Source organism: Solanum stenotomum, chromosome 7 (genome assembly GCF_019186545.1).
Source record: "Solanum stenotomum isolate F172 chromosome 7, ASM1918654v1, whole genome shotgun sequence".
Taxonomy (NCBI): Eukaryota; Viridiplantae; Streptophyta; class Magnoliopsida; order Solanales; family Solanaceae; genus Solanum; species Solanum stenotomum.
The window spans coordinates 8,064,622-8,126,657 of NC_064288.1; the positions used below are offsets into that span (position 1 = coordinate 8,064,622).

At 34.6% G+C, this 62,036-nt stretch overlaps 4 protein-coding genes and 1 pseudogene across 4 annotated transcripts in view; 2 read left to right on the forward strand and 3 right to left on the reverse strand.

Moving 5' to 3' along the window:
- LOC125871742 (CSC1-like protein At4g02900) overlaps positions 1–8,467 on the forward strand; it is an 8,919-nt gene extending 452 nt beyond the window's left edge. Inside the window, exons 2-13 of the mRNA XM_049552401.1 lie at positions 354–505; positions 794–1,133; positions 1,309–1,458; positions 1,905–2,040; positions 2,116–2,217; positions 2,517–2,636; positions 2,765–2,845; positions 3,956–4,296; positions 4,761–5,006; positions 5,860–6,184; positions 7,555–7,788; positions 8,031–8,467. Coding sequence (XP_049408358.1) covers positions 820–1,133; positions 1,309–1,458; positions 1,905–2,040; positions 2,116–2,217; positions 2,517–2,636; positions 2,765–2,845; positions 3,956–4,296; positions 4,761–5,006; positions 5,860–6,184; positions 7,555–7,788; positions 8,031–8,237 — 2,256 coding nt within the window. The 5' untranslated portion in view covers positions 354–505; positions 794–819 and the 3' untranslated portion in view covers positions 8,238–8,467. The remainder of the gene's footprint in view (positions 1–353; positions 506–793; positions 1,134–1,308; positions 1,459–1,904; positions 2,041–2,115; positions 2,218–2,516; positions 2,637–2,764; positions 2,846–3,955; positions 4,297–4,760; positions 5,007–5,859; positions 6,185–7,554; positions 7,789–8,030) is intronic.
- A 1,723-nt stretch (positions 8,468–10,190) lies between these two features.
- LOC125870504 (isoamylase 2, chloroplastic) lies at positions 10,191–14,011 on the forward strand. The gene is made up of 2 exons (XM_049550950.1): positions 10,191–10,293; positions 11,189–14,011. The coding sequence occupies exon 2, from the start codon at positions 11,257–11,259 to the stop codon at positions 13,891–13,893; it is 2,637 nt and encodes an 878-aa protein (XP_049406907.1). The 5' UTR covers positions 10,191–10,293; positions 11,189–11,256; the 3' UTR covers positions 13,894–14,011.
- A 905-nt stretch (positions 14,012–14,916) lies between these two features.
- LOC125871312 (protein PALE CRESS, chloroplastic) lies at positions 14,917–20,468 on the reverse strand. The gene is made up of 7 exons (XM_049551902.1): positions 20,299–20,468; positions 20,141–20,205; positions 19,360–19,554; positions 18,216–18,302; positions 17,503–17,553; positions 15,788–15,970; positions 14,917–15,580 (listed from the first exon to the last, which is right to left on the reverse strand). Exons 1-7 carry the CDS (start codon positions 20,417–20,419, stop codon positions 15,347–15,349), a joined length of 936 nt encoding a protein of 311 aa, XP_049407859.1. The 5' UTR covers positions 20,420–20,468; the 3' UTR covers positions 14,917–15,346.
- Positions 20,469–28,792: 8,324 nt separating this feature from the next.
- On the reverse strand, positions 28,793–40,415 carry LOC125870613 (mediator of RNA polymerase II transcription subunit 33A-like). The gene is made up of 12 exons (XM_049551080.1): positions 40,008–40,415; positions 39,016–39,126; positions 37,858–38,205; positions 37,358–37,677; positions 37,186–37,277; positions 36,216–36,552; positions 35,622–35,832; positions 34,235–34,349; positions 32,860–33,021; positions 31,662–32,319; positions 31,137–31,343; positions 28,793–30,048 (listed from the first exon to the last, which is right to left on the reverse strand). Exons 1-12 carry the CDS (start codon positions 40,286–40,288, stop codon positions 28,925–28,927), a joined length of 3,966 nt encoding a protein of 1,321 aa, XP_049407037.1. The 5' UTR covers positions 40,289–40,415; the 3' UTR covers positions 28,793–28,924.
- Positions 40,416–43,157: 2,742 nt separating this feature from the next.
- Positions 43,158–50,948, reverse strand: LOC125869613 (RNA exonuclease 4-like; annotated as a pseudogene).
- Positions 50,949–62,036: the final 11,088 nt, after the last annotated feature.

Genomic DNA, 62,036 nt, shown 5'->3' on the forward strand with positions numbered 1-62,036 from the left:
GCTGTTTCATGTTCTCATTGTTTTATTCTTTGTAACTCTGGGCTTAAACAGAGTAATTTCTTTTTGATGACCCTGGTGTCGAATCAGCTTGCACATAACTCGACTAATTCCAGAGGGTATCTGACTTGTACAGGGGAAGAAATTACCTCAAGAAGTTTATTTTATGATTCTCTTCTTTTTGTTATGAGGGGTTTTACGAAAAACAGGGAAATGTCTATCTGCATGTCTCTGGCATCATAGCATACTGTTTCTGGATAAGTTTTGTTGTAACCTTGATGTTTCTTCAATTACTTTGTGGTGAGTATATATATATTTTTCTACTTATTTTGTAGATATTGTCATTGAATTTGTAGGTTAACACAAAAGTACAGGCTGGTAGAGTGAAAGTGCACCATCATTGTGGCTGGCAAAAGGTGCCTTGATAATAAAGTGAAAGGTGCTGACTGCCAGAGGAGAACCAGAATTTGGATTTTCAGGTTCAACCTTTAAGTTCTTACTCTTGAAAGTGAGTTCAAACTTTTATAGTATTTCCTGTAATTGTACTGATTTTTCACATATATTTATGCTGTGTATTGAAATTACTGGTTCAGTCTGGGAACAAGGCTGCATCCCCTTCTGCTGACTGCTGATTGCCCTGATGACATATTGTTAAACTAAGTTATGAGTAGTTTTGTCTTATTATGAGAAATACCATAATAGGAGAAGTTGTCACTCTTATACTTAAAACCTATCATCCCTGGTCAATATCATCATACATGTTCTCACGACGTATCTATTCTTGCCGAAAGATCAGGTTACAAGTAACATTTGGAGGGAAACATGGCTAGCAGTGAAGATATTGTTCTGTCAGCTGTGCTCAATCTTCTATCTGCATTTGCATTTCTTGTGGCCTTTGCTATTCTACGACTCCAACCAATCAACGACAGAGTGTACTTTTCAAAATGGTATCTGAAGGGTATACGAGCAAGTCCGAGAAGTTCTGGAACATTTGTGAAAAAATTTGTCAACTTGGACTGCAGAACATACATAAGGTTCTTGAATTGGATGCCTGCAGCTCTAAGAATGCCAGAACCAGAGCTTATCGATCATGCTGGTCTTGATTCTGCTGTGTATATACGGATATACCTTCTTGGGTAAGTTCACAACATTTACATATTCCTTGTCCATTTCACTTAAATAGTTTTTACTGATAACGAAATGCTTTCGGTTGTCACTAGGAACTTTTAAGGGATAAGTGGGCAGAAATGTTGATTTACGTTATTGTTGCCTTTTTATGCATCAGCGCTAATTCCAGTATTATCAATGCAGCTTGAAAATCTTCGTTCCTCTCGCACTACTTTCTTTTGTGGTTTTAGTGCCCGTCAATTGGTCTGGGAAATCATTAGAGCAAACTGAGGGTCTAACATTCAGCACTATTGATAAACTTTCGATATCCAATGTGCCGGATGCATCAAAGAAGTGAGGATTGACTTTTTCCCTTTCTGTATTGGTTTCTCGTGTTGACATTGTTGTGAAAAAGCTACTTGCTTCTATTCAACCATTTTATAAATTGAGTTTCTTGTGTAAAATGTTCATCATAAATATTAATTTGGTAAAGAAACTGCACGTCACAAACCATAATTTTATCTTAAATAAAATTCTATTATCAAGGTTTCAAAAAGATATTCACACATATCTGTATGTTTTGCGAAAAATGTTTATGGAACATATATTCATCTCAGGTTTTATGGCACCACATTGATGAGTTTTCTTGTTTCTTCACTTTTGTTGCATAGTGAAATAGTAATATATAAAATAGCACCTCGTTTGGTACTCTTGTCAGGCTTAGCTGCTGCAGTTTCCTTTGTTTAGTGGTTTATAAAAGGATGACACTTACTAACTAAAGTTTTCTAAAAAAATTTCAGGTTTTGGGCACACCTGGTAATGGCTTACGTAGTTACATTTTGGACCTGCTATATACTTTACAAAGAATATCATATAATAACAACCATGAGGCTTCAGTTTCTGGCCTCTGAAAATCGTCGGCCTGATCAGTTCACTGTAGGTGCATGACATAATTCTTTGAGTGTACGGTGTAAACTGTTTGGTTAGTTTACCAGTGCTGTTCTCTTATAGGTCCTTGTGAGAAATGTCCCTCCAGATCCAGATGAATCAGTGAGCGAGCATGTCGAACATTTCTTTTGCGTGAATCATCCAGATCATTATCTAACACACCAGGTCTCTGTCCATTTGAATATCAAGAATGATGTATTTCAGAATTCAGACAATGACAGGGAAATATACAGATACTGTTTATTATCATGTCTCTTCCCTTCATAGATGACATAGTTATGTTATGTCCTATCTAGCCTAGTTATGCTGAGATGTGTAGGGATTTATCCATTTCTCATTCTTACTTGTCCTGGCAGTTTTCGGTCACTGCAATTGATCAACCTTATACTTATTCAACTTGTAGGTTGTTTACAATGCAAATAATTTACTGCAATTGATCAACCTTATACTTATTCAACTTGTAGGTTGTTTACAATGCAAATAATTTAGCTAAATTGGTGGAAAAGAAGAAGAGCTACAGAAATTGGCTCACATACTACCAAACTAAGTATGAGAGGAACCCTAAGATTAAGCCAAAAACAAAGGTACTCTTTTTTTTCTTGACCTTGTTACCTTTCTAAACACCAAAGCATTGTTTATTTTCATTTCCTGTTTGTTTTTTTGTTAAGTGAGTCAATCATACATAACGAATCTCATGTTCAGTCATGTATAGACAGGGGTTTGGGGCCTTTGGGGAAAAACTGTGGATGCCATCGACTATTATACCACAGAAATTGAGAAGTTGAGTAAAGAAGTAAGTGTCTCTGACTGTTGTATCTTATTTCTCTTTGTTCTTTATGAATTCATCTGAATAAGTACTTTTTTTTCTTGAAGTATTTCTGTTCTTCCATCTACATGCACCACTGTTTTAAAGTTTTTCATGGATTGGGTTATACTTCCCAATCGATTCATTCTGTGTTGCTGCCGTAACTAATTCATATTTACAAATCACACTTCTTTCTTTCCCATCAAATGAGCTACATGTTGCCCAAATTGATTTTGAACACGGGAAGTTTGTTAAGAAATAAGCAATAAGCAATAAGCATTGTAGTTAATAGTTATGGCATACATGATCAAATCTGGAAAGATAAATGAGTCATTGAGGACTATTTAACAGGTACATACAAACCTTCAGCAGGGCCAAAGATTTAATTGGAGTACATGCTCATACATAAAAATGTGACCTTTCAGATTTTTCCACAATTTAATCACCATCTTGAAAAAAACACGTGTTTCACCTAGCTCTTTTGAACTTGGAGCAAAGAAGATGCATGTATATGGGCAATGCGTAGTTATATTGATGTAGTACTTCGGGGAATTTAATCTACATTCAGGGAATCCAAAATAAATCGAGAGATTTCTCCTGACAGACCTTGCATGAATTGGGCCAAATGTTTATTCTCTCTAATATTTGTTGTTAGCTAGCATGCGAGAAAATATTTTCAGCTTCTTTTGATGTCTCTTGTAAATATGATGATTCTTGAATTTAAAGTTGAGAAAAAATCACATAACCTGTGGTAGTATTGATAATTTTATTTGATGCGTCTAATTTTGTATGTTAGCTTGTATGCGGTGATTGTAGACCAATTTACGTTGAAATAAGACATAGGTTCCCGTCTTTACTTTACCAGTAGGTAAACTTTCTCTAAAAACTTGCTAAGCTTGTCAAAGACTGGTTTTAATTTAATATACATTATATCATGAATGTCTCTGCAAAATAAGATGATTTGCCAATATCAAGAGATTATGGGCAACCAATTAGCAACACTAGGTCATTTTGCTAATGGAAAAGGCTTGAAGTTTTTAGCAATTAATATTTGGATTTCCTGTTGCATTATGGTAATCGACTTACCCTTTGATGTAGGAAACTATAGAAAGAGAAAAGGTAATGAGTGATCCCAAAGCAATAGTTCCTGCGGCATTCGTTTCATTCAAATCTCGTTGGGGAGCAGCTGTCTGTGCTCAAACACAACAATCAAGTAACCCAACCATTTGGTTGACACAATGGGCTCCTGAACCACGCGACGTCTATTGGAATAATCTTTCAATACCATTTGTTGAACTCAATGTCCGCAAACTGCTAATGACTGTTGCTTTCTTCTTTCTTACATTCTTTTTTATGATCCCTATTGCATTTGTTCAATCTTTGGCAAGCATTGATGGTATAGAGAATAAACTTCCCGTCTTAAGGCCATTGATACAAATGTAAGTGCTTGTCTTACTTAATGATTTTTCACTTACAAAAAAAAAAAGTGATCTTATGCTGTTAAGTTAGTAAAATGTGTGCTAGTGTTTATACATAAAAGAAAAAAAATGAAACAAAACAATTTCTGAAATGCTGTTGTATTGATGAATGATTATACCATAAGAATATTTCTACCCATTCCATATAAGCGTTCAGGTTACCAAATGCACTGAACTAGAGGTCCATGTATATACTTTTATACTCTTTTCAGTAGTCTTCCATTCTCTCTTTTGCACTTTCAAAATCTTTTCCTGGGGAAGGTAAGCAGTTTAGTGACTTATCTAGAAAGACAAAGACACCCACGAAATTAGCATCAAACTTCTATATTTGCACTTGAGGACGTCTTTAGATATATTACTTGAGGATATTATGTATTTAAGAAATCAATAATTGAGGTTCTTACTTCTGGACATTTCTGTTACAGGGAAGTTGTCAAATCCTTTATCCAAGGTGTTCTTCCTGGGATTATATTGAAGATCTTTCTGGTTCTTCTTCCTATGATTCTAATGACCATGTCAAAAATAGAAGGCTATACATCACTTTCATCTTTGGACAGAAGATCAGCAACTAAATATCATTTTTTTATCCTTGTCAACGTGTTCTTGGGAAGTATCATCACTGGAGCAGCCTTTGAGCAGCTTCAGAGATTCGTGGATGAGCCTCCATCGGAGTGAGTTCCTACTGCTCATCTAAATGGAAGCCATGAAATGTTGACGGATCTTACCATTGGACTGCTAGAAAGAAACCAAAAAATTATATGAAGTGGGGATATCAGGAATAGTAGGATATAATAGGAGCTTGCCCAATGCAGTGAGGGAGCCCGGATCTAGTCTTTATGATTCAACCAAAGGGTGTATAATTTATCAACTCCACAACAAAGATTTGAAGGAATAGGTTTTCAACTTCACCATTCCTAAAAAATAAAACAAGAAAAGAGGAAAGAAGATTATATTCGCATTATCCAGTGATAAACATGTCACCTCCTATGATTATTTATTTCTTGGTTCAGAGATGGAGCTATCTGAAAAATTAACCTCTTTGCATTAGGATCTCACTGTTATCTAGAATTGCTTCTGTCGAATGTTCCATATTGACATATACTACATTAATTTGATTGCTGATCCCTGCTTGTGACCGATCTATTATAGGGGGGATTAAAACATAGATGGGGATATTTTGATTCTTTAGTTGTACTTTTTTAATAATATTTCCCCTCAAAGTGTAGTTTTCATTATACGATGTTCAGTGAACACTGCAACTGCAGATGCATTACATTGACCGATCTATTATAGGGCTACATTATGTGAGTTGAAGTATATGAGGCATCAAGAGTTTGGATTATTTAAGTGACTTTAGATTATTGAAAGGAGTCTGAACTTGTTTATAGGAAATTCCTTATTAAATACTTCTCTGTGTTTGATATGAAAGGATTTCTTTGTTTAAAGGTTATATATTCTATAAGCATTTCTTCTTCTGTCTTGATCATATGCACCAATTTGTTTAACCTTTTCCTTTATGTTCAGAATTCCAAAAACAGTTGGTGTAGCTATGCCATTGAAGGCTACTTTCTTCATTACCTACATAATGGTTGATGGTTGGGCTGGAATTGCTGCAGAGATTCTTAGATTGGTTCCTTTCGTTATGTTTCATCTTAAGAATACTTTTCTGGTAAAGACAGATCAGGATAGAGAGCAGGCTACAGATCCCGGTTCGTTAAATTTCTCTGTATCAGAACCTCGCATACAGCTGTACTTCCTACTAGGCCTTGTGTACTCAGTGGTCACACCTATACTCCTGCCTTTCATCATTGTCTTCTTCGCGTTCTCTTATATGGTTTTTCGCCATCAGGTATGTTCACTATTCCTTTTGTAACAGATATTAGATATTTTGTCGAGAAGGTACCTACGAGATGTGTGATAAATGCGTAATAGCAATGAACCTAAAAAAATCTAGTGTACTCCAAAAATTGCATTTCGGTATGTGGCTCGCCAATGAAGCAAATATAGAATGTGTAGTTTGTATTTTCAGTGTGCAACAAGCCAACAACATTCTTTCTGAACAATTGAACCTTCTCTTGAACTTTTTTTTTTTTTTATACACTTTATTCTTGCTTCATATTTGTGGAAAAACACTTTCTTCAGTTAAAGAGATGACATCCCTTTACTTATCCATGTCTAATAACACATTATTTGATTAAACAAACCCAGTTAACTACTGCTGGAACTATTTTACTGAAATTAGCAGATTTATTTCAAAAAAACTGAACAAATAGCAGATGTAAGAAGTGTGAAGAATCCAACTTCTCATCCCACCGGATTGGGACTCAACACCTTGCATCATGACCAAGGCTGAACACTTGGAGCGTGGACAATTTAAAATGGGGCCCAACATCAGTAAATAATAAATCGTGATGGACATGACTTTGATATCATGTCAAAGAATCCAAACTCTCCTCATCCACACAATTCAATAATATTTATCTCCTATTTTCTCACATGGACCTTGGGCCTACTTCAGCCCAAAAACTAGTACATGAAGGGAGGATTGACCAAAGACCATATAAGGAGATCAAGGACCTCTAATCCCACCGATGCGTAACTTTAACGCCCCCGCACGCCCAAGACTGGACATTTGGAGCATGGACAATATAAGATAGGAGGCTAACATCATAAACAATGAATTGGGATGAGCTTGACTAGAAATGGATCTTGGGCCTAACTCAACCCCAAAAGCTAACTCATGAGGAGGGGAGGTTTGCCTAAGACCATATAAGTAGACCAAAGATCTCTAATCCCACTGATGTGGGACTTTAACAAGTACCTACTAAAAGAATAGCAGATCTACAGAGAGAGAAATGAAAGGATTACTATAACGCAAAAAAGAAGAAGAAAAAACCAACTACTATTATACATTTAGGCACAAAAATAAGCAGTACTTCATCACCATATACAAATATATGGTACTTCGATTGCTACTCAGCTCTGCAAGTCACCCGTTAGAAGTTACATGATGTTTTTCCGCGCTTATCTTGTGCTACTTTGCCTTGCTTTCCCTTCTGGACAGCTTGAAATTATCAGCTCTTAATTTCATGCAACTTGAACTATTTTAGATGGTGCAATTTAGTAGGGGTCTTGAACTTCAACATTTAATATTTGCTGTTTCTGCTCCCTAGATATCCATCAAATGGTCAGATACTGAAAATTTGCTCTTTCCTCTAGATCATTAATGTGTACGATCAGAAGTATGAGAGTGGCGCATCATTTTGGCCAGATGTGCATCGTCGTATACTTACAGGTTTGGTGATATCGCAGCTTCTATTGCTCGGTCTGTTGAGCACCAAAAATATTGCCAAATCAACACCTGTAATGATTGCACTTCCAGTTCTGACAATCTGGTTCCATATATTTTGCAAGGGCCGATATGAGTCGGCATTTATAAAATTCCCCTTGCAGGTTAGTGTTTCATTACCTACTGCAACACGTTGTAAGCCAGGACTACAAGTTAGTAATAAGAAGAATGAAAAATTCATATATTCTAGAAAATTTGTTCGTTTATTATACTGCCACCGTGCTGGTTCAAGTGCTAATAGGAAGGAATTCAATCTTTACACATACTTTTTACATCTTCCTCTATCTAGAAATGCTATTGACCATGTTTGTCAACTTAAGCTAAGATTGTTAAGTGTATGGTGCAGGATGCAATGGTGAAGGATACACTAGAACGGGCGACAGAACCAACACTTAATCTTAAAGCATATCTCAAGGATGCTTATGTCCACCCAGTTTTTAAAGGTGTGGAGTTGGACAGACCGTCAGCAGTTGACGATGAGGAGAATAATCCACTTGTTCCTACGAAGAGATCACGTAGGAGTAGTAAGTCTCATTCTGAAGAAGGCGTTTGAGACACGGGCTGTAGAGTCAGTTTTGTCACCCAAAGGCAGATAGAACTTCAAAGGAAGTGGTTACTATTCTTTATTCTGTTCTCCCCACTATAGCTTGTGCTGGGATTTCTGCAGTAGAGCATAAAACAATCAGAATGTAGTGAATGCAGAACTCAAACGCGCGATGATGATGATATCTCAGCTTCAGGCGCCTGTAAATGCTGGCGATATATAGGAGAAAGAAAGATTTTCTATAACTTGTTCATACTGTCCTGATGTTTATGTGCAGAATCCAAAGGCTAAAATGAAAGTGTGAAACTATAATGGTACTTCAATATCTAAGCAATCAAAGTACAAAGTGACCAAAAGAAAGGTCCCTATAATAAGTTCCATAAACATATTAAATTGTGAAAGCAAGGTTTGTGCAATATCAAACTACATTGGGTATGTTGTTGTAAACATATTAACTTTATGTCTTGCGAATTTTAATGCACAAATTTTTTTCTTCTTCTCAACAATGGTGATTTTGAAGATATATCAACACATAAATTGAGTGACTTTATTGTTGTAAAAACAAAGTAAAATAACAACATTCTATAAAATTTCTTAATTTTTTTACAAAAACTTTATTTCATATTTTTTAAATGTGAGTAACCAATTTACTCAAATAGTGCGCCTACCATTTGGGTCATTGGGTGTGCTGAATGGCCAAGATCCAAAAATATAGTAGAAGGATGTTACACTTTTATTTATTTACCCTTGTTTTGATATTCTAAGTAATGTATCTACCTCAAAGAGGTTTTTGAGTGATTCGAATGGGTTTTACGATTCAATTATTTGATGTGAGATATTCGAATTGTTTTGATCAAGCAGAGAATTTAAGAAATAATGAAAGATTTGTAATATTTGTTAAAATATCTTATTCAAGTCATGCTAATACTTATTTTTAATTAAATTTTTTTACAATAAAATATTAATTAGGATTCGATAAAAATAAAATGAGGATGATGCTATCAAATAAATGACATTTTTTCTGTGATGGATCAAACAAGAAATGGCCTTATAAATTGACAATAATGAAATGCTTTTTTTAAAATTGAAATTCATAATGTTATTTGATAATTTTTTTTATAAATATATTGTGAGATATTTCACGGATCAAGAAGCAATTGGGCCCATTTGCCCAAAAACCCACGTTCAACGGAAGAAATAATAATTAATTGTACGATTTTTCGTGATTTTTTTTTATCCTTTAAATAATTTAATTTTTATTTTTGTCCTTAACTGAAACTTATGTATAGTATAAATAAAATATAGGGAAAAAAGATAAATATACTCCCGAACTATCGTAAATGGTATGCAGATACCCTCTGTTATACTTTTGGGACATTGGTGCCCCTGCCGTCCAATAACTAGAACATATATACCCTTTATACTAACGGATATATACGTGTCATAATCTTATCCATCGACCAACATTTATTAAATATTGGATTGATCGATAAGATTGCGCCACGTGTGCCTGTTTAGTCTTTCGTTAGAGTGAAGGACATATATGCTCTAGTTTTTGAACGACAGGGGCACCAATGTCCCAAAAATATGACAGAGGGTATTTGCATACCATTTACGATAGTTCGGAGGTATATTTGTCCTTTTCCCCTAAAATATAATACATACAAAGCTTTTTAATGAGATACTAATACATAAACATTCATTTTAAATCGATTCTAATTTATATATGCTCTTCAACTGTGAATGTGAAATTGTGAATAGATAGATAAACACTTTATTTTTGTATAAAATTGAACAAATATATAACTGCATTCTAATGAATAATTTGTGTCCTACATATTTAAAATCAAATTAAAGGACATATTTTTGTAAATTACGAGTATAATTTGAGAGATATTACGATATAAAAATATAAAATTTATATCTTGCAAAAATAAAAATAATTTGTCTAAAATCATGAGGAAAAAGGGATATGGAAATAACAGAAAAAGAACAAATAAATGGACCCAGATTGGTACTGCTCTCAAATTCCTCACATTCTGTTTCTCTGACTGAATCCTTATGGGTATGTCTCCTCTTTCTCTCTCTACATTTTTTCATTTCTTCTTACTTTAATTTCTGCTTCAGACTAGATTTGGACTGATTTTTCATGGTAAACTACAATTTTTTTTTAGAGTAAATTAGTAGATGTTAGTGTTTTGTTCACTCACATTTCTTAATAAAATCCTCAACTGGACTGTTATTGTGTAAATTCTTCTTTGCTTCCAATTTGATAATAGCTTCAAGTTGTGATAGACTGATACTATATGCTGTAACAATCAATTTTGATAATATTTGCTTAAAATTTTGGTTGACAAAATAAAAAGTATTTCATCTGGTGCAGAACCAAAACCAATTCATCAATATTAGTAATGACCTTTTTGATGTTATGAATTTTGACCCGATTTATAGGTGGTACTCACTCTATTTCAATTTATTTGTCTGGTTTTGAATTGACTCGGAGTTAAAGAAAATAAAGAAAGACATTTGAATCTTGTGGTTTTAAAGTACTAAAGATATGCAGAATGTATCAATAATCTTGTGATCTTAAATATGTCATGTGGAAATTTAGAATTAAGGAGTTGTCGAAAAAGAAGTAAAAACATTCTTTTTGAAATGGACTAAAAAGGAATTTAAGACGAACAAATTGAAACATGGGGGAGAGTATAAGTTGTTTACTTCAAGTATATTTGCCCTCCGTTAATAGTTTGAGTCTACTGTTTTTGAAGGTAGTGGGTGGACTTCTAACATGGATCTGCCTATGATTCTTGCAATTTATTTCCACGTTCAATTCATTCATCTGTTGCTTCCATTATGGTGTTTTACTCTAGTTGTTCTGCCTGTTGAAGAATTCTCGCCAAGGCAACTACCTCTTCCAACTCCTTTTGAGATATGTAGTGTTTGTTTTTGTATTTTTGCAGGACTTGACTAAGAATATGTGATCCACCAAGTTCTATATCTGACGCTGTCGTAACATTGCGTGCTGCTAATGGCAACTTCACCAATACAGTTGGTTGTGCATTCACGTTTGTTGAGCTATGGCAGTACTGAGTCAACCAAGTTGGTTCCTGCATCATCAGGTAACCGTGGTAAAATAGTATGCAGTCTAAGGAAGCTGGAATTGGAAGACATGAATTTCTCTGGCATAGGTCGAAATAATGACCAACAAGCTCCTAGGAGAGCTCATCGACGAAAAGCACTATCAGCATCGAGAATTTCGCTTGTTCCATCTGCAAAAAGGGTTCCCACTTACCTTTTCAGGACAGATATTGGTGGTCAAGTGAAAGTCTTGGTGGAAAAGACAAATGGAAAGTACAAAGTGCTTGTAGAAGTCTTGCCATTGGAGCTCTCAGATGCACATTCTGAGCTAGTTATGGTTTGGGGTCTTTTTAGATCTGAGGCTTCATGCTTTATGCCTCTGGATCTAAACAGACGTGGAGCAGATGGAAAAAGTAGTACTGTTGAAACACCATTTGTGCAAGGACCTTCAGGCAAGGTCACCGTTGAGCTGGATTTTGAAGAAAGTTTAGCCCCCTTCTATATCTCCTTCTATATGAAGTCACAACTAGTAACTGACATGAAAAACTCAGAAATCAGAAGCCACAGGAACACAAATTTTGTTGTACCAGTTGGTCTCAGTTCAGGGCATCCTGCTCCATTGGGTATTTCCTTTCAGCCAGATGGATCCGTGAATTTCGCTCTCTTCTCACGCAGTGCAAAAGGTGTAGTTTTGTGCTTGTATGATGACATATCAGTTGAAAAACCTTCTTTAGAGATTGATCTAGATCCTTATATTAATCGATCAGGCAATATTTGGCATGCTGCTTTAGATTGTTCTTTGCCATTTAAGACTTATGGTTATAGATGTAAGGCAGCTACTTCTGGGAAGGGAGAGCTGGTTCTTTTGGACCCATATGCTAAGGTGATAAGGCGTGTTATTCCTCGTCAGGGTGGGTCTGAGATACGTCCAAAATATCTTGGAGAACTATGCCTGGAACCTGGCTATGATTGGAGCGGTGATGTCCCTCCTAGCTTACCTATGGAGAAACTAATAATTTACCGCTTAAATGTGACTCAATTTACAAAGGACAAGTCCAGTAAGCTACCTGATGACCTTGCTGGAACTTTCTCTGGCATTAGCAAAAAATGGCACCATTTTAAAAATCTTGGTGTGAATGCAATGTTACTGGAGCCAATTTTCCCTTTTGATGAGCAGAAAGGACCCTATTTTCCGTGGCATTTCTTTTCCCCTGGAAATATGTATGGACCTTCTGGTGACCCTCTTTCTGTCATTAAATCTATGAAGGATATGGTTAAGAAATTACATGCTAACGGGATAGAGGTTTTTCTTGAAGTTGTTTTCACTCACACTGCAGAGGATGCACCTTTGATGAATGTTGATAACTTTTCATATTGCATAAAAGGTGGTCAGGATCTGAATATTCAAAATGCATTGAATTGCAATTACCCCATAGTCCAACAAATGATTTTGGACTGTCTCCGCCACTGGGTAATTGAGTTTCATATTGATGGTTTTGTTTTTGTTAACTCTTCTTCCTTGTTGAGAGGGTTCAATGGAGAGATTCTATCTCGTCCTCCATTAGTTGAAGCTATTGCCTTTGATCCTATCCTTTCAAAGGTCAAGATGATTGCAGATAATTGGAATCCATTAACCAATGATTCGAGGGAAAATTTATTCCCTCACTGGAGGAGATGGGCAGAGATAAATATGAGATTTTGTGATGACATTCGAGACTTCTTGAGAGGCGAGGGTCTTCTAAGCAATCTAGCAACACGACTTTGTGGAAGTGGGGATATCTTCGCAGGTGGACGAGGTCCTGCATTCTCTTTTAATTATATTGCCAGAAATTCTGGACTCACACTTGTTGACCTAGTTAGCTTCAGTAGTAATGAAGTGGCTTCAGAGCTAAGTTGGAACTGTGGACAAGAAGGCGCTACGACCAATAACATTGTCCTAGAGAGACGACTTAAACAAGTTCGTAATTTTCTGTTCATATTGTTCATTTCTCTAGGTGTACCAGTACTTAACATGGGAGACGAGTGTGGTCAGTCTTCAGGAGGTTCCCCTGCATATGATGCTCGAAAATCTTTGCGTTGGAATACTTTAAAAACTGGTTTTGGGACTCAGATTGCCCAGTTTATTTCATTCTTGAGTAATTTAAGAATGAGAAGAAGTGATCTTCTTCAAAAGAGAACCTTCTTGAAGGAAGAAAACATCCAGTGGCATGGGAGTGACCAATCTCCTCCGAAATGGGATGGCCCGTCTAGCAAATTCTTGGCTATGACTTTGAAGGCCGATGCTGAAGTCAGCCAGACATTAGTCTCTGATATCGTAGGTGACCTGTTTGTTGCTTTCAATGGTGCTGGTGATTCAGAGATTGTTATCCTTCCACCACCTCCAACAGATATGGTATGGCATCGTCTCGTTGACACAGCCCTCCCTTTCCCGGGGTTTTTCGATGAGAAGGGAACTCCAGTTGAAGATGAATTAGTTGCATATGAGATGAAGTCTCACAGCTGTTTGCTGTTTGAAGCTCAGAGACTAGCTGAAATAGATTCTAGCAAGAGAAAGAAACAGATTAGACTTTCTTCTAAGAGGCAATAGTTTGTAAAGCCCCTAAGTATATATATATGTTTAAATAAGAGGCTTTTTTTTCTGAATAAATAAGAAGACTTTACTGAGAATACTTGTATCTAAACATTTTCTTTTGCAGTTTCAAATATCTTAAGAGTTCTTATGTAAAAGATGTAAAGATTAGTGCCATTGTAGCTTTGTCAGCTGCAAGTTTTGTTGACATGATTGTATCCTCTACTGCTGAATAGAGCACCCACTCTGCATAGATTAGGCAGACATGCATTCCAGCCCGGCCCGTTTTAGTGGAGGGGCGTGCTATTTGTTTACATCCATTAGTTTATAAGGGATTTAATGCCGATTGTGATGGAGATCAAATGATTGTTCATCTACCATTATCCTTGGAGGGAGGCTCAAGTAGAAAACCAAGGCCGCTTAAATTTGAAATGCCTCAATAAGTGTTAGCTAGAGCAAGATTTCCTGGTACATACTCTCTCTGTCCCTAATTACTTGTCCACTTTTGAATTGACACACCTATTAAGAAAACAATGATTGACATAGTGAGTTTACCATTTTACCCCTATTAATTATGAAGTGGATGAATTAAAAACTTGAGATTTTCAAGAAGTTTTACATTTTTCAAAGTAATTAATTGAGGGTATAATAGGTAATTTTTTTTTAATCCTTTCTTGATTTGTCAAAATGGACAAGTAATCAGGGAAAGAGGGAGTAACAATTATATGTTCATCCACTGACTGTTACAGGACAATTTGCTACACCATTAAGAAGTCGTTTAGCTGAGTGTATAAGAATAATATTGAATAGGACATATTAGTAATGCTAACATTAGTTAAACTGAAGTCATTTCTTATGCACGATTTAATTTGATTTATTAAAAATAACACACATTTGCTTGAGTTCTGAAAAAGAAAAGTTGTTTACTAAAATACCTCCACAAATACAGTGAATAGGATGTTGAAAAGATTTTGCCAGGCAATCATGTCTTTTAACCATGCAACAAAAATCCTTACATTGCTAAAACCATGATTTGTCACCTACTAAACATACATAACATAACACCAAATAGTGTATACATAGATTGAAAAATGTACCAAACAAGGTATTAGTAAGACACGAAACTACTACATACATTATTATTCTTAATGTATCCTACCAAACAACCCCTAAATGTACACTTGGTAAAGCTTCAAATGCTATTCTTCCAGCTAATACATAGACACTCTTCTCGGCTGGGAAGGAGCAGAAGCACACAGTTTTTTTCCATGGGGAGGGGAAGGAAGGAGAAATGACAAAATTATCTTACATAAGATGTTATAACTTGGTGGCATGGAGTCGTCGTAACTATAATGGTAGTAGGAACCTCATGAACGGGACATATTATCGATGAACCTTCTGTGAACTTTTCTTCTCTAATGAGATTTCTATTCTGCCTATATTTCTAAATTGGGAAGAGGCAGCAACTTGACTACCACACCAAGTTGATGGCCAGATCCAAAAGACTTTCAACTTGATGTATTGCGCGTTGCTTCTCCTGTTGTTTCAATCTACTCGCGACTGATTCTGGATCAAGTCGTTGTGCTTCTAATGATTCTGTATATTCAGATCGCACCTCCTTTAACAGTTTGTCCACCTCTCTGACAAAATCTATCCTCAAAAGCATATCGTCAGCTTCCAAACTTGGTCTTAGGGGACCTTGATGCTAACAAGAAATGCAAAGAAAGTGAGAAAAGCAACTTTAGATGTCTTGACGTAACGAATTAATGCGCACATACCACATAGAGAGAAGTGAATGTAAATATCAGTTATCACACAAGTACAATCAGGTTTTGGATCTCATAGATTGATAGTACGAAGATGAACAGTTTATATCAAATCAGAAAAGCAATATGAACGAGTAAAAATGTACCGTGTCAATGTCGAAACCTGCAGGTACAAGAATGCTAAATGGGTCCTCTCGAGGAAATGTATCAACCATACGTTTTTTACATGCCTTGAGCCATCCTTCATTGTCTAGTCCACCATCATGCATATTCAGAAGATCATTCAGTAGTCTCATGGCAGGAGTTGCTTCCCGCTTCAAAATCTCTGTCTAAATGCAAGGCTAAAGGTGTTAGACAAGAAAAAACAATAAAGACAGAGAGAAAGCTGGGTATTTTTCCTGCATGATGAAAGATAAAACACGATTGTGTGACAGAGTCAGGAAAAGACATGAGTAAAAGCCTGAAATGTAAAGACAAACTAAAAAAGGAAGGACACGAGTGAGAGATAAAAATAAAGAGCAACTTTCACATATAGTAAGCATAAAAATCATATTTGTATGTTATAACTATAGTTTGCATAATTGCGCTCCATAGCAAATTTTATGTTTGCTATGGAGCTTTTGATTTGTATAATTCGCTACAAACATCCAATTTTATACGAATTGTTCAGTTTTGTATAAATTTATTTATACATTGTAATTTGTATAATAAGATCTGTATTTGTATAATTAGAAGTGTATAGGACGAAAATATATGTATTTGTATATACACTTTTCTCTCGCTTTATACAAACACAAACGCATTTTATACATTTTATACCGAAATGTATAAAATGGCCAATTGTATACCGAATCAGATGACAAAAGATAGGGGACGTTTGCTACGAATTACAATTAAAATAAACTATGACTATAACATTTAATTTGAATTAATAGTTTGCTATTTCATACAATTTTCCCAAAAATAATTAGTAAATCACATCTACTTGTCAATTCGTCAAAGATCAACAAATGGGTAAGATACTTATCAAAGCTGGATACTTGAGATGATGAGCATTTCCTTAAAATGACAGTTAACCACACAAAAGTTACTTTTGGCAGGCAGAGGGATACAACACATACGAAAAGAAAGGAAATTCAGTGGAACACTATCAAGGTTAAAATTACCAAGTATAATTGAGTTAAATGAAAATACAGGTGAGTTTTGGTCTAAAATCATCCCTCAAGTATAACCCAAACTTAGAGTACATTTTTATGATATAATCCCCAAATTTTGCAATAAACAACCTTATGTTAACTTATGTTAAAAAACTAACAGCTGAAATAAATACATACATGTGCCAAGCACATGACTTCCTCCCAAATCTCCATATACTGTACGGATTTCTTCATCTTCATAAACAATAGCCACAAAATGTTGGGACTCTTCTTTTATGTTTTTGTGCAGAAAAATAATCTGCTCCAATGGGTACAGCTATGAACTTTATACAATTTATCATACTATAGTACAGATGAGCCTTAGAGAACTAGGTAGAAGTCTACATAAGGATCAGGGGCACGATTTGGGAGGAAATCAATCGTACAATATATGGGGATTTGGGAGGAAGTCATGTGCTTGGCACATGTATTTATTTTAGCTGTTAGTTTTTTAACATAAGGATGTTTATTGCAAAGTTTGGGATAGTTAAAGGATGTTTTTGTTCATAATTATACCATAAGGATGTACCCCAGGTTTGAGTTATACTTGAGGGATGATTTTAGCCCAAACCCCTAAAAGAGTCGATGTTTTAAATAATTGATATCAAAGAAATACGAGTTTTTTGGCCAGGAGCGCGCTTCTACAGAAGACTGTTTTCACATACCTCAACTCGCCTGTACAAGAGATCAAGACTTCGAACTGCATCCTTCTCATCCTGGAATGCACAAAAAAGATATCTTACATGCATTAGATTTTTCTTTTGTTCCTTTTACTAAAGAGTTAGTGGTGAGGGCTCACTAAGCTACCACACATGGACTTCTAGAGGATATTCTATACAAGCACATAATTAGGAGGCTGCATAGTCTTCTATTACACCAAAGTATGAAAAAGACTTATTCCCATTTCCACACTGCCTATGCAACAGTACCATACTAATCAAACATTGACAGTGCATATGAAGGACTTAAAATACAAGAAGATGGAATCTAAAGGAATTGACAGAATCACAGAATTGTCAATGAGTGATGAAAAATACCTAATATTTTAATAATGCATGAAATATCATCCATGGTGCATTTCATCATCTAATTGTCACAGTAAGTCCTGTAAATTTTCTCATTTAAACTAGGCCATTTTATTTGGGGAAAACCTTGTGGAGATTCTGTTCCAAATTTGCTACTCTGTAGGAATGACAAATTTTGCAGCAGCCACCGCTTTCCATCTGAGCTCATGAACTAAAGAACATGCTAAAATGAATGTGACACTAATACTGATGACCAAAGGAGAATCCATTGCACAAACAAGCAAAAGCAAAGGAAATAGAACAGGGTAGCTGAGCTAGTCATAGAAAGGTAAGATAAGCCATAAAATGCTTACATCACGCCGAGCAAGATCAAGCCGATTCCATATGATCAATAGAACAAGTTCATCGAGTTCACCTTTTTCTGCAGCTTCCTCAATTTTCTGCACATAAACATCAAAACAAGATCCATACAAGAAACAATGTCCAATAAGAAAACTATCACAAAATTGGACTTTTGAAGAAAAAATCCCTAGGGCTTTGGTCTAGTTGTAAGAGAGAAACATGTGATGTGTGGTTTAGGCATATGTCACAGGTTCAAACCCTGTTATAAACAAAAGCTTGGTATTTAGGTGGAGAAAGGTAGAGTGGCGGGCCCATTATCCACCATGGCACCATCCAAACCTTGGTATTTCTCAGTCATCAAAAAAGAAAAATTGGAATAGACAGATAGATGTCATAAGAAAAGGATTTAATAAGAAGATGTTTATGTATTCTGTCACATCCAAGTAGCTAAAGTTCGTGTATAATGGATAGATAGATTTCACAAGCAAGAAGAGATCTAAAGGCTAAATTAACAACACGATAGATAACCATAACTCAGGAAAGATGTCCCTCAAGAGAAAGAAGGGTTGTTGGGGATCAATTCTGTAACCTACAGAAGGGAAAAGAAAGAAATCTATAGCTCCAAAACTGAACTCTTTTACTAATTTTCTCAAGGCCACATAAATCAACAGGATCAATAAATTAATTGTACAACTCTTAATTAGCAATTGACGAAAAAAAACTATATCCTTGAGAAATGAGGATTTTTGCTTCTAACTCTCTTGAAGGGGATACAAGGTAACAAGGGGTAGGTAAAGCTAAAAGATAACCCCCTTGCTACCAGTTTGCTTACTAAGACATCAGTATGGCCAAAGAGAATAATTTCTTCTTTTCGAAAAAAGGAGAAAGAAAAAGACAAAGCAATTAGTGATTTTCTTGTTTGTATTAACACCAGCTCCGCAACAACTTTGACATTGTTCAGATTCTCCTAGACTGGGTATTTAAGCCAAATACTTAACAAGGTACAATGTTAATGTTCTCATAAAGGCTAAAATCCAACTATTCTAGAAAACAAATACAGTTGCATCACAGGGAAAGCCTCATACACCTTGTGTATATTGTCTATATCCAACCAGAAATAAATAAGAATACACATTAACAATAAAAGTTGTTCACCTCTTCCACTTCTTCAGCTGATCTAATGAAGCTGGCAACCAATTTCTTGGCCTTTACAAGATCTTCTTCTGGATAATCTTTCAATCGCAATCCAATTTCACGATATTCATCTATCTTTTCCTCCTCTTCCTCTTCCTCCTGTTGACGTCGTCTATGCAATTCCTTAGTCTTTTCCCTTTGTTTAGCTTGCCATTCCTATAAGAGAAAGCTTAGCACCAACTTCCAGAGCATGCTAACAGTATTAACCTTCCTTTTTGATTATACATTGCTCCCTCTACAATAATTTATACTCCATTACAGTATTACTCCCTCCGTCTCAATTTATGTGAAGGTATTTGACTAGGCACGATGTTAAACTTGTGGTCTTAAACTAAAAATAGGTAGAATGTACCACAATGCTCTTTAATCTTGTGGTGTGCCGGAAGTTAGAATTAAAGAGTTGTCAAAAAAACGTACAAGTTCTTTTTAAAACGGATTAAAAGGAAAGTAAGACAGACAAATTGAAACGAAGGGTTACTTCAAAAGACTTGAGAGCACTAAAATTAGAATCTTTTGACCCTCGTAACCTTATCTTCTACCCTTTTGCAAGAATCAAACTAGAAACCAGTAATCCAAACAAAATTATTACGGGGAATGTTAGAAGCTCAGTTGGTAGGGGTTTGATTCCCTGGCTTCCCTACCCTAATTTTGGATAATTTACTGGTGACAGATGGGAAAAATATGCTCAAACATCAAAAATGAAACAGACCCAGAAACAATAAGAGGCAAAAAAAGAACATACATCATCATAAAATTCCTTTGGAAGTCCATAAAGGTCCTTCTCTTCAATCCCCTTGCTTCGCAATGCTAAAAATTGAAACTTTTCAGATTTTATCAATCATTTAACCTCAAAATTGAAAAAAAAAAAACTAGGAAAAGATTAAAGTGGAGCTGACTGACCTGTGGTGGATGGATATTTGATTGAATTAAAAGTTGAAGTTGCTGAGAGAGAAGAAGTTGAAGGAAAAGAATGAGGGAAAACAGTGGCAGTGCATGTTAATCCTAGAGCTATTGACTCCATTTTCTTGCTGCCTAAAATGGGTGTTCCCTAAAACCCCAGATAAATCCTCTCCATTTTTATGTATTTATATATTCTTTTAATATTTTTTATGTATATTTAATTACAAAATTAGTAACTAAGAAGAAATAACAAGTTTATGTTAATTTTTACTTGTCCAATATTCCCCGTTTCTAATTACTTGTCCACTTTTTCTTTTTTAGTTGTCTCTAATTACTTATCTATTTTGACAAATTAAGAAAAAATAACTTTTTTTTACCTATTATACCCCAAATTAATTATTTTGCAAAAGGTAAAACTTCTTGAAAATCTTAAGTTTTTTTAATTCATCTACTTAATAATTAATAGGGATAAAATAATAAACGTAATATCTCAATCATTAGTTTTTTAATAGGTGTGTCAATTCAAAATTGAACAAGTAATTAGAGACAAAAGAAATATTTAACGTGACATACTTATTAAGTAATACTCTCTTTTTCTCTTTTACTTGTGTAATATTTTAAAAATATTTTTTTCGATTGTTTGTCACTTTTAACCTATCAAAAAAAGAAAGATAAATGCCTACTTATGCACACCCAAAATTGAAGAACATAAATGACAATGAACGCCAAATTAAAAAACACATTTAAATATTATGCCTAAATTTTATACTTAGGGCCTGTTTGGTCATGCGATATGGTATCATGATATGGAATCATGAGATGAAATTGAAGTTTTGTTTGTACATGCGATATGAAATTTTTGTGTTGTATATTTTCTCATAAACATAAAAATCCCATAAGTCGTAAAACTATTAAAATAACCCCAATTGTTTATTCAATCTTATCAAATAAACAAGAAATTATAAAATCGCATAATAAATTATTGCAAAGCTATTCGTTCTCCACTTAAGTAATTGTTTTATCTAACTTTAATTTAATAAAAAAAATTGAACATAAATTATAGTGTAATAGTCTTTAATATAATTCTCCCACATAGTACGGACAATTTCCTCACGCTGAACTTGCATTTCTTGATCATGTGACCGAGAAGACGAACATTGTTACTTTGATCCATTTGTTGGTCAATATCATCCGCAACTATATTTTCATGCTCATAGACCATAAATATTTCATCACTTTAACAATCGGTTGGTGTGAGTTAAAGTGACTATATGTTGGTGAGAATAGTAAATTTTATGTCGGTGAGAATAATAAATTTTTAAAAGTAATGATGTGATTATAAATTTTATTTACATATGAAATAAATGATTAATTAGTAGATATAAATATGAGGTTGTTTTAACAAAATATAAACTTGTAGATCAATTTTTGTATTAAAATATCTCAAATCATGATATGAAATTACCATATCATGATTTTTTGAGAATATGGAATCACATCTCATGATATGGAATCATGAGATGGAATCAGCATAAAATTGCATGTCCAAATGCTGATTCCATATCGCATGGCCAAACGCCTACTTAATTTACCAAATTAAACAAGTAAAATCACGAATTTTTGGAATAGGAGACCAAGGAAGTAATATATTTATTTTTGATCTATCTCATTATACTTTGGCTTTGACCCAATTCTAAGTCCTTTTTTTTTTGGGTTTTGCATGATAGGGTTTTTGTTTTTGATCATCACCAGGCAATTATCATAAGTATTAAAATCAGTATCAAAGATTATGTGATAACTTTCCCAAAATTGCTTGGCTATAAGACAATGGATGAGAATATGGCTGAGGGATTCGGGATTAATGTTGCAAATAGGACAAATGTTATCATTGCTAATGTTGAGGGTTTGAAGATACAATTTTGAGGGATTTCTATTATGGGAGCATTGCCACATGAAGTACTTGATTTTATTGAGTGTCTATAGATCTTAAATCCATTGGAAGGTGTAATTGTTGGGATCTGTAGGTTGCAGCATTTTTCGGAGGGAGGTTGTGGTAAGGAGACCGTTAGAGTTTAGGGTCCAGATGGGAAAATCTGATCCTGAATGAGTATCAAGAGGAATTTGGTAGATGCGATCTGTCACGTTCGTCGGGATAGGAAAGGAACAGTTGTCGAGATTCCAACTACCATTGATAATGAGATTAACCACTTTCATATCAGTTTCATTCTTATTGATGGGGCCTTCGATGAGGGACCTAAGATTGTTGTTTGGAGGGATCCAATTATGATGCCAGATGTTAACTCTATTTCCATCAGTGAGCACCCACCTAATACCTTTATTACAAGTCTTCCACCATTTAAGAATGTTTTTCCAAATAAAGGAACCTCCTTTGGTAGGTTTATTTCTTTTGTAGTATTTAGTGAGCATATAGTTTGCCCAGACACCGAGCCTAGGACGAGCCTCCAAGCTAAGCTACCTAACATGGCGTTATTCTTATGCTCCGCTTTAATAAGGTGCAGACCTCCTTCTTCTTTGGGTTTGGTTATTTGGGACCAACTAAGGTAGTGCATTTTTCTCTTAACGGCAGTACTACCCCAAATGAAATCTCACTGAACTTTGTCGATTCTCTTAAGGGTGAAGCTAGGCAATTTAAAGTAAGGCATATGGTATGTAGGAATGACATTGAGAGTACTCTTTGCCAAGGTAATTCGTCCAGCTAAGGTGAGAAAATGCACTTTCCAGCCCGCCAATCGACTGGTCATATTATCTAGGATGCAATTAAAGTCTATATAGGTGGGATTTCGATTAAAAATGGGATATCCAAGATACTCTCCAAACTCCGTAGAGGTCTCTATACCAAATAAGTCTCTAACAAGTTTGGGGAATATGGGAGGGCAATTCTTGGAAAAAATAGCTTTAGACTTCTTTTGGTTAATAGTTTCCCCAGAAAGCGTACAAAATAGATTTAGGCATTGGTGCATGTTGGAGATAGTTTTTTGGAAAGCTGTAGCCATAAGGGTAAGGTCGTCTGCATAGAACAAGTGAGAGATAAGAGGTCCTCTAGGATTAAGGGTGATAGGGATCCAGTTAAGAATATCTACTTGGTAGCTAATATAATTTGAGAGAAGCTCCATGCACAAAATAAATATATAAGGAAACATAGGGACCCTTTTCCTAATCCCCCTCGTAGGCTGAATTTTTTTTGTTTTTGAACCATTAACCAGAATATAGATGGAGCTGGTAGTGATACAGTTGAGGATAATGTAAGTGATTTTCGGGGGAAATTTAAAGTAGAGTAAAGCCCGATGAATGAAGGACTATTCTAACTTGTCAAAAGCTTTTTCTAGGTCTAATTTAAGCATAAAACAACCTTTGGAGCTTCGAGTAGTTTGGATTTTTTTTATGATTTCCTGAATAAGAATCGGATTGTCTGAAGGCCTTATTCCTTTAATAAAACTGGCTTGGAAGGGGCTAATAAGGATGGGGAGAAAAGGTTTTATTCGGTTAACAATGATTTTTGTAACCATCTTGTAAATGGTATTGCAAAGACCTATGGGTCGGAAGTTTTTCAGGTTATTTACATTCTTAACCTTGGGAATGAGGCATAGATAAGTCTCATTTGTTTCCGGAGGAAGGAAACCGTTAGCAAGAACTTGATGACAAAAGCGTCTAACAGAATCTCCCACTATGTTGCTAAAATTTTGGTAGAAAAAAGGGTGGAGCCCATCAGGGCCAGGGGACTTGAAAGGTTGTAAAGAATTGATCGCGTTATGAATTTCAAGGTCTTCGAGGGGCTATGTTGCTAAAATTTTGGTAGAAAAAAGGGTGGAGCCCATCGGGGCCAGGGGACTTGAAGGGTTGTAAAGAATTGATCGCGTTATGAATTTCAAGGTCTTCGAGGGGTCTGTCTAGACAGAATAGGTCTAACTTATGGAAGGAAGTTTGAAAAGTAGGGTAAACCCTTTTAGAATTAGTATGACTGGTAGTGTAGATTTGTCGAAAGTAACTCAAGTGTGAGACAAGATCTTTTTATGATCCGTAATAGTAACGCCATTATTGTCCACAAAACTAACAACTTTATTTTTCCTTCGTCTGTTAATGACGGACATATGGAAGAATCTAGTATTGGCATCACCCTCATTAATCCAGTTTATTCTAGCTCTCATTTTCCAGTAATCGTCCTCAATTTTAAGAATACTATTGTACTTTTGCATAAGCTTTTGTTCTAGATTTATGAGAAAGGAGCTGGTAGGAAAAAGGGGGGAGTTTTGAAGTCCCCAAAAGTGATCTTACTCCACTCAATGATCTCCTCAGTAAATTGGTGATTATTTGCTACGAGATCCTCATTACTATAACATCTAGCGACTATGTTCCTAAAGTCTTGATGTGAAGTCCAAAATTGCTCAAGTCTGAATAGTTTAGGGGTTGCACTATTCCTATTATTATCAAGATTGAGCAGGAGCAAGTTGTGATCGAAGAAAGTCCTAGGGAGGTGGGTAATAGTCACGTTAGGGTATAGCGAGATCCAAGACCTGTTTGCTAACCCCCGATCTAGTCTTTCTAGAATAAGGCCATCTTTCTTACGATGATTCGACCATGTATACTTGGAACCTTTAAAACCCAAGTCTATAAGGTCACAGTAGTTCATGCAGGTCGAAAATCTGTTAGCTCTGGTATAGTTTATAGGTCGACCTCCCATTTTTCGTTCTGACTCATTACTTGATTAAAATCCCCACATATTAACTAGGGGCCTAAATAATGACTTTTGAGAGTACAAAGATTATCCCAAAGAAGAGACATGTGGGTCGAGTTAGTACTTGCGTAAATGATATTGAAATTCAAGGGGTGTTAGTAGTGGTTACCTTGACCATAACATGCATTTCCTGGTTTGATTGTCTGTAGCTAGTGACTGCTACTACATTCTCGTGCCAAAGAAGCACAATTCCTTCCGACCTTTCTATTGCAGGTTGTTCAAGTATGCCATCAAACATAAGTGTGTCCTTGACCCTGGCGTGATCTTTTCTATATATTAGTAATAAAATACGACCTTAAGAGAAGGGAATAGGCCTATGTATTTGCATGACCCCTGCAGATTTCACCCTATCTATACCCGAAGCCACTCCCCTAGCAGTCTTGCCACCACGCCGCAGAACGGGAGTTCGTGTGGAACCTTTTATTCTGGGGGACGGCCCAACCCAGGCAACAACATCACCGGCTCTACGATGTCAAAATCGAATCTTTCTGTTGGCTTTCCCAATTCATTCGTGAATAATAATTCAAGGGCGTGAAGCGAATACTTCTGGCTGCTTCGCCTGCTTCTTATTATGGCGGCTATGTTTTCGTGGTGAAAATGAACGAAAAACGAGAGTCCGGAGTCAAAAGGACAGCAAAATTTTTCAAAAATTTCAAAAAGGCAACAAAATTATTTGTCCAACCAAAAGAGCAAAAAATTTAAACACCGTCTAAATCAGGGTTTCTGCCGCAAGGCGTGAATACCCATGAGACCTATAAGGCGCAGACAACTTTTAGCCTTGTAAGGCTCAGCCGCCATGAGCCTTACAAGGCGCAAGGAATCTGCGCTTTACTGCTTTTTCTAAAAAAAAAATTGTGCTTTGCTGCTTTTTCTAAAAAAAAATAATTTTGCTTTAATAAAAATTTTTGCTGCTTTGCTGTAAAAAATATTCATCTAAAATAAAAATAAATCAACGGTTACACCAAAATCTTCTTTGATATCATTTTTACTTTAAGTTTACTCTGTATGTTTGGGGCGAAACTAGTAGTAAAAAATTATTAGATAAAGTGAATAAAATTAATTAAAAAAATACTATACTAAAATTACAAACAAATAAAATTTTAAAAAATAATAATTAAAACTATATATATATATATATATAAACCAAAAACTAAAAAAATTGAAAATAAAAATAAAAATAAAAAATAAAAAAGGTGACAAGTCTACTGGCCCTTGCACCTTGTAACTTGTTACTCATTTAACTTTCACGTGAACTTTCAGTGTTGAATCAAATCAACACTGTAGTTTCACATGATGTATTTTTATAGTGTTGAATTAAATCAACACTATAAAAGTTTCAACGAAAATAAAAAATAAAATTCTTCAATTAGTAGTAAAAAATTATAGATAAAGTAAATAAAAAAAATTAAAAAAAATACTCTATTAAAATTACCAACAAATAATTTAATAATTAAAAACTATATATATATATATATATATAAACCAAAAACTAAAAAAATTGAAAAAAAGATTAAAAAAATAATAAAAAAGGTGCCAAGCCTACTGGCCATTTGTAGTAATATAAATAACTAGTAAATAGGTCCGCGCTTCGCGCAGTTAGATTATTTATCTTTAAAATTTATTAGAATAGAACTTTTCTTGTATTTTGATGTTATAACATTTTTATATAAATCTATTTTCAAGAGTATAGAGGTAATTCAATTGTAGTTTACTATTTGTTTTATTAAAAGAAAAGGCAAAATTACAAATTATACCACTATTTTCTCCTAGTTTACATAATTTGATTTTACAGATTCATTAATTTGCTTTTGAAATTCTACAATGGTTAGTTTAGTTTTATCATTTATATGCATGGTTACATAAGTGTCTTTAATTAGAGAGTCACATAAATATTTTTCTCAATTTTCTTCTTTGCAAATTTCGTTAGTGTATATATATATATATATATATATATATAACTAATGTGTTTATCAAGAGCAAAAGTTCCATTATCATATGATATACCAATAAGTAATATGTAGTCATTATGTGCTTTAAAATTAAAATGCAATCTTCCAAAATTCAAATTCCATATGTAATATAGTTATGATGGTGTTTGGGAATTGAATTTGTTCACGAACAAAACATTAAGGATCCTTGAAAAGGGTGAAAGAGAAGTAAGAGATAATGGGAAAAAAGTTCAAAAGAGTATTTTGGTGCAAGAGAATAGTCATTATTGTGTATCATACAATTGTAATTAATTGTTAGTTTTAGTTCTATCATTTGACTTTCTATTTTTTTTTTACTCCTGTTAATATTAACATTATTATGACATCAACAAAAAATCATATAAATTCCTGGGCTTGATCTCTTGGAGAAGAAAAGATTTCTTTGGAGAATATTGTAAAGAAATGTATGTACTCAAAAACAACAATTAATAGCATAAACATAAATTAATGACTGTAAAATAAACATATCAGGATCTGTAACAATAGAATGAAACATAAAGGAAAAATCGAGCTCATTAAATGCACAATGTTCCCTTATGGAAATCATTCCCCTCTAATACCTGAGGTTTAAAGAAATAGATCCTCTTAGGATGAAACGATTTTATTCACCAGTGTAATGATACAAAAACAATAGTGTCAGTGAGCCACTCAACATGAGCAAATTACACAAATATTTAATTGTGCAAAAGAAGAAGTTCAAAATCAAATATTTAATTGTGCAGAAGAAGAAGAAGTTCAGAATTTTCGTTGTTTTAAAATGAAAGGGAACCCCTCTATTTATAGACAACAAATGGTAGTGTGAACAAATGCTTATTGTGTCTTACCGGAAAGGTCACAACTCTTTGGTGAAGTCACAACTTTTCATAAAAGTTGCAACTCTTCATAAATGTCACAACTTTTCATAAAAGACACAACTTCTAATAATAGTCACAACTCATCATAAAAGTCACAACTTTTAATAAAAGTCAATCTTTCATAAAAGTTGCAACTCTTCATAAAAGTCACAACTCTTAATAACAGTCACAATTTTTCATGAAAGGGCAGGCTAATTTTAAAAATAAATAAATAAATTAAAAAGGAATCCTTGTTTGTGATGGCACCACATAGGCGGGCCTAGGATTCTCTTATATATATATATATATGATTCCTTTTCACTATAAACATACAAAGATAAAACACGAGTAAACTTAAAGCAAAAATGATATCAAAGCAGATTTTGGTGTAATAGTTGATTTATTTTTATTTTAAACGAATATTTTTTTACAGCAAAGCAGCAAAATTTTTATTAAAGCAAATTTTTTTTTTTTTAGAAAGAAGCAGCAATTTTTTTTTAGAAAAAGCAACAAAGCGCAGATTCCCTGCACCTTGTAATGCTCATGGCGGTTGAACCTTACAAGGCTAAAAACTGCTTGCGCCTTACAAGTCACATGGGTATCCGCACCTTGCGACGAAAACCCTGATTTAGACGGTGTTTAAATTTGTTGCTCTTTTGGTTTGATAAATAATTTTATTGCCCTTTTGGAATTTTTGAAAAATTTTGTTGCCCTTTTGACTCCGAACTCCCTTCTACATCCTTTTGGTAAAACATCTTTTCAAATCCATAATGTTGTATTAGTATTAATACTTTGTAATTTCCTAATCCTTAACTTAAAATAGCACAAAAATAAAAGTTTAAAGAAAGCTGTTCAGAAGAAACATATTGCCAATTAATACCAGCACATGTCTGTCGTACAAGAGAAATAGCAGAGTTCAATTGGTTTTCAATATTTTGGTTTCTATGCTCAGCTTACATGATATATATGTACAAAACCAAAACTTGTACAAAGCTAAAGCTCTTTTGATGAATCTAGGAGGCTACTGTAGAAAGAAAATAACTGCAATCAACTCATCTAACAAAGTTCATACCACCTTCTATAATCATTTCAGCAGTGACGCCCATTGTGCCAATACCACTGCTATTCAAAAGAGCCAACGCCAACTCTTCCTCGTCCCACTGTTTCAAACCCGTACTAAGACTCTTCAAAACCTCTACATCCACCTCTAGCAACCAGTTTGGTGTGCATCCAACTATCAAGCTGATGAGCCCTGAAACATAAGATTTCCAGGTGGCTTTGTTGCAACCGAGGGATATTTTCCCATGTAGAGCACCTGCAACGAACTCCAAGTGTGCCTCAAGAATACTTGACCGACGCTTGGCTGCAGGTGATGATGAATCAACCCCCCATGCAAATGCTCCAGATATCACTGCAAAGCAAGCAAGGGCTTTACCCCCTAGGGTTGAAACTAGCCCTTCTGACATCCCACCACTGGGATCCGTGCCATGCGATGATATGAACCAAGATGGCAAAGTTTCTTTAATCAACGATTGGACCAAAACTACACCACCTGTGATCCAAACTAATGAAGCACCTAGTGTTGCTACAAGCTTTACACGAGTCAGTGCTCCAGCAAGAGAAACCTGACCATACTTCCTAACATATTTACTTTTCTTTAGTTTCTCAGAAGGTACTAGACTACTTGCAATATCTCTAACAGAATGCATCAAAAGGGAAACAACTTCTTCTGTCATAAACATGACATTTGGGACAGCTCTATGGACACGCAAGTAGAGTAAACCAGGGGCAACAGGAGAGATGCCACCAGAAAAATGAGAGCCATAACCATGACCAAGAAGTGCACCTACACCACCATTGCTTGCAATAGAAGATGTAGTTTGACCTAGTGTAGCTGCAAAGCACATTCTAAGCAGTTGAACCACAGCATCCCGATTGTGGTGGAACACAGTCCGTGATGCAGAGAAGACAAGAAAGTCACTCCAGCGCTTCACCTTTTGGGCCCATAGAGCAACCATGACAGGCATGCAGGGCCAAGGACAACCCGTAGCCAAATTACTCAAGGCTGGGCCCATTAAGTTCAGAAAGCGGTCAGTTGATCTATCAAGTTTGTATGTAATGGTGAGGCTCACAAGGGCTGCCAGGGGCAATGGAAGGGTAGCTGGAGAATTACCACCTACAAACAAAAAAAGCATAAGCTAGACATGCAGAAAAAGATGAATGAACAATTTAAAACCTTGAATCACATGTACAGAATGTGTGAATGTCCAGGTCAGTAAGCACAGCTTTTGAATGCATCAATAGTTGGAGACAGGTTATACATGTATGGGAGGTCAAGCTTAGCACCAGCAAGTTTGTTTAGCTGGGCATAACTTAGTCCTTTGAAAAGTGTGATATCAGAATTCTACTATATCCAACTCGTACATATGACAGCGAGCGACTGTATAAGAGAGAGATTATGACTCACTCGGGGGGAATTCTTGGTCCATGGAAACAAATATGGAAGGGCAACACCCCAACCAAGGTGAAATGCTTCACCTGGTTGGTCACCAGAAGAGCATGTCTCACTCAGGAAAAACTCAAGAAAAGAGGCTTCCAGATTGTCTCCAGATGTTTTTTTGTCATGAGAAGGAAGAAACTAACAGTCACTTATCACTTATTCCTACACTGTAGGGTCACTGTCCAGGTGTAGCACATGGTTTTCAGCATTTCTCAAGAGCCCTGGGTGATGCCAGAACATACTGCTGATCTTTTGAGCTGCTGGATGAGGGGGGGGAGAGCAAGACCCAAAAAAGATGGTGGTCTATAGTACCTACTTGTGTCTGGTGGGCCATTTGGAGAGAAAGAAACCATAGGTGTCATGAGAATATTACTAACACTATTCAGAAAGTTAAAGAAAATTGCATTAACATGTTTTTTTGGTGTAAAGAAGATGGTATAGAAGAAGTAGAACACTTGGTAGATTTCCTAGGATCTATGTAATTATGGATTTAGCTTGTAGCTTTTTGGAGGTAAGCCAGCAAACCCTTAATGCTGAAGAATACAACTTTAACCTTATCAAAAAACATATGACAGCGAGCGAGAGTAGACATATTCACCCTCCCATTGAGAAATTATCACAAGAGATAACTGGTACACAGTTGGTGCCAAACCATTATGTTTGAGAAAAGAATGTGCTAAACAGAGAAGCAGGAAATAGGTTTCTTGTGCCACAATTCCACTGGTCTTAAAAAAGCAATCACTTCAACTTAGATGAGTGCTTACCTACAGTAAGACTTGGAACATTCACACCAGTTGCAGCTAAAATTTTCTTAATCTGTTGCTCCACTGCTGCTAAATTTGCAGCTGGGCTTGGCCAATCAGTTCCATTCATAGAAGCTAGCATCCAGATACCCCGTGTCACTTCAGCTGAAAAGTAGCTTACGATTGTTGCCAAAGAAGCTGGGAGAAAATCGGCCAGATCCTTGAGACCTGTGAATGGAAAATGCATCTGTCAAAATACTAACACATGCAATTCATTGACTTAAACAATGAACTAGAGAAATCACAAGTTAAGAAATACTGAAAGTGGAGGTTCTGGCTATCCATTTGTATTTGATGTAGCATTGAACAATAAGTCTCTTACATCTGATAATTGGTCTTAAAAGCTACATCTCTCTCTCTCTCTCTCTTTAAACTATCTACTTCATGCATGCTCGGCTGTCCAGCACACTTAACACTTGCCCTAGAAGGCTAGGCACTAAGTCAATCGCAATTGCAGTTTATATAATCTAGACCAGATTCTCTAACCTGTAGCTAGTTCACGTGGTGACAATCTACCATGAGCACAGCCAGTGAGAGCAGCGTCAAGCACAAAAGGAACAGCTTCCAGAATATCCCATGCAGGCAGCTTAAGGTGGAGAGATACATCTTCATTTCCAGGCCCAGATGAGCTACTGCTTCCAGAAATAGCTGGTGTCAGGGACTGACCTGTTCTATTTATTTTTCTGAACATGAAGTTCAACAGTGCTTCAACAATCTGATGAACAGGAGTTCCAGGGACAAGTCCTGAGAGAGGTGACGCAATGCATGCTTGATGTTGCCTGTACCAAAGTGTTAATTTTGGAAAAGAATCAAGAAATATGGGTTCTCCAGATAATGGACTTGAAAGTCTAGTCAGCCGCTTGATTTTGCTTTGATCTTTCTGCAGATCATCAGAGGATGTCAACTGGGAATTACGCACCAGCAAAAGGTATTCAGGAGTTGGATGGGCTCCCACTGGAACAGCATCCATACGATGCTCAAGAGGTGGCTGATCAAACCTCCACAACTTCAGCAAAAGAGTAAATGCATTTGAGAAGACGGCATGTGAAGAAATTTCTTCAGACATTACAATCCATTTCACATTGGGTGCACATGAACCAAAGGCTTCACAAATTGGCATCAATGCACCAGCAAGTTGTGGAACCTGGAAAATGTAATGCATAAACATTAAACAAAACTAACAATCTGGTTTTCTCTATCCTAATCTTATGACAGCTGCTGTTATAGGTACTTTCTTCAAACCTATTTCACACAGTTCTGTATATTAGTTTACAGATAAGCAATGCCAGCATAACCATTTAGATGTCCATCGAAAAAGTACATTAAAGATAGACTTACGATTTAAAGAAAAAACATTTCTCCAAAATTCAACAACCATTTCAGGCTTAGAATCAAGGCACTCATAGGTACACAAAAGACTACTTTATTTCAGGCTTCCTTAGGCCCCTGAGTGCATATGGATATCTTTTCAAAATTTATTTGTGATATCATTAAAAACTTTCAGAGTGTGTAGATTTACAAATTCTTTTGTCAATTGTCACGAGGTCTCCATCCATGTTGAGCGGCCATGCAATTTTAAGTTAGTCTCTATGTTTTTTTTTATGTGATTTTCAGCCACACGAGCAACATAAATGTCATTTAAGGTAATTTATAATGAGATAGGAGCAGCTGAAATTCAACATACCAATCCATGCAAAGAAAAGATCTGAACACAATCAATAGATGACACTCCGATGAGAAGAACATTCAGGAATCGGGCATAACCAATCAAATGGCTTTCAGTTCCCGAATAATTAGCAGGAACAGGAGGTGACAGCAACCTGGTGATGAATAGAACAGTATGTTCCTGCAATAATGCAGATGAAACACAGGAAATGAGTCTGTTGACACAGAAATAGCAATTTTTGTAACTGTTTGTGAACTTGAGAATGACTTCCCTGAAACCAACTTCTAATACAAGTATATTCTATTATCTAAGTTCTTTTGCAGCTCAAATAAATGTAATGTAATGTGCTCTAAATAATTAAGTTAGAGAGTATTTCAGGTAGTGTTCAGAAAAAAACTACCCCTCTTCTAAAATGAGCCACATCCATGGTAAATTAAGGGGATTTCCACTCTGTTAAAGCAAAAAGTCCCATATTGGTGGTTAATGAGATGACTGAACTCCTTATAAGGCCTGGACAATCTTCCTCCCTTAGAGCTAGTTTCTGGGGTCTGAGTTAGGCCCAAGACCTAATTTCACATGGAATCAGAGCAAGGGCGAATCTCACCCAATGCTGGGGCCCCCAAAAATTCAAAAATTGCCCATGCACCAGATGCTAAGCATTGGGCATGAGGTGGGTCAAAAATTGCCCAAGCACCAGATGCTAAGCACCAGGCGTAAGGTGGGGTGTTAAAGCAAAAAGTTCCACATTGGTGGTTAATGAGATGAGTGGACTCCTTATAAGGCTTGGACAATCCCTCCTCCCTTAGAGCTAGATTTTGGGGAGTGAGTTAAGCCCAAGACCTAATTTCACACAACTTATTTTCTTTCTTCTCATCACCATCACCTCGACCAGTTGACACTTCATGGCCACGATAGATGATGAAAATTCTTCATCTCCTGATGCTTATGGGATAGAAAGATGCTGTCAAGATGAGCATCCTCAACTTCCCTCCTTGATTTCATTTTTTCACTTCTCTTATCCATGGGTTAGGGATCAACTGCTTATGCCAATGCTGGAGCTGCTCGGCGTTTGTGCACTACTTGCACTGTAATTGGTTATGGTTGTGGGTTTAGCTGGGTGATGTAAGTGGTGTTTGGGAACCTGTACCAACTATTAAACGGATACTTTGGAAACAGAAAAAGGGAAAGAAGAAAAGAAATGTTTTTCACAATGGAAAAAAACAAATACAACAACATGCCTAGTGAAATCCAGCAAGTGGAAAAAAACAAATGTGTAGAAAAATATCATAAATAATTTAGACTCTAAAGGCTTTGAACAAAGAGGGTTTTGAGGTTCAACTACCTCGAATAGTAAAATACACCTGTTTTATCTAGAGGAAAGGGCAAACCATACCTGTATATTCCAACCACGAGCAAAAGAGGCACCACAGAGAATAGCAGCAGCAGAAACCTTGTCATCATCCGAGCCATTGACTGCAATCTCATATATTTTCTCTATTTCTGCTAAACTTCCATCAAATCCATGAGCTTAATTTCAGTTCCATACCACTGTATAAATTTCGAAAAAGAACATCTGATATACCTGGCTTCAGCAAAGAATAGGTTTTAACTGAAGACCAGGCAGTAACTAAGAAAAATAAAAAAGAATCTATTTTATGGCACAACTGCATTTTCCAATTCATGACTATTTACATGCCATACCCCTGGTGGACAATATGGAAAGAGAGGAACCTTAGAGTTTTTGAGAATAGGGAGAGTAGTATGCAACAAGTTAAACTGAATTGCATTTCGACTCTGTGTTTTTGGTGTAATCAAATTTACTCTAATGATACCGTCTCTATCATTGATGTCTTAGACTCATTATAGGGATAGGTCGGTATTATTAGAGTTTCCTTATGTAAATACGGGTTTCGGTACAACCTATGTACTGTTCTGCAGAAATAGAAACAATTACCATTTTCAAAAAAAAAAAAAAAAAAAGATATAGATTGATGAAATAGAAAACCCAAACTGCTAATCAATCCTTAAACTGGATCTATTTTCCAATTTATAGCACTTTCAAGAGCCTTTTATAGTAAGATTTTTTTTATGAGATAGGTAAAACTTTTTTTTCTAGTAAGATAATCCCAGGTGAAACCAAGTATGAGATTAACCCTTTGAAAGAAATTTTTCGCCAGTAGTAAATTCTCCATTTTTTATCCTTTCCATTATAGTTGATTTTTCCATCCACTCTATTATGTTGTTCCTTCTCTGTTTTGTCCAATTTCTTTTTTCATAAAAAGATCTCCTTTAAAGCTGGATCACTATCTTCTTACATCAACTCAAAATCAGCGTATCAAACTCATCCACTGAAATTCCTTTTTAATAAATTCATTTAATTTCTCCATTCTGGTTTATTTCCCATAACCTCTTCTACCATTCCTGAAACTTAAGTAGGTTGAGCATTCTTTGTAACTTCTAGGTTTATTCTTTAATCATTTCTAATTCAGATTCTGATCCACTAAGGCCCGTTTTATAAGCCACCAAGGATGGAATACTTCATGATGAAGTTCTAGCTTTCTTTCAATCAAAAAGTAAAATTCTGTCAGTAGTTAAATCTGCATCAGTTCTCTTATCTATATATCTTTTCGCGCTCCTCAACATGTTTGAAAACTCCAACTAGGCAACATGAACCAGTGGCACCATGTAAAATATTACTACTCAAAGCAAGTATCCTCGGTAGAAGATAAGTAGGAAATCAGTAAACAAGGAACACTTTCTAATTGACAACTTTGTTGTACCTTGATGCTGGTGTTGATACCAAAGAGCTGACCATTTGAGGAGTTAAGGGAGACCCTTTCATCAATGATGACCAGCCAGGCATTTGACTCGAGACGCTACGAGGAACTTGATTGCATCTACCTTTTACATATCCGGGCCACAAATAAGCAGAGGTGTCCAAAATGTTTCTGGCAATGCAGGCTTCGACAATCAAGTGTCGCAGGTTTCCCACTACAAATTGTTAGAGATTAGCATAAAAACATACACTAATAGCTTCACATACTAGTGCATAGATGAGAAGTAGCAGATGCACCATCGTAGATTAAGTTTTATTATCTGAAAGCAATCAACCATCACAAAATAAATAAATGAACATAAAAAACAAGACAAAAAATAGGAAAATAACATAAATACCCAACTGAGGAATGGCAAAATTGAAATTTTCATCTAGTTACCATTGCATTGATTGGAGATGGGGCACATTTTTAGCAATTTTGTCAAACTCTTTAATGTTGTCAAAGTAATAGCAAAATGCAATTTAAACCACATGGGACAACTAATAAAAGGTCAGACAAACTAAAATTTCTTGAAATTCAATAAGGAGATAAACTCACCGCAATTGACAGGAATGTCGTTCAAGCTCATTCCCTCAAAATAGCCACTCCCAACACTTATACCTGAAAGGAACATCATTGCTTTTGCAGCAGCTAGATTTGCCAATGGAGCAGCAGGCAATGGTGGGGTCAACAAGCCTTCAAAATCACCAAGTTGCTGAAGGCTAAATACCAAGTCTTGGTGACGTTTTCTGGATGACTCTTTCCTTTGATTGGTAGAGCTGCAATTCATCTCCTCCTCTTCAAGAAGATTCACTATTGCTAGTGGTGTTATAGACAACAACACACATAAGCAAGTATCCAGGCGAGGTACTGGTCCCTCACTTGAATCCCTTTCCTGAATTGAACAAAAGTGGTTAGAAGATTCTACAATGAAACCAAAAGCAATAAAATCAGACTCTTAGCATGATTGTTAAATAGCAGTTTTAGTTCTCCAATAAACTGAGTCCATCATCCTACTCCCCCACCCCCACAAATCACAATAGTGACACACATGCATCATACATATTCCCAGAACCTTTTATAGAAAGAAACTGAATAGTTCAATAGCAAAGCAACCCTAAGTTTAGCTTTAGCTAATACATCAGTTGACTTTCCAGCACTTCAAAACTTGAAAACATTCCTTCCAGCAATATCACATTGAGAAGCATAGTTTTTTTCTATAATTTTGCTCAAGGGTACAGAAGAAAGATAAGATAATACAGCCTGAATTCAACTTGACAAGGGATGGAAGGGATTTCATCATGAAATGCTTACTCTATTTTATTTTTTGACAAGTTAAGAGACTCTGTATATAAATCATCAGCACAAAGTGCTGGAAGCCAAAATTACATCATTGAATCTACATCCAAAAGAGCACAAACAATGGACTTACACTAAATCCTATTTCATCTTACAAGGATCCTAGGATGTTTATTATAGAAGCTGGGTCATCTATATACTCTGAGCTGCACCAATAATAAATGCTTACTCTATTAACAAGCCTTAGGGCTGCAATCCATAATCCAAGAAAAGTGTCCTTCCAAGGTGAAGAGTTAACTGCCTGCAGAGCCTTCACTAAACCTGCAATACAACTGCAGTTTAGTGATGTCATTTAGAGCAGGTTTTTATACACAATAACTTAAGGAGTGTACTGTGTATACCGGTGAGTGTTTCAGCAGCACTTGTAACTGCTACTTGTGACCCGTCCATGATATCTTCTAGAAAAAGATCAATGGGAAGCCAGAGCACCGCTGGACTAGCACCATGACACTGATCTGCAGAAGATCCAAGCGAACCAGAAGCCATTACAGAATGAAACTTTTTATGTGAGCTTGTTTTGCATTTTCTTGAGAGGACTACATGATCATCAGATGTTAACTGCACCAAAGCCTCCGGAGATATATTCTTAGAATTTCTTAAAGCTGATGAATTTGACACAAGAAGTCTTAAATTCTGGGTGAAGGACTCCCAGTGCGTGGGCCTAACGAAGAAAGAAAAATGAACAATGAGCCACTGTGATATCAATTTAGTCTAGTACAGCTAAAACTTATCCATTGCTTAAAAATAGCAAAAGAAGACAACATAACATGCAAACTTGAGTAAGGGTACTATCACTATCAACAAGAGCAGCAGTTGAGGGAATAAACGTATATGATCTTACATGTTCGTGCGTACCAAATAAAGGATTGCAGAAGTCACTTTATCTCGAAAAAGTTCACCAATTATTTCAATAGCCATAACTGTGTTTGATTTAGATAATAATTCCTGCTTTTCTGTTCTCCCCCCAGAAAAACCATCATGATTATTCAATCCCATATCTTGAGATGTAATATGCCACCTAGACTTCTTTTCAGCAGTCAGTTCCAGCAATCCCTCATCATCAAGGGACGCATCAAGTAACTCCCATACAATTGTAAAAACAAATCCAACCACAATTAGACCACTTTCAGACCCCTGAAGTCCAAATATCTGGGAAAGATGTAATGTATCATTTATAGCTTCCATGATCCTGCAATTGCATTCACATTTGTTAACTGTTGATGCTGAATTAATTGACTGCATTTGCATTAGTTCAAACAAAGTCAAAATAAGTTCACAAATCTGAGCCAATATACTTTTCATTCATATTGATATCTTACTATCTCCGAGTTAATAAAAAAACAGGAAAAATTTCAGGAGTATAACATGAGAAAAATAATTATAGGTCCTCTGAGCTCTACTTATATCATTTTCACAAGAGCAAGGGTCATCTAAACATTACAAGACAGAATTGAAAGAATCCTCATCTTGAAAACCGGTGCCCCAGAAGCGAAAATTGAAAATATATAAACAAAGGAAATTACTGGAAAAAGAAAATCCCTACCAAGTCTCGACAGAGTAAAGACTACAGAAGAAAGGTTTTTTTTGGAATTAGACTCTCAACTAATGTTTTCCTGAAAGAACTTGATACTTTGGGCTCTGAGACGGTAAAAAAAGATTGGAACGTTATCAACTGAAGCTGCCAATTTGATTAGGAGGACAAAGAGTCCAAGGATGGCCATTAACCTACTTTACCATTGACACAAAAGTAAATAAGTGTAGGCTTTCCTTTTTCACCGCCATTTACCTTTCCACAGTCTCTGACCTCACTATCTAACCAAGAAATCTAAATAAATTAATAAATGAATTCACATACTGCGGTGGCCTATGGTGTCAGCACAAATGTTACATCGCATCAATGTTTTTCAGAGCTAAGATCAAACTTAATAATAAAGGATATCAACAAGCAAGTGGTTAGTAATGAGACAAACTGAAGAAGGATACAAGAAGCAAGGCGTACTTTTGATAATTTGGACCATTAATCAGAGATGACAATGAGAAAGCGTATATTTTTAGAAGTTCCATATAAAGCCTGTATGCCACTGGATAGCTCCTTCGAGTCGGGATCACTCTGCAAAGGAAAAATGTAAGGGAAACCGTGAACAAAAAAGACTAACAATTCATTAACCAATGACCATACTTCAATCCCAATTCCCAATCCCCTTCTATAATAGCCAATTTCATTTTTTTGTAACTTAAAAATCCTTTGTTTATAGCTTCAAAATTCAGTAGGTAATGGGCTCACCCCTCTACCTTCTCCACTTAATACGATACTTGGTGACAACAGACAAAATTCAAAATCATGATGTGCGTCTACCAAAGCCCTATGGGCTACACGGGCCAATCTCTTTTTTTCTATCGTACATGTAACAAAAGACTAACAACAATGAAATCCCTTTCTTAAATTGTATGACCATTTTACCTAATCATTGTTACGAATGTGATTCATTAATTTGATTATGTCCCAAAATTCCTCAATGTGGGGGATCATTCTTTTCTACTAGGACAAGCTCGTGGAAATATTTGTATTAATCAATGAGTAGTTGTTAGTTGTTGTAGTCACTATTCCTTTTTTTTTTTTTTGCAAAATGCTTTCACATGTTTTCCTTAGAATCTACTTTGATATGTATCTTCTTAAGCCGAGGATCTATCGAAAACCGTCTCTCTACCTTCTAAGACAGGTGCAAGGTCTGCGTACACTCAAACCTCCCCAGACTCCACTTGTAGGATTACACGGGGTATGTTCTTGTTGTTAGACTTTTAACTTAGGAAGTATGTTGAATAGCTATCATCTCATCTTAAAGCTTAGTGAATTTAAGAATTAAACATTATTAACTAATCATTTTTAAATAAACATTCCGTATCAATTCTACTGTATTCAGGTGCCATTTCATTCCACAATTAAACAAAGCGACGATAAAAATCAAAGGCTAGATAAACAAAAACATATACCTGTTTGACAGTAGAGCTAGAACGAACATAGGAGGTACAATACGAAGCGCCAAAGCTTTCTCAAGGAACTTCCAAGCAATAGGATCATTATAACCCCAACAAATATGAGAAACAAGAAGGTCAGCAACGTCGGTAGAAGGCATGGAGTGTCCGGCAGAGTTAAGAGTGGAAGAAAGTTGCATTGCCCACATCAAAGGGTCAGTGCCTTTCAACTGAGCCAACTTAGTGAGTTCAATCACTCCGTCCCATAGACTCGATTGTTGTCCGGTCACCACAGCCATGGAGATTTTCAACGGTCGCCGGAGAAACTTAGGGTTTAGCTAGATCTGAAAATCGGTCATGAACAGTGAAGAGCTCAAACTGGCGGAAGGAGTTTTATTCAAAGTGTTGCCTCTTTCGTTCTATGTGGAGAAATGACTTGGGAATTGCGGATATATAAATACAAATATTTTAGTCAGTTTCGGAGGCTTTTCTATTGACACTTTTTCGGTCCCACTTATATTTTTCTTAGTCTTCCAAATACAATTTGCCAGAAAGTATGGAGCCGAATATTTGGACATAAAAATCGTGAAATTTGATGGAAAAAAAATATAGAACTTATTTATTTTTTAAAATTTAAAATAGGTTTAGAAATTGAAATTGTGTTTGGATATAAATACAATTGAAATTTTTATGAATAATTTAAGTGAAAAACATAGAATAATTGTGTTTATGAAAATTGATAATCGAATTAAATCAAAATAAAACAATTAATATTTCTAGGTATGATTTTTAAAATAATTACGTACTACTTTATTAGCCTAAGTTAACAAAAAATGTAAAAGAACAAAATTATTTGTCTCACATAGGCAAACTTTTTTAATAGTCAGCACTTACATTAGATACTAATTCAATTGTTATTTATAGACGTGTCAAAAAATATTTGTCAAAGAAATATTTTAATTCTCTTTATATTTGAAAAGTTAGTCAATCTTACCTAAAAAATCAACAAATTCAAAAACCTTGACTCGGTAATTAATTTGAGTTAATTATTATATTTGTAAAAACTTATTTAATTGATTTGATTATTATTTTTCAGTAGAAGTCGAACCAAATTGCACTATAAAGACCCCTAGTGTAGAGTCATTCTAACGACGAATTGAATAAAAGAGTTGATGACTTTATGGACCATTATTAGAGTGAGAATATGGTGAAAATCTATGTTTAATCATACACATACAATAATTTACCATCTTTAAGAGTAATTAAAAGGTCTCTACATTTTTTTTCTTTCAAAAGTGTGCATTCTCACTATGATTGTGGTCAGTGGTCACCCAACTACTTTGCAACTTTCCACTATAAGCTATCATCTAGATTGGATTGTTTCTTTCTTAATCAGAGGAAACATTTTTCTTTAATAAATCCTAGATAACATAAATTTAATTTAGTCGGACTCAATATAAATATCAAATACACAATTAAGAAAATCTTAGGTTAAACTAAATGTTGATCAATGAAGACAAGAAAGTTTTTAAGTGTAGATGACTACTTGTACTTGAAATTTCAGTGAGAGGGTTTAAAGCCAGTTAAGCCAATAGCATATTTCTTTTTTTTTGTGACCCGCTTACTTGCTAATGTTGTACCTCTTCCTTTGCTAACTCTATCACTTCCCTTCTATCTCTTAAAACTTTTACACTTAATAGCTCCCTTGACCATTGGGACGATCAAAGTAGAAAGGGGATGCCTTTTTAATTAAGCAAAGAACACATCGAAGCTAGACAGAAGATTCAATCTCATAGAGTTCAATTCTCGTTCTCAACCCATGAACAATATGAGCTCGAAGCTTTCTTGGTAATTTCCGAAACTTATTCGTAGTGGCTCCCTTACATCCCTCATTCCAGAGAGAACCTCAAAGTGACTCTATTTCATTATATTTCATCCATATACCAATTACATTCATTTAATATCCCATTGGTGTCGTTAACATAACATATGTCATATTCTAGTCTATCTCTTTCGGTGCTATGCGAGGTTTGTGATTATTTTTCAATCTTTTTCTACTAGGTAATCTAGGATCCCTTCCTGTTACGTTAATGCAAGTTTCTCGAACAAGTATTTTTTTTTATGTCCATGGAAGCTAATAAATATACTGGGCAAGACAACATGTAATGTCTCAATTTTTGCCTTACCCACAAACAACTTTTCTCCAAATCGGTATATATTAGTTTGGCCATGACGGTCAGTGCTCCTAAGATCATAAAAGCAATGTTACGAATAATTAAAAAAAAGAAGGAACTTTCCACCACAAGCTATGACTTCTTAAAAGCCTTCTTACACTCCATGGGTCCACTGAAATTGCAAGTGATTTTTTTGCAGGATCAATACACTATTATCCAATAAGACAATAGTCTCTACTCATTCGCTTTCCCACTCTTTTGGAGACTCGAACCCATGATTTTAGAAATGAAGATGAAAAGTGCTTACCATCCGAACAATCCCCTCTTAAATCTTAATGAAATCATCAAAGAATATCCAGGGAAGAGAGTGATTAGACAAGACATCTGACACCTATAGGCTGTAGCTAGAAGTGGTAAAATCGGCTCAAAAAATCACAATCCACCCAATCTGTTTAGATTTGAGCAAGTTAGTAACATGCTCATTTTATTAAGGGAAAATGCATAAGTACCCCCCAACCTATGCCCGAAATCTTAGAGACACATCTAACCTTTACCAAGGTCCTATTACCCTTTGAACTTATTTTATATATAATTTTCTACCCCTTTTCGGCCTACGTGGCACTATCTTGTAGGCCCAACACGTGTTGACAATTTTTTCAAGAATAGTGCCACGTAGGCCGAAAAGGGATAGAAAATTATATATAAAATAACTTCGGGGGTAATAGGACCTTAGTAAAGGTTACGTGTGTCTCAGGGATTTCGGGCATAGGCTGGGGGTACTTATGCATTTTCCCCTTTATTAACTAGACTGATATGCAGCCCAAATGGTAAAGAATGCCTAGCATGCATACTGCTGAAACCTAATGCCCTTCTCTTTCCCTAAGCATCAACACTATAAGGGGTTCAAGATCATCTAAAGCTTGTATATGTATTTTGGTGCTACACATTATAGAGAATGTAAATTGCAATAACAAAATCAAGCAATTCTCCCTTAGCATCAAATAGCAGAGTTCTCCAAGGATGGAGGGCAGATAAAGTAACTTTTACCAAGTAAAAACTTGAAATTCTAGTCAATTAACTTTAGTAACTACAAAAACTTCAGCAGCAGAAGCCTCACAGTCCTAATTAAATATGAATTCATGATATAACATATTCTTGCTTTAGTGTCGCGCAGTTGGAGCTGGAAGCTTCCTCAGATTAAATGTATATTCAATCATGTGAATCAAGACACCAACACTGATAGTTTGCTCTGGATATTGCTAAGAGCTCCTCTATTGTCATTCTCTCGTGTGCCACGGATTTCCATGGATTAGAGCAACCGATAAAGAGTTGACCTGGTGAAATTGAAACCCAAACCATTGGGTGGTACTGTGAGCACATCCCTCTTGTACAACCGCATCACAGACACTGCACCTTGGTAAGGATCATGGAAACCAACTTGGATGTCATATCTGTTTTAGGTCAAAAGTTTCGATCAGCATAGCACACAAATGTAATAAACACAGTTGAAGCAAATAACTACTAAGCCAGCCACTAATTCAAGCTCCAAGGAAACAGCAGTGACTGAACAATATAAAGTACAATGCCCAATGAGAATATAATGGATAAACTTGACCGACAATAATACAAGAGAAGATAAATTTACAAGTAAAGAAAATATGAGAGTGAGCAAGTAACTTGCCCTAGATAAGTCTTGGTTAGATATTTAAGAGAGTGACTGACGAAATTGGTCTAGGGGGCGATACGTTGCAGTATCTCTGCACAGAACAAAAGAAAGACATGAATAGAGGAATGCATCTCGTGTAGAAAAGATCTCCAAGGCATACACAAATAGCGTCTTCATTTACCTAACTTGACAGACAAATACAGAGAATGTGAACAAATGATATGATAATTCTTACTTTTATCTTCATCTCTTATGGACATAATTGCTTGATATTGAACTCATGATACAACCAAATAAATAATAAAAAAAAAGGGCAGCCTGGTGCACCGGGGAAGGCCGGACCACAAGGGTCTATTGTTAATTATCTGTCTATAAGTTCTAACTTCTTGATAATGTAGGAATTCAATACCAGCACCAGCAGAGAAGGCACAAGTTTATTTGGATGGAAGGATTAAGTACCATCATTTGGAGGAACTGCCCAGGAGGACCTAAAGGGGTGGAAATTTTAGGCGCAACAAAGAGGGATATTTTACGTGTTACCTAAATGAGTAAATAAGAAAATGTGGCAAAGGCCTTGGAGAAATACTAGGCATCTTGACATCAGTACCTGATTAAGCGAGTTAATAGGTCCATCCTCAAGAACAGACCTACTTTGACCTAATAAGCATAAATGTTCCACCCACAACAATAGTCAAGCTACTTTCATTTTCTTTTTAATAGCGGTGTTGTCTAGGCCAAATTGTGCACACCTTGATTATTCCACCGGGTAACTAAGTACTATTAAAGAAGCATGTTATGCCAAAATTATGGAAAATATAACCATTAATGTTAATGCATGGCAGTGAATGGATACACATAATACAGGCCAAGCCTGTGATCTGGACATAATACAAGATTTAAGGTTCCTAGAAAATGATTTTCATTTATTAGAAAAAAAATAAAAATAAAATTACCTTAGAAGACGATCAGGATAAGATATCTTCAAGCAATGCAAGTGTTTCTCAAGGTTATGGCCCACAAGTACTCTACGAATTGGCTCTACGCGGTAAAGAATCTGCTGAATTCTCTCCCGGACTTCATTCAAAGGCATGGTATCTTGTAGAGTTTCTTCTGTCATACCGATAATTTCATACCTGGCACACAATGATGAGGAAGTATGAAAACGTGTGTGATACCAAAAACGTCATCTTACACTATAAATAGATATGTTTATTTGCCAGAAGATACCTATAATCAACCACAGGAGTCTGAGGTAGGACATAAGTGTGAAAAATAATATTTTCATCTTCGTCAACTAGGCATACCCTTGTGCAAAGTTCTTGTGACAAATCACCTTCAACCATTTCACAATCTATGGCAACTACTTCCTGACCTCTTATGTTTTCCATATCATCTTCTGAATGATGCATCTCCATTGACTCCTGCAAGAATTATACATACACATTCCAACAACTAAACATACATCTAAACTATCCTAAGTGTAACTGATTCTTGTGAAAGCATTGAGGAAAGAACATTCATCAACTCACAATGGGTTGAAGAGTGGTAAGATGACACATTTCCTTATGCTCGTTGAGAGAGTCCACGCTGCTACAGATTTTTAGACACAAAATGCAGCCTCTTTCAGCAAAGATGCTTGAACAATTCACTTTGGCCAATGGACCTGAATATTAAAGTGAAAAAGCAACTTAGAGATCATTTACATGTAAAAAAACATTCATTGTCTAAGCACAACAACTTGCCAGCAATGTGCTCTCTTAGTGATTCAAATGATTTGCAATGTTTGTTACACACACCGCATGTAGGGTCATGAACCGAATGATGAGATGTTCGCATATGTTCAATAATATGCTCCTTCCGCTTGCACTGCTTGTAGCAAGCTGGACATTTGTGCCTGACATCACATAAGCAAGTTGTTATGCCTTCAAATAAAGAGCAAATAAAGTTCTATAGTTATGAGGATTCGATATGGGGCTGGAGGAGTACTAATATCAACACATTCAATAGACGACTGTGATTGGAAGTTGCTTAATGAGCTTGAAGGGCTACGATGTTGCCAGCTCGGACGAGGTTGTTATAAGGTTAACAACCAGAAAAACTAACAGATCAATTGGTATTTTCTCGTTTCTCCTCTCTCTCCAGATTTCTTCCTTCTTCTTCTTCTCTTTTAGTCTAAATTCTTATTCTTTTTATCTTCTACTGTACATCTCAAGCACATCTATATATGGCATCCCAACAGATTAGTTCAATTCAGTACTCGTACTAGACCAACCACTTACAGGTTGAGTCCAGAAGTCTATGAACATAGGAAGAGCTACCAGCTTTGTTTCAGATGTGGAGATAAATATGCTCCAGGGTATAAATGTAAAAATAGGCAGCTGAATTGCATCAAGGGAAGCTATAAGATGAGCCAGTGGCATGGGCAGCACCTACTGAAACTACTTAAATAGTTGAGGAGCAAGCCCTAATTGATGCGGTAATTGAAGTGGAAATCCAACTAGAGACGCAAAAGGCTATTTGTCTGAGTGCCTTGGCTGTCAATCACAATAGGGTGAATACCATTTTTGTAAGGGGAATAGCTAAGAATAGAAGTCTAACTGTGTTGGTGGATTCAGGAAGCACTCATAGCTTTATTGACTCCCAAGTTGTGATAAAAACTGGTTATGTGGCAAATTATAGCTCTCCTATACCTTTTATTAAAAAAAGGGAAAAAGTTCTAATATACCCCTTAACTTTGTCATTTAGAATTGATATACCCTCGTTATGAAAGTGTCTCATATATACACCTATTTATATACAAATGACTCACATATGAGTATATTTAATCCTCATACATATATATATATATATATATATATAAAATCCCATATGAGTCTATTTAATCCTCCTCAAACATATATATTTTTTTTAACATTTTTTTTTGTTTCAATGACTAATTTAGATTTATAATTTTGATGGTCAAATTTATTTATGTTTCACTAATATTCTTGTAAAACTTATTATAGATGACCAAATGTTTTTCTTCAAATACAAAAATTAAATTACAATATAGACCAAAAAAATAATTTTAAATTATAATATAGCCACAAAAAAATAGTTTTAAATTTTTTTCTTTACACTAAGGAATGAAAGAAAAAAATAAAATAAGAATAAGAAACTCAAATAATTATAATAAAAGAAGTCAAAAAATAATTTATGTATAAAAAAGATTAAAATATACCTTGAACTTTGCTAGAAGAATCATATATACCCCTAAATAATTTTAAAGAAAATTAAAAGTCAAAAATATAAATTTAAAACTAACGTTTTCACTTCCGTTAAATGAAGGGTATATGTGAGCTCATTTTGTAACTGTAGGGGTATATGTGAGCCATTTGTATAACGGTAAGGGTATTTATGAGCCACTTTCATAACGAGGGGCATATTAGCTCCAAATGGCAAAGTTGAGGGGTATATCAGGCCCTTTTTCCCTTAAAAAAAATAGCTCTCTTATTAGGGTCACTGTTGCTGATGGTAACTATATGTTGGGTACATCTACATGTACTACTTTCAGCTGGAAGATGGAAGGGAAACCATTTAGAGAAGATCTAAGGATTATCAAGTTGGAAGGGTGTGATATAGTCCTAGGGAATGACTAGATGAAAAAATACAACCCCACCAAGTTTGACCATGAGAAGAAGAGTGTCACTATTGGCAAGAAGGCCAATAAAGTGGTGTTGCATGCTATTCCAGAAGGGGGAAGTATTCACATAATTAACAGTGGTACAATTAATGGGAAAACTGATCAGGAAGGGTCAAACTTTGATGGCTCGCTTGTTCATAGTCAGCATGGACACAACTACTGAGCAAGAAACCATTGAAGAACCGATAAGAGTAGTGTTGCAACAATTTGAGGATATCTTTACCGAACCTAAAGCTTTACCACCAGTAAGGAGTTTAGACCACTCAATTCCATTGAAGCCTGGATCATCGCATGTTAGCTTAAGGTCTTACAGGTACAATTACTTTCAAAAAGAGGAGCTAGAGAAACAAGTGAAAGATATATCATCACATGGTATTATTCAGCCCTGTCAGTTGCCTTTTTCTTCACCTGCATTGTTAGTGAAAAAGAAGGATGGACTTGAAGGTTATGTGTAGATTACAGAGGGTTGAATAAGGCTACGGTGAAAGACAAGTATCCCATACCCATTGTAGATGATCTATTGGATGAGCTACATGGTTCAATGATATTTTCAAAGGTGGATTTAAGAGTTGGTTACCATAAGAATAGAATGAAATTTGATGATGTGTTTAAGACAACATTCAGAACACATATCGGGCACTATGAGTTTAGAGTGACGCCATTTGTGCTTACCAGTGCCCCAACTACATTCCAAGCTCTGATGAACCAGGTATTTCAACCTTTTCTCAGGAAATTTGTGCTAGTTTTCTTTGATGATATCTTAATATACACTCAGTTTTTGAAGGACCATGTGAAGCATGCTACTACTATTTTTATGATATTGAGGGACCATTCACTTTTTGCTAAGAGATCCAAATATTCATTTGGTCAGTCCAAGGTTGAATATCTTGATTATGTCATTAGTGCTCTTGGGGCGGTAGCTACTGATCCTGAAAAGGTAGTGGCTATGGTGCAGTGGCCTAGATCCTCTTCCTTGAGAGCTTTGAGGGGATTCATAGGACTGACAGGATACTACAGGAAGTATGTGGCCAATTATGGTACAATATGTAGATCATTTACTAACCTCCTCAAAAAGGACAGTTTTAATTGGAGTGGTGAGGCTAAAACTTCTTTCCTGACTCTCAAGAAAGTTATGTATAACACCCCAGTCCTTGACCTACCGAATTATTTTCAAGAATTTGTAGTTGAAACAAATGCAAGCCACTTAGGAATTGGTGCAGTTCTCATGCAAAAGGGAAGGCTGGTGGCTTATTTTAGTAAAGTATTGGCTTAAAAGCATAGGGGCAGGTCCATTTATGACAAAGAGTACATGAAATTGCTTAGTTCCATAGACAAGTGGAGGCATTACTTACATTATAAGCATTTTGTCATAACAACTGATCACCACAACCTGAAATACTTACTTGATCAGAGAGTTACTTCAGCAATCCAGCAAAAAGGGCTTACCAAGTTGTTAGGCTTAGACTATGAAGTTAAGTTTAAGCAAAGGGCTGAGAACACCAGACAATTTGAAGGGGTGCAAGAAGAAGAAACAGTTTCCTTGCATGCTAAATTACAAGCTATTAACTACCAGTTCCAACTTGGGTGAAAGACATCAAACCAGTTATGGAGGTGACACTTTTGCTTCCGATCTTAGTTCTTAGCTTGTGGTAGACTTACAAGGTCCTAATCTGTTGCACTATCAATCTAGGATCTTGAGGAAGAGAGGAAAAATCTATGTGGGATCTACTGGCACACTAAGACAACAACTACTACAAGTTTTTCATAGCTCTCCATTAGAAGGCCATTCAGGTCAGTTAGACACACTTAAGAGGTTATCTCGGGTTTTTTATTAACCTCTTATGAAACAAATGATACGTACTCAATTATGTAGCAGAATGTGATATCTGTCAGAGGAGTAAGAATGAGAATATAGCATATCCTGGTCTTCTTCAACCACTTCCTATTCCCAACCAAGCATGGACTCATGTCAGTATGGATTTTATAGAGGGGTTGCCTCAATCTTAAGGAAAATATGGCATTTTGGTGGTAGTTTCCAAGTTCACAAATTCAACACATTTCATAGCCATAACTCATCCTTATACCACAACTATTATGGTTGATAGGTTTTGGAAGACGGTTCAGACCTTACATGGTACCCCTACATCTATAGTCATAGAAACAAGGTGTTTCTCAACAATTTTTGGCAAGCTTTGTTCAAACTAAAGGGGATCAAATTTTCCTATAGTACTTACCACCCCTAGACATATTATCAAACAAAGAGCGTGAATAGGTGTATTGAAACTTATTTGAGGTGTATGACTAGCAACAAAAGATACTGCCAACTCGGACTAGGTGGTTATAAGGCTAAAAACCATGAGAGAGAGAAACTAACGAATCAATTGGTATTTTCTCACTTCTCCTCTCTTTCCAGCTTTCTTCCTTCTTCTCTTGCACTCTAAATTCCTCTTCTTCTTCTCTTCTACTGCGGATCTCAAGCTCATCTATGACATCTCAGTAGAGTAGTTCAATTCAGTATTCCTATTTTCATTCTTAGTTGTAATAGTTTGAATGTATTACTATAAACTAGAAAATTGTCCCAAAAAGGTTGTAGTTTGATTTTATTCTTAGTTTAGATCTTGACACAAACTAAATCAAAATTCTACCCCCTCACACAGGGTGGCAAAATAAAATTCAATCCACTCAATCCTTTCAAGTTGGGCCAGGTTATTGATCACCAATTGAAAATTGAAAATTGAGTTGATATGTAGTTCAAATGACTCATGAGAAATTTTGTCAAAATATTTTTTAAAAATAAATAATGATGAAATTTTTTTTTTGGATACTTAAAAGTCATGAAAAAGACGACAACAACAACAAACAGAGTGAAATCACACAAAGTGAGATTCGGGGTAAAACTTATAAAAAGGACAAATAAAACAATTCAAACTTAATAAGAATGGGATAGATTGGGTTATAATCCGCATTTTTGCCCATTTGCCACGTCTACCTCACATGTAGAACACTTTAATTTAGTTGTTGCAAGATTATGTTCTTACTCCTTCCCTCCACAACCAAATGACAAATTCACAGTATAAAGGTGAATGCATCTAATTTTCAGTGGGAATTGGGTCTTTGATCTCTTTTCCTAAAAAAAAAGGAACTATAAAATCCCAACTTTTTACTATTAAAGTCATTTTAAAAGGTCTCAAAAACCCCCCACAGAAGAAATTATTTGAAATAAGTCATATAAGAGTTAAAGATTCATAACTTAATAAGAAAAAAACTCACATGAAAAAGCTGTACTAATATTATATGATTTCAAAGTTCCAACAGTACCTTGTAGTGGAGAGGGGTTGCAGAGGAACTTGTGAGGGTTCCACTTCCACGTATTGATAGCCGATGAATATGATAATCCAATTAAAGCAACAAAATATTGGTTTCTTAGTCTCCACCATAATATATATATATATACACATTGAAAATTTAATGTGGAAAATCCAATCTATATACACTTGAAAAAAATGAATTAATATATTGAGGTGAACTCATATCTTAATTTTGAGACTATTTAGAAGAGATTTGCATTGATTGGAATGAGAAAAAAAGAAGAAGCAATTGTGTACATGATTATGTACTATTTGCACAATATTGATATATACTACATAACTAATTTATACAATATTAATTCATTACATATATATGCGACCATTTTTATTAATATAATTTTTGTCACCTGTACAGTTACATAAGAAGCCCTAACATTTTTTACTTTATAAATTCTAGTTTTTAGAATTTCAAATTCTAATAATAGAATTTTAAACAAAATATTTGATAATATTTTTTTTAAAACACAAATAAACCGCTTGAGCAAAAATTACGGCCAAATTCATATTTGAACTTCTAAAATTGTATATAAAATTATTCTAGAACAATATGACATGTCACGTGAATATCATATTGAAGAAGCTCCTTTAAAAAAATTCAAGTAATAATACTAGAGTCGTCAAAATAGCTTGGCCATCAGCCAACCAACTACTTAGTAGGGTTGGGTAATGATTCACACTCTTAATAGCCTAAGGTCTAAATCATTCATATTCACACTTTCATAAAATATAAACATTGAGGCCATTAAGAGGCATTTTTGTGTGAATAATTTTCAGCATTACAATCATTATCATCATTGTCAACTACCAACAATCCTTGCCACCACAACCACTAGTTGCTACCACTATCACTGTCAACCAATATTGTCAATCGGTACCAAACTTATCATCACCTCCGCAATCACTATTAGCCAATATCACCACTACTAACTATGATCAATCCCTACAACAACCACCTCTACTATCACAACTAGCACCATCGTCAACTACTAAAATTAATCAACTCTACAATCACTAATACCTACTATTTATCACGTGAATCACCACACCACTAACTATCTCCACCATCATCACTAGCGAACTAAATATTTTTATATCAAAAAATAATTTTGCTATATTGAATGTATATATATATATATATATATATATATATATATATATTAAAAAATTTAATTACTTTTTATTTAAATTGTATATATATTATATAAAAAAATAAAGTATGAATATTTAGGTGTTGATGACAAATCGTTTTAATCACTTTGTTTTGATCTAAAGACAATATTTAATAATTCAAATTCGCATTTAGATATCCTCATCTTATTGTATATAAATAGTGCATAAACCTTTTAAAAAAAATCATTTAGTGAAAATCTTTTTTTTCTCCTATCGATTTTCTCTCAAACCCTACCAAAGATCTCATCATCTTCATTTGAAATTCACTTTATCATTAATACATAAATAAAATAACAAAAATATGATATTTATAATTGTATATGAAATTTTGGCTAAAAACTGGACGTTTGATTTTATGTTGTCCTCCAACCATTTTTTTTTCTTTTCATAAAATTGCCCAAATAGAGAGCAATGCCTTTCAATCTCTTCAAATGTAGAATTTTTCAGCAACTTTCTCTTTAGACGTGTAAAAAACTCTATTTTCAATCTAGTAATATTTGTTCAGTATATCGTCAGACAAACATAAAGGGTATTAGGTAGCACATATAATATATGGAAAAGGGTCAAAATTGCCCCTGAACTATGTGAAATAGATCACTTATACCCTTCGTTACATTTTGGGATAAAAAATGCCCCTGCTGTTATCCTAAGAGACCACAAATACCCTCAAGAGTTAACACCCCAAATTTTTATTGATGTGGCAAGCCACGTGGGACTAATCCTTCCACCTAGCGTTGCCAACTAGGATTCACTACAAAAGAACTAGACCTTTAGCAGCAACAACAGTCGCCACAAAATCCCAGAAAATCGTCACTAAAAGTTTTTAACATTAAATTCTAATTTTGTGTTTTTTTTTCATTGTTTTTAAAAAACAAAAAATGATATCGATTAAGTAGGAGTTTGAAGACATTGTATGTTTTATTTTTATGTCATATGTAAATGTATAAAATGTACAATGATGCATTATATAGTAGGAGATTTGAATTGAGAAATATTTTTGATGATTTTGTAATAATATTGTATGTTTTTAATATTAACATTGCAAGTTATTTATTTTAGAAAATTAGGTTGCATTCGAAAATTAATTATCATATTTTTTTGTTGAAAAAATAGGTTTAGTAGCGAATGGGTTGTTGGAGCCTTAGTTGCCACTAAAAATCACTCATAACCTTTAATGGCAATATTTTGGGAGTCGCCACTAAAGGTCAAGTTCTTTTGTAGTGAATCTTAGTTGGCAAAGCTTAGGTGGAGGGATTATTCCCACGTGGCTTGCCACGTCACTAAAAATTTGGGGTGTTAACTCTTGAGGGTATTTGTGGTCTCCTGGGATAACGGCGGGGGTATTTTTGATCCCAAAATGTAATGGAGGGTATAAGTGGTCTATTTCGCATAGTTCAGAGGCAATTTTGACCCTTTTTCGTATAATATAAGTACTGAGTTTAAGTATCTATAAAAGATTCAGGAAAAACTTTTTTACTATTTTTAACTTAAAAAGAGTAAATGTTAGTCAAACCCTTGACCTTTTGGAATTGAAATTAATATGTTTCATGGTCATATTCAAAACTCATCTTAAAAAAGAAAAAAAAATCATCACAAATATAATTCATTTTTAAGGTCTAGAACTAATCCATCATAAAAATAATTTTAGACACTTTTATATCACCAAGAAAAACAATACAATCAAGTTTTTCAAGTTAAAATATTTTAAATTTATTTAGTAAACTAAGAAAATTAAATAATAAAAACAATAAAATTTTCAAGTAAAATAATGTGAAGTTCTTTCAATAATTAAAAAGATAATGATTTCCCTAATTATTAAAAGAAATCTGCAACATGTTAATTATAATATCGTTGAACTATTCTTTATCAATCGCGAGTCTTAACATGTCATAGTTATCTCTCGATCAATTATAGTAAGTTTTTGGTGTTCTTCTGTCGAACTAACCCTAGCTAGTAATGCAAACTACTCCCAGAACCACGTCAAAACTTCATTATTTTTAATCCTATTTTTAAATCTAGCAGTTAATCTCTTAATAACTTAGAAGCGACATTGATCAACTAAAATCTAATCCTATATATATATATATATGAGGGAGATTCGAGTTGGTCGGGATTAAAAAAAAAAGCAATTGTGTACATGATTATGTACTATTTGCACAATATTGGTATACTACATAACTAATTTATACAGTATCGATCAATTTATATATATATATGTGCAGCCATTTTAAATTAATTTTTTTTTGTCACCTATACAGTTACATAAGAAGCTCTAACATTTTGACTTTATAAATTCTAGTTTTTAGAATTTCAAATGCTAATAATAGAATTTTAAACAAAATATTTGATGATAATCTTTTTAACACAAATAAATCGTTTGAGCAAAAATTACGGCCAAATTCACATTTGGACTTCTAAAGTCGTGTATAAAATTATTCTAGAACAATATGATATGTCACGTGAACATCACATTGAAGAAGCTCCTCTAAGAAAATTCAAGTAATAATACTAGTTATAAAAATGGCTTGGCCATGGGCCAACCAACTACTTACGATTCACACTCTTAATAGTCTAATTACGGTCTAAATCATTTAGATTCACACTTTCATAAAATATAAACATTGAGGCCATTAAAAGGTATTTTTGTGTGAATAATTTTCAGCATCACAATCACTATCATCATTGTCAACTACCAACCATCCTTCCTATCGCGACCACTAGTTGCAACCATTATCGTTGTTCAACCAATATTGTTAATCGATACTATACTTATCATCACCTCCGCAATCATTATTAGCCACTATTACCACTAATGACCATGATCAAATCCTACAAAAAGCACCTCTATTATCACAACTAGAACCATCGTCAACTACTAAAATCAATCGACTCTACCATCACTAATATCAACTATCATGATCACATGAGTTACCACACCACTTATCATCTCCACCATCATCACTAGCGAACATACATATTTTTATATCAAATAATAATTTCGTTATATTGGATTTATATATATAGATATTCAAATATTTAACTACTTTTTATTTAAATTGTATATTTATTATAATTAAAAATAAATAAAGTATGATATTCAAGTGTTGAAGACAAATAGTTTTTATCATTTTATTTTGATCTAAAGACAACATTTAATCATTCAAATATGCGTTCAGATCTCCTAATCTTAATGTAAATAAATGGTGCATAAGCCTTTTTTAAAAAAGAAATTGAAAAAAAATCATTTGGTGCAAATCTCTCCTTTTTTTTCCCCTTTTTTTATACCAATTTTCTCTCAAACCCTACCAAAGATATCATCATCTTCATTAGAAATTCACTTTATCATTTATACATAAAGAAAATAACAAAAATATAATATTTATAATTGTACCTGAAATTTTTGCTAAAAACTGGACGTTTGATTTTATGTTGTTCTCCAAGCATCTTCTTTTTTCCCTCGTAAAATTGCCCAATTAAAGAGCAATGCCTTTCAAACTCTTCAAATGTAGAATTTTTCATCAACTTTCTCTTTAGGGCTGTATAAATCTCTATTTTCAATCTATTAATATTTGTTCAATGTGCCATCAGACAAATATAAAAGGTATTAGGTAGCACATATAGAATAAATACAAAGTTTAAATAACTATAATAGATTCAAGAAATAACTTTTTTACTATTTATAACTCGTAAAGAATAAATGTCGGTCAAACCCTTGACCTTTTGGAATTGAAATTAATATGTTTCATGGTGTATTCAAAACTTGTCTTAAAAAGGAAAAAAAATCATCACAAATATAATTCAAATTGGACCCAACCCAAACTATTTATTCTTAATATTAATAGAACCATGACCCAAACTATTTACCCGCTTACCCCACTTTTCCCTTCTTATTTCGTGCATGATGTCAACATCACTACTACGAATTAATCCTCTGTGATACTCCGTCGGTATATTGATACCATATCGGTATCATACAAGACTGAGCTTAATCCTTTGTGATACTCTGTTGGTATATAGATACCCTATTGGTATCATATGGGATTTGACTCTTTTTTTAAGAAATAAATAAGAAACGATTAAGAGAAATTATTAAAGTCACAATGTTATTTATTAAACTCTAAATTAGTAGAAAATATGTTCTTTGTGATACTCCATCAGTATATTGATACCATATCGGTATCATATAGGACTGAGCTTAATCTTCTATGATACTCCGTCAGTATATTGATATCCTATCGATATCATATAGGATTAGACTCTTTTTTTAAAGAAATAAATAAGAAACAATTATAAGAAAGTCACAATCTTATTAATTAAACTCTAAATTGGTAGAAAATATATTCTTTGTGATACTCCATCGGTATATTAATACCATATCAATATCATATAAGACTGAGCTTAATCCTCTATGTTACTCCGTTGGTATATCGATACCATATCGGTATCAACTAGGATTTGACTCTTTTTCTTTTAAGAAATAAATAAGAAACAATTAAGAGAAAATTATTATAGCCACAATCTTATTTATTAAACTCTAAATTGGTAGAAAATATAATTTTATATTTTAAAATTAAAATATTGAAGAATTGAAACATTCATCAATGATACCATGACATTATATAGATATACCGTAATGGTATCATGGATGGTCGAGTAATTTCATCGAAGGGCTGAAACAAATCTCAATGAAAACATTGTTCAGTTACTCATTGATACCACCAGAGCAAATTATGCTATGATGGTATCAAGAAGGAAAAAGCAATACTTCAATGAAGATACTGCTCAGTTATTGTTTGATACCATCAGAGTATATTCATATACTGTGATGATATGAGAGAGGAAAAAAAGGTGGGTGCTGACATCACCATGACGTCAACATGCGAATAAAAATAGATATATGTCATTTTAAAATAAAAAGGAGGTATAGAGGTAATAGGCATTTAAAAGTAAACATTTTACTTTTTTGGGATATAAATGTTCTTTCCCAATTTTAATTTGGATTCAACTATATCTAACTCTAGTAATTTAGGTCAAGTAAATACTATTTTTGTATAAAATTGTAGTAAAATCAAAGTCCTAAATATTAGTGTCACGATCCAGACCGTCGTGATTGGCACCCAGACTAACACTTCGGTGAGAGAACCACTACTACAACCCAAACCAAGCAATACAATCTAAAAACTAAGGCATTTAAATCAAACACTAAGGAAATAAAAATAGAGTTCCCATAAACTCTAACAAAAGTCTAACAATAATAACTAACAATGCGGAAGAATAACCTAGAACGTAAAAGTCAATGTACCAAAACATCTAAAGTTCAACAAGTCTAAAATAGAAGGGATACAACCCATACTAATGAACTAACTAAAACAAATGTCTAGGTTCGAAAATGGTGGACATAGACGAAAGAGAATCCCATGGCAGTCCGGAAGAATTGGCTCACCCTTAAATTCGAAGCGACGATCACTGATCTCCTAAGTGAGGTCTGTCAATAGCCACTAGAAGATGCCCTGTACTCAACAAAAATAAGAGCAAGTGCAGAATCAGTACACAACCACAATGTACTGGTAGGATCACGTGGCTATCCCACTAGTGCAACATAAACAAGTCAAACAACATTATAATCACATGCATATATATATCAACATATACAACATTATCAACATTTACGAACGAGCAACTTTACATTTTATCAAATCATTGGTCCTCTCATGGAACCCAAACCCAAACAGTTAGCATGCTGGAATGTGGCAACCGATCACATATTTAGACAGGAACGTGGCAACCGATTCCATTTTTATGCCGAAACGTGGCAAACGATCCAAGTTAGTTATGTCGGAACGTGGCAACCGATCCTATTCACACACCACAATCACAATCACAAGTATATCATCAAGATCATACATTTAAGTCATGATTTCATGACATTCATCAATTATCTATCTCATTTACAACAAGTGTGATCAACATTGCAACATTCATACATATATATACAAGTATCATAATGAAGCAAGAACAAACATACATCACACAATCATAGAATCACAACCATCACCTACCTCAAAACAAGCTTGAAACCCTAAGAAACTTGATCCTTCCCTTTCCGAATTCGTTCCGCTTGTTCTAGGTCTACAAAAAATCAATATAATACGGAAATCAATAAATAATAGCTAATTACCCAAATTACTAACAATTCTATGAACCCTAGACCGTCGTGATTGACACCCATACTAACACTCCGGTAGGAGAACCACTACTACAACCCAAACCAAGCAATACAATCTAAAAACTAAGGCATTTAAATCAAACACTAAGGAAATAAAAATAGAGTTCCCATAAACTCTAACAAAAGTCTAACAATAATAACTAACAATGCGGAAGAATAACCTAGAACCTGAAAGTCAATGTACCAAAACATCTAAAGTTCAACAAGTCTAAAATAGAAGGGATACAACCCATACTAATGAACTAACTAAAACAAATGTCTAAGTCCAGAAATGGTGGACATAGATGAAAGAGAATCCCATGGCAGCCCGGAAGAATTGGCTCACCCTTGAATTCGAAGCGACGATCACTGATCTCCTAAGCGAGGTCTGTCAATAGCCTCTTGAAGATGCCCTGTACTCAACAAAAAAAAAGAGCAAGTGCAGAATCAGTACACAACCATAGTGTACTGGTAGGATCGCGTGGCTATCCCACTAGTGCAACATAAACAAGTCAAACAATATTATAATCACATGCATATTTATCAACATATACAACATTATCAACATTTACGAACAACGAGCAACTTCACATTTTATATCAAATCATTGGTCCTCTCATGGAACCCAAACCCAAATATTTAGCATGCCGAAACGTGGCAACCGATCCCATTTTTATGCCGTAATGTGGCAACCGATCTAAGTTAGATATGCCGGAACGTGGCAACCAATCCCATTCACACACGACAATTACAATCACAAGTATATCTTCAAGATCATACATTTAAGTCATGATATCATGGCATTCATAAATTATCTATCTCATTTACAACAAATGTGATCAACATTGCAACATTCATACATATATATACAAGTATCATAATGAAGCAAGAACAAACATACATCACCCAATCATAGAATCACAACCATCACCTACCTTGAAACAAGCTTGCAACCCTAAGAAACTTGATCCTTCCCTTTCGGGATTCGTTCCTCTTGTTCTTGGTCTATAAAAAATTAATATAATACGGGAGTCAATAAATAATCGCTAATTACCCGAATTACTAACAATTTTATGAACCCTAGATCAAACCTATGATCACAACTATCCAAATTAGGGTTGTTTCTACCATAGAATCTATAAAAAAACCCTCCCCCATCAATATTCACCCATTCTACCACCACCCCGCCAGAGCGGCAAAACTCTCCGCCAAAGAGGCCAAAACAAGACAGAGAGCTATTTCAAGAATTCCAAAATTCTCATTTCACAACACACCTCTAAGCCACGATGCTCACTAAATACCCTTTACGCTAAGATCGATTCCGGGAGTTCTACTCGCTCGAATTCAATTCAGTAAAGTCGTACGGATTCCTTAACGAGTTATCTAACTACTCATGTAATCAAAATTATAAATGATTCACCCGATTGTTACCCGATTTCCCTACACCTCAATGACTCCGATTTCATCCAAATTTGGACAAGTTTGGGAAAATCCAAATACTACGAAAAAGTTTTTCGGCCCCAAATTTTCCCTTGTTGCCTTTTCTATAATGACGGGAACAAGTCGTTACAATTAGAGAAGTCATTGAATGACTATTCAATATATCTATATATTAATAGAATAATTAAATTACTAATTCATCTCTCTCTCTCTCTATATATATATATCTTATGGTAATTTGAATCTTATTAAAATTGTAATAATTTGGAGGCTCCACCCCTACCAATGCACGTTAGGACCTATTAATCATGACTATTAATATCCTTAGCTTTAAAAAAATTAAATTTGTTAAACTAATGAAATTAAATAATAATTTGAGGAAATAATACTTAGAAGTCTTTTTCTAAATTTTTTCCATATATTTTAGGAGTCTAATTATTTAGCTCCGCTCTAGTAGCTTTTTCTCAAGTAATTATCAATGCACTCATTGATTAATGGTATAATATCAAACTTTTGAAATAAATTCTTTATTTTTTTGGTATGATTATTATATTATTAATTTTAACATTTATATATGAGACATTAGAATTAGAAATGTTTTCCTTCCAAAAGGCATTTCAAATGAAGTGTTTGTCGCACCCTATTTCGAACCGGCCGAAACAGTTCACAACATAATATGGCTGACACTCTGATTTTGGAAAAATTGCGTTTGTTTTGTTTTAGAGTCACCACCTAAATTTTAAGGAAAATATTAGGAAAACCATTTTTTTATGTAAATGTAAACTCTGTTTTGATTTGCGAAACCAGTGAGATTCTAAGTAAGGGTTTTGGTTACTCGAGGGGAAGGTGTTAAGCACCCCTCAGAGCCTATCCGAAGATAGTTTTTAAACTCAATTTAGGAAAGTATGATTAGGAAAACTTGTTTATTTATTTGCTTTTAATAATTAAACGATAAGTTATTGGCTAGTTTAAGAAAAGAATAAAATACAAGATACGATATATATATATGCCTTATAAAATAGATTTAATAGTAGTATTTTATCATGTAAAAATAAATAAATAAATAGGTGTACTTAAAGTATGTTAATTTCTATGTGTTTAAAAATATAGGTGTATCATAGTAAAGTTATCCTAAGAAATATATAGATGTTGAATTTACGAAAATATGTCATTTCATTGAGACGTGAAAAAATAAAATAAGATAGTAGTGGAGTGTAAATATGTAGTAATATGTAATATGTAATTTGGATAAAAATGGAGTTTCCTAAAAAAATTTAAAATAAATAAATAATAATGATACTAAATGTTAAAATATTAGATAGAATTTGTGATCTAAAATTATGTTTATTATAAAGTATAGTATATACATGTAAGTTTGTTTAAAACATGTGAAGGCTTATTATTTTATTTTTACATGTAGGGATGAGTTGATGATAAATTGTATTTAGTAAAATAACATGTATGTTTAAGTGTAGAGATTTATAAATTATAAATAATATTAGCAAGAGAGATAGTAGATAATAATAAGTTATGTAGAAAAATATAGAGTATATACCTTTATATGTACGACATGTATATGTGTACCTTGTATTTGCACCTGTTTACATATCTAAAATTTGAAATAGCATGTTAAAAAGATTAAAATGTTATTAGCACTGTTTGATTAAAAAAAAAGTAAGTATAGTCAACACATTTTATAAAGGGGTGATGTTAAGGGGTAAAAAAAAAGGCCTAACTATTGAAACTTATTCTATAGTTACATTTGTTTTGTAAAATATATAAGCCTATTTCCCTATTTATTTTCTTAAAAAATGTATATCTAAAGATAAATATCTTAGCCTTAAGTAAATGTCTAAATGTAATTATTCTAGCCCTTAAACTAGTTTCAAAATATTTGGAGGTCCGAAGTGGTGAGTAGGCCTAAATGAATATTATTTTAACCTTTATGTATCTCTAAATTCATTTGGAAGTCCCAACTCATGAATTTTATTCTTTCCTACTTAAATACCTAAATGAATATTATTTCACCCTTTTAAAACTTCAATTAAGAATTTTAGATGATAAGTTTTCCTATTCCTTAAGATAAAAGCCTAAGTCGATATATACTTCTTTTCCCCAAATTTGAAACACTAGTATTATTTTAACCTTTTGAAACTTCACTTGGAAAAACTTTTAAAACTATATGCCCCTCTTTTCAACTTAAAAGGCCTAAAAGAATGTTATAAGTAAAAATGCTAACCTATTTTTTAAGAAAATATCTTGTATCATTCATTCTAAAAGTATTTCCACAAAATTCACAAACAAATAATATTAGCTCACATAAATAATCTTCAAATAAAAGA

Excerpts from the sequence above, each read along its gene's own strand:
- LOC125870504 (XM_049550950.1), top strand. The coding sequence starts at position 11,257 with ATGGCAACTTCACCAATACAGTTGGTTGTGCATTCACGTTTGTTGAGC.
- LOC125871312 (XM_049551902.1), bottom strand. The coding sequence starts at position 20,419 with ATGGAGTCAATAGCTCTAGGATTAACATGCACTGCCACTGTTTTCCCT. Across the intron at positions 20,206-20,298 it reads CAAATATCCATCCACCACAG|CATTGCGAAGCAAGGGGATT; the intron begins GTCAGTCAGCTC and ends TTCAATTTTTAG. Across the intron at positions 19,555-20,140 it reads CAAAGGAATTTTATGATGAT|GAATGGCAAGCTAAACAAAG; the intron begins GTATGTTCTTTT and ends TTTCTCTTATAG.
- LOC125870613 (XM_049551080.1), bottom strand. The coding sequence starts at position 40,288 with ATGGCTGTGGTGACCGGACAACAATCGAGTCTATGGGACGGAGTGATT. Across the intron at positions 39,127-40,007 it reads CTAGCTCTACTGTCAAACAG|AGTGATCCCGACTCGAAGGA; the intron begins GTATATGTTTTT and ends TTTCCTTTGCAG. Across the intron at positions 31,344-31,661 it reads ACCACGTGAACTAGCTACAG|GTCTCAAGGATCTGGCCGAT; the intron begins GTTAGAGAATCT and ends TTCCATTCACAG.